The following is a 72089-nucleotide window of genomic DNA, read 5'->3' on the forward strand; positions in this document are numbered from 1 at the left end:
CAGACAGCACCCGAGGTCAGGATCGAACCCGGGGGGTCTCTGGAGCCATGAGGCAGCGGCACTACCGGCTGCGCCACCGTGCCGCTTTTGAGTTTAATTTAGTTCATTGAGTTGCCTCGAGGATATAGAGTGTTGGATGGCCCAGAACTTCCTCCAACTAAACGAGAGTAAGTCTGAGGTCATCCTTCTTGGCCCCTCGGACTCAATCAAAAAGATAGCAGGCAGTCTTGGAAACCTTACCCCATTACTCAAGCCTCACGTTAAAAACCTTGGCGTGATATTTGACTCAGCGTTGAAATTTGACAAACAAGTCAATGCCATGGTAAAAGCTAGCTTCTTCCAGCTTCGGACTATAGCTAAAATAAAACAATTCCTCCAGTTTGATGACCTGGAAAAGATCATCCACACATTCATCTCCTCCCGCCTAGATTCCTGCAACTCCCTTTACACTGGCATCAGCCAATCTTCACTGTCCCGCTTGCAACTGGTCCAAAACGCCGCAGCTAGACTCCTGACGGGCACCCGAAAAAGGGACCACATCACCCCGATCCTGGCCTCTCTCCACTGGCTCCCTGTGCGGTTCCGAATACATTTCAAGATCCCTTTATGTCGACAAAGCCCTTAACGGGCTTGCCCCCACCTACATCAAAAGTCTGCTTACCCACCACACCACCTCCAGGTCCCTCAGATCGGCCGACTTGGGGTTACTGAACATCCCGCGGCCTAGGCATAAGCTCAGGGGCGACCGCGCCTTTGCGGTTGCAGCTCCTAGACTGTGGAACAGCATCCCCCTTCCCATCAGAACTGCCCCCTCCATCGACTCCTTTAAGTCGAGAATTAAAACTCATCTTTACTCTCAAGCCTTTCTTGACGTCCTCTGAGGGAGGGCTGTATGTATGTATTTATGTATGTACTTAATCTATGAACCACTGTTGTATAACGTTAGTACCTCCACCCAATGTAAAGCACTTTGGCCAACGAGAGTTGTTTTTTTAAATGTGCTATAGAAATAAAAGTGACTTGACTTGACTTTAGTTGTTTAATTTAGTACAGCAAAAAGCTTTTTTGCACGTGTACTGAGGTACAGGAAAAAGCTCAAAATGCAATCCTCTCCCCATCCACTCTATCCAGGCCTATCACTATCCGGCAAGTTTCATTGTGGTCTCCCCTTCCCCCTCATCCTTCTAAACCCCATCGGACTGAAATAAACAAACGCCTTGTGGTTAATGCACAGATTAAAATATAATTTTAATGATTAATACTGTGGGCAATAAATGCATTTGCAGATACACTCCATATAACAACCAATACTTTAATAATTTACTATTTACACAAATAGGCCAAAAATAGTACGTTAGCGGAGCTTTGTTTAAAAGGTTCTCGAAGTAGATTATATTAGATAATAGGGCGAATCAGAGTACGCTTAGTTTAGGCAACAATATTTCCCCCCCCCCCCCCCATCTCACCCCCTCCCCTCCCCCAACCCCGTCCCACCTACACCGGTTTCACATTCCGTTCCTCACCTTAACCGACTCCCTTCCGTCTCCTTCCCACCTCCAGACTTTGTCACCTACTCCACCCATCTGCTAATCAATAGACAATAGGTGCAGGAGTGGGCCATTCGGCCCTTCGAGCCAGCACCGCCATTCAATGTGATCATGGCTGATCATCCCCAATCAGTACCCCGTTCCTGCCTTCTCCCCTTATTCCCTGACTCCGCTATTTTTAATAGACAATAGACAATAAAAGCATTTAGTAGCTCCGGCCCTCAAAGTCCATTTGTCCGCATCAATACTTCAACTGCTGGTTTTTGTCTGGCTGTGGTGAATGTGCAACCTCCTCACACTTCTGTCCCTCTCCTTGGACCCATTGGTGAAATGACCGTAAGGCTCAGGAGCAGAAATAGGCCATTCGGCCCATCGGGCCCTGCTATGCCATTCATTCATGGCTGATCTATCTCTCACCCTCTCAACACCATTCTCCTGCCTCCTCCCAGACACCCGCACTAGTCACGCACCTGTAACCCTCCGCTTTTAAAATATCCACTGACTTGTGGCCTCCACAGCCCTCTGTGGCAAAGAATTTCACAGATTCACCAGCCACTGACTAAAGAAACTGACTGTGTTGTCAACACTATTAAACCCAGTATCTGTGGTCATTTAATTATTTTTCATTGATCCACTAAGTAACTCCAGTTTTCTCCTCCCAGGAGCAGAATTAGGCCATTCGGCCCATCGTGTCTACTCCGCCATTCAATCATGGCTGATCTATCTTTCCCTCTCAAACCCCATTCTCCTGCCTTCTCCCCATAACCTTTGACGCCCGTACTAATAAAACATCCGTCCGTTTGTGTCTTTATTTGTTACTCCTGGCCACTGTTGATAATTTTTATTAAGTTAGAGTGATACAGCGTGGAAACAGGCCCTTAGGCCCAACTTGCCCACACCGGCCAACATATCCCATCGACACTAGTCCCATCTGCCTGCGTTTGGCCCATATCCCTCCAAACATGTCCTATCCTTGTACCTATCTAATTACTTGCTATATGTTGTGATAGTCCCTACCTCAACTTGTTCGACACCCACCACCCTCTGCGTGGAAACGTTGCCCCTCGGATTCCTTAAACCCTTCTCCCCTTCACCTTAAACTTATGTTCTCCTGGTTGTCGATTCCCCTGCTCTGGGCAAGAGTCTCTATGCAACGACCCAACCTATTCCCCTCACGATCTTATACACCTCATCCCACCCTACTCAACCTCTCCCTACAGCTTAGGCCCTCACGTCCCAGAAACATCTGGTGCTTTTTGGAAATTGGCTGAAAAGCAAACCAGTCTGCGAAGAATCAAACTGCAGATGCTGGTTTAAACCGAAGATGCACATCCCCTTGCATCCCCTCTCTCTCCGTCCCTCCCCCCACCCAAGAAAGTAGACATCAAATGCTGGAGTGACTCGGCGGGTGAGGCAGCATCCCTGTAGAGAGGGAATGGGAGACGTTTTGGGTCGAGACCCTTCTTCAGACTGATGCCAGGGGAGGGGATGGGACAGAGAGAGAATGTAGTCGGAGACAATAGACAATAGACAATAGGTGCAGGAGTAGGCCCTTTGGCCCTTCGAGCCAGCACCGCCATTCAATGTGATCATGGCTGATCATCCCCAATCAGTACCCCGTTCCTGCCTTCTCCCCATATCCCCCGACTCCGCTATTTTTAAGAGCCTTATCTAGCGCTCTCTTGAAAGCATCCAGAGAACCCGCCTCCACCGCCCTCTGAGGCAGAGAATTCCACAGACTCACCACTCTCTGTGAGAAAAAGTGTTTCCTCGTCTCCGTTCTAAATGGCTTACTCCTTATTCTTAAACTGTGGCCCCTGGTTCTGGACTCCCCCAACATCGGGAACGTGTTTCCTGCCTCTAGCGTGTCCAAACCCTTAACAATCTTATATGTTTCAATGAGAAGTTGTCTTGTTGAGTCTCATTTTGTGTGACTCGTTTTCAACTATCCCACTGCAAATAATGGCCTGTTTCCTTTATCATCGTTACGTGTTTGCATATCTTTCATTAAAGTTCTACATTTCTCTATATCACCGTCTATATCGCTTGTTTCCCTTTCCCCAACTCTCAGTCTGAAGAAGGGTCTCGACCTGAAACGTCACCTATCCACGTTCTCCACAGATGCTGCCTGACCCGCTGAGTTACTCCAGCACTCTGTGTCCTTTTGTTGATCACTTCTCGGCCACCCGCTGGAGGGGTTGGGGGAGTAGGGTGTGGGGGAGGGGGGAGGGAGGGAACAAAATGACAGAGGGAACAAGACAAGGGGAGAAGCCAGCCTCTCATTCAAACCAGCCTCGCAGGCTATCACTCCAAGATATCTGTCTCAAAAGGCACTAGTTGATAATAGGATAAGTTCGTAACGTAGGCACTGGGATCTTCATCTATATCTTCCGTAAGCTGCTCACCGTTCTGCAGTCTGCAACAGAGCAAGACTTAGTCAGAGGACATAAAGTTTCAGTTTAGATTATTTAGACAATAGGCAATAGGTGCAGGAGTAGACCATCCGGCCCTTCGAGCCAGCACCGCCATTCAATGTGATCATGGTTGATCATCCCCAATCAGTACCCCATTCCTGCCTTCTCCCCACATCCCCCGACTCCGCTATCTTTAAGAGCCCTATCTAACTCTCTCTTGAAAGCATCCAGAGAACCTGCCTCCACCGCCCTCTGAGGCAGAGAATTCCACAGACTAACAACTCTCTGTGCGAAAAAGTGTTTCCTCGTCTCCATTCTAAATGGCCGACCCCTTATTCGTAAACTGTGGCCTCTGGTTCTGGACTTCCCCAACACCGGGAACATGTTTCCTGCCTCTTTAGTTTAGAGATACAGCGCGGAAACAGGCCCTTCGGCCCACTGATCCTGCAGAGACCAACGCAACCTGCACATTAACACTACCCTACACACACTAGGGACAATTTACACTTAAACCAAGAACACAAACCCAAGACAAGAGTGTGGGAGGAAACTGAAGATCTTGGAGAAAACCCACGCGGTCATGGGGAGAACGTGCAAACTCCGTACAGACAGCACCCGCAGTCGGGACATAATTTAGACATCTGGCGTATATTCTCCCCATATCCCCTGATTCCCTTAGCGCTAAATCAAACTCTCTCTTGATAACAGCTGGGAAGAAACTGTCCCTGAATCTGGAGGTGTGCGTTCGTTTTCACACTTCTGTACCTCTTGCCTGATGGGAGAGGGGAGAAGAGGAAGTGGCCGGGGTGTGACTGGTCCTTGATGATGCTGCTGGCCTTGCCGAGGCAGCGTGAGGTGTAGATGGAGTTGATGGAAGGGAGGTTGGTTTGTGTGACGGTCTGGGCTGCGTCCACAATTCGCTGCGATTTCTTGCGGTGTTGGATGGAGCTGTTCCCAAACCGTGCTGTGATGCATCCCGATAAAATGCTATCTGTGGCGCATCTGTAGGAGTTGGTGAGAGTTGTAGGGGACATGCTGAACTTCATAAAGTGTGTAACGCCGAGAGAAAATGCATTCTCAGCGAAATACTTCAGATTGCAAGAGAGGTCACCTCTTGAACTCAATCAGACTGTGTCATATATATTAAAACAGCACAATGCATTGGGAGCTTTTTTTACAGTTGTCAACCCACTGTTTGACCTTTGAAGTAATTTAAAGCAAGCTCGGTCTCCAAATTTGGTCTCCTAATTTGGGGAAGGACATCCTTGTGATGGGGGCAGTGCAGCGTAGGTTCACGAGATTGATCCCTGGGATGGCGGGACTGTCATATGAGGAAAGATTGAAAAGACTAGGCTTGTATTCACTGGAGTTTAGAAGGATGAGGGGGATCTTATAGAAACATATAAAATTATAAAAGGACTGGACAAGCTAGAAGCAGGAAAAATGTTCACAATGTTGGGCGAGTCCAGAACCAGGGGCCACAGTCTTAGAATAAAGGGGAGGCCATTTATGACTGAGGTGAGAAAAAACATTTTCACCCAGAGAGTTGTGAATTTGTGGAATTCCCTGCCACAGAGGGCAGTGGAGGCCAAATCACTGGATGGGTTTAAGAGAGAGTTAGATAGAGCTCTAGGGGCTAGTGGAATCAATGGATATGGGGAGAAGGCAGGCACAGGTTATTGATAGGGGACGATCAGCCATGATCACAATGAATGGTGGTGCTGGCTCGAAGGGGGAAATGGCCTCGTCCTGCACCTATTGTCTATGTTTCTATGTTTCTAATGCTGAGGCTCTATAAGGCGCTGGTCAGGCCGCATTTGGACTATTGTGAGCAATTTTGGGCCCCATATCTGAGGAAGGATGTGCTGGCTCTTGAGAGGGTCCAGAGGAGGTTTACAAGAATGATCCCAGGAATGAGTGGGCTAACCTATGGTGAGCGTTTGACAGCACTGGGCCTGTACTCACTGGAGTTTAGAAGAATGAGGGGGGACCTTGTTGAAACATACAGAGTAGTGAAAGGCCTGGATAGATTGGATGTGGAGAGGATGTTTCTACTAGTGGGAGAGTCTAGGATCAGAGTGCACAGCCTCAGAATTAAAGGACGTTCATTTAGGAACGAGATGAGCAGACATTTCTAGTCAGAGAGTGGTGAACCTGTGGAATTCTTTGCCACAGAAGGCTGTGGAAGCCAAGTCAGTAGATATTTTTAAGGCAGAGATAGATAGATTCTTGATTAGTGCGGGTGTCAGAGGTTATGGGGAGAAGGCAGGAGAATGGGGTTGGGAGGGAGAGATAGATCAGCCATGATTGAATGGCAGAGTAGACTTGATGGGCCGAATGGCCTGATTCTATGACTTACGACCTTATTGAATGAACTAGAATTGCTGCAGCTTTATAAACGCAAAACCTGTCTCCATGTTTCATCAGCGGCACGGTGGCGCAGCGGTAGAGTAGCTGCCTCACAGCGCCAGAGACGTGGGTTCGATCCTGACCTCGGGTGCTGTCTGTGTGTGCGCGGAGTTTGCACGTTCTCCCTGTGATTGTGTGGGTTGCCTCCGGGCGCTCCGGTTTCTTCCCACATCTCAAAGACGTGCGGGTTTGTAGGTCAATTGGCCCCTCTGTAAATTGTCCCCTAGTGTGTGTAGGGAGTGGATGAGAAAGTGGGATAGCAGGGGACCCATTACATTAGCCGCTGGTGATACAGCATGAAAACAGGCCCTTCGGCCCACTGAATCCGTGCTGACCAACAATCTCCCTTACACTAGTTCCTTCCTTTCAGACTAGAGACAATATACAGAATCTAATTAACCGACAAACCTCTATTGCATCCGCTGCTCTAGGTGTCAGCTGCTCTACATCGGTGAGACCATGCGCAGGCTTGGCGATCGTTTCGCCCAACACCTCCGCTCGGTTCACAATAACCAACCTGATCTCCCGGTGGCTCAGCACTTCAACTCCCCCTCCCATTCCGAATCTGACCTTTCTGTCCTGGGCCTCCCCCATGGCCAGAGTGAGTCCCACCGTAAATTGGAGGAGCAGCACGTCATATTTCGCTTGGGTAGTTTACACCCCAGCGGCATGAACACTGACTTCTCCAATTTCAGGTAGTCCCTGCTTTCTCCCTCTTTCCCCTCCCCTTCCCAACTCTCCCACAGCCCACTGTCTCCGCCTCTTCCTTTCTTCTTCCTGCTCCCCCCAACCCCACATCAGTCTGAAGAAGGGTCTCGACCCGAAAAGGTGCCTAATCCTTCGCTCCATAGATGCTGCCTCACCCGCTGAGTTACTCCAGCATTTTTGTCTACCTTCGATTTTCCAGCATTTGTAGTTCCTTCTTAAACCTACAAACCTGTATACCTTTGGAGTGTGGGAGGAAACCGGAGCACCCGGAGAAAACCCACGCGGTCACAGGGGGAATGTACAAACTCTGTACAGTCAGCACCCATAGTTAGGATCGAACCCGGGACTCTGGCGCTGTGAGGCAACGAACTCTACCGCTGCGCCACCGTGCCACCCGACTGTGTCGGGGGTAGATGGGAAAGTGGGAGAAAGCTTTTTTGTTGCGTGTTATCCAGTCAGCAACCATACATGATTACAATCGAGCCGGCCACAGTGTACAGATACATGATAAAGGGAATAACGTTTAGTGCAAGGTAAAGCCAGCAAAGTCCGATTAAAGATAGCCTGAGGGTCTCCAATGAGGTAGATGGGAGGTCAGGACTGTTCTCTAGTTGTTCATAGGATGGTTTAGTTGCCTGATGACAGCCGGGAAGAAACTGCCCCTGAATCTGGAGGTGTGCGTTTGTTTTCACACTTCTGTACCTCTTGCCCGATGGGAGAGGGGAGAAGAGGGAGTGACCTTGGGGGGTGAGACTGGTCCTTGATGATGCTGCTGGCCTTGCCGAGGCAGCGTGAGGTGTAGATGGAGTCAATGGAAGGGAGGTTGGTTTGTGCGATGGTCTGGGCTGCGTCCACAATAGGCTGTGATTTCTTGCAGTCACCTTGGTAAGAGGGCGAGTTCTCAGGTTAGTCACGGCTCAGGAGCACGAGGACAGTTCCACGGAGGATGAAGTGATCTGTGGAACGGGAATAGTGCGAACCTGTCCCCCATCACAATGCGGCCAAACGATAGACTGAAGCAATTAGATTGGTTTAGAGATATGGCCCTTCGGCCCATCAAATCCATGCCGACCAGCAATCACTCCATACACTGGCACTATCCTACACACTATGCATTTTGTTGTCTCTGTACTGTACACTGACAATGACAATTAAAGTTGAATCTGAATCTGAAAAAGTTTAGTTTAGAGATACACGATGGCAAAAGGCCCTTCGGCCCACTGAGTCCATGCCGACCAACGATCACTCCACACACTATCCTACACACTAGTGTAGTTTAGTTTAGTTTAGAGATACAGTGCAGAAACAGGCCCTTCAGCCCACTCAGTCCGTGCCCGACCAGTGATCGCCTGTTCACGCTAACACTATCCTACACACACTGCGGACAATTTACAATTTTTACAGAAGCCAATTAACCCACACGCTGGTCACGGGGAGAACTTGCAAACTCCGTACAGACAGCACCCATAGTCAGGATGGAACCCGGGCCTGCGGCGCTGTGAGGCAGCAACTCTACCGCTGCGCCACCGTGCTAGTTACACACTTCCCAGTCGATGGTGAAAGTAAATGGAGCTGTTCAGAGATAAAGTGGGGTGGCACGGTGGCGCAGCGGTAAAGTCACTGCCTCACGGCAGATGCAGTTTAATGCGGATAAATGTGAGGTTATCCACTTTGGTAGCAAAAACAGGAGGCAGATTATTATCTGAATGGTGTCAAGTTGGGAAAAGGGGAAGTACAACGGGATCTGGGGGGTCCTTGTACATCAGTCAATGAAAGTAAGCATGCAGGTACAGCAGGCATTGAAGAAAGCGAATGGCATGTTGGCCTTCATAACGAGAGGAGTTGAGTATAGGAGCAAAGAGGTCCTTCTGCTGTTGTACAGGGCCCTAGTGAGACCACACCTGGAGTATTGTGTGCAGTTTTGGTCCCCTAATATGTTGAAGGACATTCTTGCTATTGAGGGAGTGCAGCGTAGGTTTAAAAGGTTAATTCCATTGATGGCGGGACTGTCATATGCTGAAAGAATGGAGCGACTGGGCTTGTATTCACTAGAAGGATGAGTGGGCATCTTATGGAAACAAATAAAATTACACCCTACATGCAGGAAACCAGAACCAGGGGCCACAGTTTAAGAATAAGGGGTAGGCCATTTAGATTTGAGATGAGGAAAAACATTTTCACCCAGAGAGTTGTGAATCGATGGAATTCTCTGCCTCAGAAGGCAGTGGAGGCTGATTTATTGGATGCTTTTAAGAGAGAGTTAGAAAGAGCTCTTAGGGCTAGCGGAGTCAGGGGATGTGGGGAGAAGGCAGGAACGGGGTACTGATTGTGGATGATCAGCCATGATCACATTGAATGGCGGTGCTGGCTTGAAGGGCCGAATGGCCTACTCCTGTACATATTGCCTATTGTCTATCCTAACACAACCAGAGAGCCGTATTGAACTGCTATCTGAACTGAACTACATCATTGGTGACCCTCAGAATATCCTTGATTGGCTTTACCTTGCACTAAACGTCATTCCCTTTATCCTGTATCTGTACACTGTGGACGGCTCGATTGTAAGCATGTACAGTCTTTCCGCTGACTGGTTAGCACGCAACAAAACCTTTTCACTGTACCTCGGAACACGTGACAATAATCTCAACTGAAACTGAAACTAAACTAGGGTGCTGTCCGATTCACCTCTACCCCATTGCGGACATTGGACTTTGTACTTTGTCACCAGACTGATTCCTGGGATGCCAGGACTTTCATATGAAGAAAGACTGGATAGACTCGGCTTGTACTCGCTAGAATTTAGAAGATTGAGGGGGGATCTTATAGAAACTTACAAAATTCTTAAGGGGTCGGGCAGGCTGGATGCAGGAAGATTGTTCCCGATGTTGGAGAAATCCAGAACAAGGGGTCACAGTTTAAGGATAAGGGGGAAATCTTTTAGGACCGAGATGAGGAAAACATTTTTTACACAGAGAGTGGTGAATCTCTGGAATTCTCTGCCACAGAATGTAGTTGAGGCCAGTTCATTGGCTATATTTAAGAGGGAGTTAGATGTGGCCCTTGTGGCTAAAGGGATCAGGGGGTATGGAGAGAAGGCAGGTACAGGATACGAAGTTGGATGATCAGCCATGATCATATTGAATGGCGGTGCAGGCTCGAAGGGCCGAATGGCCTACTCCTGCACCTATTTTCTGTTTCTGTGTGAGGTGACAAAGGAGATTGATGATGGTAGGGCGGGCGGTGGATATTGCCTACAAGGTTTTTTTATACGGCTGATCCAGAAGATTCAGATGTATGGGATCCATGATAACTTGGTTGTCTGGCTTCTCCAGAGGGTTGCAGTGGAAAAAAGATATTCTGATTACTATGCGGGACCTTATCAAAAGCTTTACTAAAACCCATATATACAGCATGTTGGGGAAGTCCAGAACAAGGGGTCACAGTTTAAGGATAAGGGGGAAATCTTTTAGGACCGAGATGAGGAAAACATTTTTCACACAGAGAGTGGTGAATCTCTGGAATTCTCTGCCACAGAAGGTAGTTGAGGCCAGCCATGATCATATTGAATGGCGGTGCAGGCTCGAAGGCCCGAATGGCCTACTCCTGCACCTATTTTCTATGTTTCTATGTCTCTGGAACTGGTGCGCTACAATGCTGAGAACTATATTCTGTGTAGTTCTACAACTGTAAAGAAGGGTCTCGGCCCGAAACGTCACCCATTCCATTTCTCCAGAGATGCTGCCTGTCCCGCTGAGTTACTCTAGCATTTTGGTCTACTATCCATGTACATGTCTAACTGTTTATTAAACGTTATGATAGTCCCAGCCTCAACTACCTCCTCCGGCAGCTCGTTCCATACACCCACCACCCTCTGTGTGAAAATGTTACTTCTCAGATTCCTATTAAATCGTTCCCACCTTCACCTTGAACCTATGTCCTCTGGTCCTCGATTCCACTACTCTGGGGCCAGAGACTCTGTGCGTCTACCCGATCTATTCCTCTCCTGATTTTATACACCACTTCTATAAGATCTCCCCTCATCCTCCTGCGCTCCAAGGAATAGAGTCCCAGACTAAAACTCTCCCAATAGCTCAGACCCTATAGAAATCTAGAAAATAGGTGCAGGAGAAGGCCATTCCATCTGGCCCTTCAAGCCAGCACCGCTATTCAATATGATCATGGTTGATCATGCACAATCAGTACCCCGTTCCCTTCTTCCCATATCCCTTGATTCTGCCAGCCCTAAGAGCTAACTCTAACTCTCTCTTGTAAACATCCAGCGATTTGGCCTCCACTGCCTTCTGAGGCAGAGAATTGCACAGATTCACAACTCTCTGGGTGAAAACGTTTCTCTTCATCTCAGTCCTAAATGGCCTACCCCTTATTCTTAAACTGTGACCCCTGGTTCTGGACTCCCCCAACAAGGGGAACTTTTTTCCTGCATCTACCCTGTCCAATCCTTTAAGAATTTTATATGTTTCTATGAAGAATTCCCTCTCATCCTTCTAAATTCCGGTGAATACAAGCCCAGTCGCCCATTCGTTAAGATTTTCCGGCACCCTTGGTTCCTGAGCCTGGCCGAATTTTCCATTTTGCCGGGACCAACAAATGCGGTGCAATAACGATCGCCGGGGGTGTACTCACAGTCTGTCGACAGCATCGGCAGCGGGCTGCGAGTCCGTGTCGCCAGCGATCTCCTGGTCGAACACCACCGTTTCCGTGTTGGCCAGGCAGAACCCATTGGATCGCATGATCTCTGCGGAGAGAATTGGTTTGGTTCAGATCAGTTTACTGTCACGTGTACCGAGGTACAGCGAAAAGCTTTTGTTGCGTGCTAACCAGTCAGCGGAAAGACAATACATGTTTACAATCGAGCCGTCCACCGTGAACGGATACATTGGCAGCGGTAGAGTTGCTGCCATAAAACGCTTGCAGAGCCAGAGTCCCGGGTTCAATCCCGTCTGTACGGAGTTTGTACGTTCTCCCCGTGGCCTGCGTGGGTTTTCTCCGAGATCTTCAGTTTCCTCCCACACTCCAAATACGTACAGGTTTGTAGGTTAATTGGCTGGTATGTGTAAATGTAAATTGTCCCTAGTGTGTGTGTAGGATAGTGTTAGTGTGCGGGGATCGATGGTCGGTGCGGACTCGATGGGCCGAAGGGCCTGTTTCCGCGCTGTATCTCCAAAACTAAACTAAATATATACACACACACTGAATTTTTCTTTGTGCTTATTATATTGTATACAGTGTACTATGTTTACATATTCTGTTGTGCTGCTGCAAGTAAGAATTTCACTGTTCTATCTGGGACACACGGCAATAAAACTCTCTCGACTCTTGAGGGTTCTATTTCCTCAATCCTGTCCACAGTGACACTGTGCTGGAACTTGCACGCCTGGTACAGCAGGTGGCAGTGCTGAGCCAGGCTCAGCGGGTCAGGCAGCATCTGTGGAGAACATGGATAGGTGACGTTTCATATTGGATTCCTGCACAATTAGTCATGAATAAGGGTCCCGACCTACTGTCCATGTATCGGGTGATCGCTGGTCGGCATTCAATGCCCCGTTCCTGCCTTCTCCCCATATCCCCAGACTCCGCTATCTTTAAGAGCTCTATCTACCTCTCTCTTGAAAGAGCTCTCTCCAGAGAATCGGCCCCCACCGCCCTCTGAGGCAGAGAATTCCACAGACTCACCACTCTCTGGGTGAAAAAGTGTTTCCTCGTCTCCGTTATAAATGGCTTACTCCTTATTCTTAAACTGTGGCCCCTGGTTCTAGACTCCCCCAACATCGGGAACATGTTTCCTGCCTCCAGCGTGTCCAAACCCTTAACAATCTTATATGTTTCAAGAAATGAAATGACATTTTCATGTTCTTGACATGAAATGATGAGAGGTATAGGATCAGCCATGATCACATTGAATGGCGGTGCTGGCTCGAAGGACATAATGGCGTACTCCTGCACCTATTGTCTATTGCATAGGTGGGGTAGAGAGTCGGGATCTTTCCCCAGGGTGGCAATGTCAAATACTAGAGGGCACAGCCCAATAGTCCTGTCCCATGGTACGAGTTCATTCCAAGAGCTCTCCTGAGTTTTAAAAGCTATTTTTAAGAGCCCTATCCAGCTCTCTCTTTAAAGCATCCAGAGAACCTGCTCCACCGCCCTCTGAGGCAGAGAATTCCACAGACTCACCACTCTCTGTGAGAAAAAGTGTTTCCTCGTCTCCGTTCTAAATGGCTTACCCCTTATTCTTAAACTGTGTGGCCCCTGGTTCTGGACTCCCCCAACATCGGGAACATGTTTCCTGCCTCTAGTGTGTCCAAGCCCTTAACAATCTTATATTTTTCCAATGAGATCTCCTCTCATACTTCTAAACTCCAGAGTATACAAGCCCAGCTGCTCCATTCTCTCAGCATATGACTGTCCCGCCATCCCGGGAATTAACCTTTGTAAACCTACGCTGCACTCCCTCAATAGCAAGAATGTCCTTCTTCAAATGAGGGGACCAAAACTGCACACAGTACTCCAGGTGTGGTCTCACTAGGGCCCTGTACAACTGCTGGAGGCCTGTTTCTGTGCTGTGTTGTTTTGTGTTCTAGGCCTCTAGGGTGAGAATAAGGTCAAGTCAGTTTGGCTAATGAGCAAACTCCAGTACTCCTCAGCGAACAATGTCAAAAATGTGGGTGGAATTTAAGATATTTGCTTGCTCTGGGCAATCTCCAGGCTCATGAAGTTTATTAAAGTCGGAGAGGCTGCAGAGAGGATTTACGAGGATGTTGCCAGAACACAAAGTGCCTGAGCTACAGGGAGAGGTTGGAGCCTGGGACTCTATTCCTTATAATGCAGGAGGATGAGGGATGGTCTTATAGAGGTTTACAAAATCATGAGGGGAATAGATGTCGTGGATGTACAGAGTCTCTTGCCCAGAGTAGGGGAATCGAGGACCAGAGGTGATAGGTTTAAGGTGAGGGGGGAAAGATTTAATAGGAACGTGAGGGGGTTTTATTTTCCACACAGACGATAGTGAGAGATGCTGCCTGACCCGCTGAGTTACTCCAGCACTCTGTGTCTTAGCCTGGGTCAGCACTGCCACCTGCTGTACCGGGCGTGCAAGTGCCACTATGGAGAGGAGAAGTATTCAACCCGAAATGTCACCTATTTCCTTTGTTCCATAGATGCTGCCTCACCCGCTGAGTTTCTCCAGCATTTTGTCTACCTTCAATAGAACACTCAATAGTTAAGATAGGAACAAAATGCTGGAGTAACTCAGCGGGACAGGAAGCGTCTCTGGAGAGAAGGAATGGGTGACGTTTCGGGTCGACATCCAAAGAAGGGTCTCATAGAAACATAGAAACATAGACAATAGGTGCAGGAGTAGTAGGCCATTCGGCCCTTCGAGCCTGCACCGCCATTCAATATGATCATGGCTGATCATCCAACTCAGTATCCTGTACCTGCCTTCTCTCCATACCCCCTGATCCCTTTAGCCACAAGGGCCACATCTAACTCCCTCTTAAATATAGCCAATGAACTGGCCTCAACTACCTTCTGTGGCAGAGAGTTCCACAGATTTACCACTCTCTGTGTAAAAAATGTTTTTCTCATCTCAGTCCTAAAAGATTTCCCCTTTCTATAAGATCACCCCTCAATCTTTTAAATTCTAGCGACCCAAAACGTCACCCATTCCTTCTCTCTCGAAACATGGAAACAAAGAAACCAGGTACAGGAGTAGGCCATTCGGCCTTTTGAGCCAGCACCGCCATTCAATATGATAATGGCTGATCATCCACAAGCAGTACCCCGTTCCTGCTTTCCCCCCCATATACCTTGATTCCTTTATTCCCAAGAGCAAAATCTAACTCTCTCTTGAAAACGTAGAGATGCTGCCTGTCCCGTTGAGTTACTCCAGTATTTTGTTTCTATCTTCGATTTAATCCAGCATCTGCAGTTTAGTTTAGTTATACAGCGCGGAAACAGGCCCTTCGGCCCACTGGGTCCGCGCCGACCAGCGATCCCCGCACATTAACACCATCCTACACCCACTAGGGGCAATTTTTACATTTACCAAGCCAATTAACGAACAAACCCGTATGTCTTTGGAGTGTGGGAGGAAGCCGAAGTTCACGGATAAAACCCACGCGGGTCACGGGGAGAACGTACAAACTGCGTACAGACGGCCCCCGGAGTCAGGATGGAACCCGGGTCCCCGGCGCTGCATTCGCTGTAAGGCAGCAACTCTAACGCTGCACCACCGTGACCGTCTGACCAATCCCTTCCTACTCAATAATCAAGGATGGTTTATTGTCACGTGTCCCAGACAGAACAATGTAATTCTTACTTACAAGAGCTTCAAATTCCTGGGTGTGCATATTTCTGAAGATCTCTCCTGGTCCCAGAACACTGATGCAATTATAAATAAAGCACATCAGCGCCTCAACTTCCTGAGAAGATTACGGAGAGTCGGTTTGTCAAGGAGGACTCTCTCGAACTTCTACAGGTGAACAGTGGAGAGCATGCTGACCGGTTGCATCGTGGCTTGGTTCGGCAACTTGAGCGCCCAGGAGTGGAAAGACTACAAAATGTTGTAAACACTGCCCAGTCCATCATCGGCTCTGACCTCCCTACCATCGAGAGGATCTATCGCAGTCGCTGCCTCAAGAAGGCCGGCAGCATCATCAAGGACTCACACCATCCTGGCCACACACTCATCTCTCCGCTGCCTTCAGGTAGAAGGTACAGGAGCCTGAAATCTGCAACAACCAGGTTCAGGAATAGCTGCTTCCCCACAGCCATCAGGCTATTAAACTCAACTCAAACAAAATCTGAACTTTAACTAGCCTACTACACTTTATATGTTTATTAATGTGTGTATATATATATATATTCAATGGTATATGGTCATACTGGTCTGTTCTGTATTCATGCCTATTATATTCTGTTGTGCTGAAGCAAAGCAAGAATTTCATTGTCCTATCTGGGACACACGACAATAAACTTTCTTGACTCTTGCAGCAGCACAACAGAATATGTAAACATAGTACACTGTAAACAATATAATAAATGAGAACAAAAACTCTGTGTGTGTGTGTGTGTGTGTGTGTGTGTGTGTGTGTGTGTGTGTGTGTGTGTGTGTGTGTGTGTGTGTGTTTAGTGAACCTTCGCTCACCTGAGATCCTGACGGGGCTTTGGTAAGCCATGGGAACGCTGTGATCATGATCATCCTTCAAGACTTGGTCTATGGACGATCGCTCAAAGAAGGTGAGGACAATCTCTGACCTGGAGTACTGGGCAACGGGAGGGAAACAAGAGAGAGACATAAACCACAACATTCCTTAGGCTGCGTGGGACGTGCCACAGTTCAATAGATAAAAATACTGGGGAAACTCAGCGGGTGAGGCAGCATGTATGGAGCGAAGGAAATAGGTGACGTTTCGGGTCTCGACCCGAAACGTCACCTATTCCTTCGCTCCGTGGATTCTGCCTCACCCGCTGAGTTTCCCCAGTTTTTTTGTCTTCCTTCGATGTTTCCACTATCTGCATTTCTTTCTTAAACAGTTCAATAGACAACAGGTGCAGGAGTAGGCAATTCGGCCCTTCGAGCCAGCACCGCCATTCAATATGATCATGGCTGATCATCCAACTCGGTATCCTGTACCTGCCTTCTCTCCATACCCCCTGATCCCTTTAGCCACAAGGGCCACATCTAACCCCCTCTTAAATATAGCCAATGAGCTGGCCTCAACTACATTCTGTGGCAGAGAATTCCAGAGATTCACCACTCTCTGTGTGAAAAATGTTTTCCTCATCTCGGTCCTAAAAGATTTCCCCTTTATCCTTAAACTGTGATCCCTTGTTCTGGATGTGATCATGGCTGATCATCCCCAATCAGTACCCCGTTCCTGCCTTCTCCCCATATCCCCTGACTCCGCTCTCTTTAAGAGCCCTATCTAGCTCTCTCCAGAGAATCGGCCTCCACTGCCCTCTGAGGCAGAGAATTCTACAGACTCACCACTCTCTGTGTGAAAAAGTGTTTCCTCGTCTCCATTCTAAATGGCTTACCCCTTATTCTTAAACCATGGCCCCTGGTTCTGGACTCCCCCAACATCGGGAACATGTTTCCTGCCTCTAGCGTGTCCAAACCTTTAACAATCTTATATGTTTCAATAAGATGCCCTCTCATCCTTCTAAACTCCAGAGTTCAGTTCAGTTCAGGGTGGCATGGTAGAGCTGCTGTCTTACAGCGCCAGAGACCCCAGTTCGATCCTGACTACGGGTGCTGTCTGTACGGAGTTTGTACATTCTCCCCGTGACCTACGTGCGTTTCCTCCCGCACTCCAAAGACGTACAGGTTTGTAGGTTAATTGGCTTGGTAATTGTAAAAATTGTCCCTAGTGTGTGTAGTGTAGTGTTAGTGTGCAGAGACCACTAGTCAGTGTGGACTCAGTGGGCCAAAGGGCCTGTTTCTACACTTTATCACTCTATGACTACGACACTATGACGATATAATATCTCGATCATAAGATCATAGGTGACAGGTGGTATGAGGCCATTCAGCCCATCATGTCGACTCTGCCTTACAATCATGGCTGATCTGTCTCTCCCTCCTAACCCCATTCTCCTGCCTTCTCCCCATAACTTCCTCACATGATAACATAGAAAATAGATGCAGGAGTAGGCCATTCGGCCCCTCGAGCCAGCACCGCCATTCAATATGATCGTGGTTGCTCATCCACAATCAGTACCCCGTTCCTGCCTTCTCCCCATATCCCCTTGATTCCGTTAGCCCCAAGAGCTAAATCTAACTCTCTCTTGAAAACATCCAGTGTATCGGACTCCACTGCCTGCTGTGGCGGAGAACTCCACAGATTCACAACTCTCTGGGTGAAAACGTTTCTCCTCATCTCAGTTCTAAATGGCCTCACCCATTATTCTTAAACTGTGTGTGGCCCCTGGTTCTGGACTCCCCCAACATGGGGAACATTTTCCCTGCGTAGGCTATGGCTCGATATGACTCTACGATGATACTCACTTTGCAGGGCAGGCTAATGATGTTCTTCAGCAGCTTCTCAATTTCATTCAGTCTTGTCTCTATGTCTGGAGCCTCCTTCACTGCGACTAAACCTAGGAGAGACAGAGTTAACACAACAATTACCAACCTCCGCAGGGCACATGGGTATGCGGGGAGACCACACCTGGAGTATTGTGTCCAGTGTTGGTCCCCTAATTTGAGGAAGGACATTCTTGCTATTGAGGGAGTGCAACGTAGGTTTACAAGGTTAATTCCCGGGATGGCGGGACTGTCATATGCTGAGAGAATGGAGCAGCTGGGCTTGTACACTCTGGAGTTTAGAAGGATGAGAGGGTATCTCATTGAAGCATATAAGATTGTTAAGGGTTTGGACACGCTAGAGGCAGGCAACATGTTCCCGATGTTGGGGGAGTCCAGAACCAGGGGCAACAGTTTAAGAATAAGGAGTAAACCATTTAGAATGGAGACGAGGAAACACTTTTTGTCTCAGAAAGTGGTGAGTCTGTGGAATTCTCTGCCTCAGAGGGCGGTGGAGGCCGGTTCTCTGGATACTTTCAAGAGAGAGCTAGATAGGGCTCTTAAAGATAGTGGAGTCAGGGGATATGGGGAGAAGGCAGGAACGGGTACTGATTGGGGATGATCAGCCATGATCACATTGAATGGCGGTGCTGGCTCAAAGGGGCAAATGGCCTACTCCTGCACCTATTGTCTATTGTCTATTGTCTATTGAGTGGAGCGGTGTGGATCATGTGCAGGCAGAGGTGTCAGTTGATCTTGGTATTATGTTGGAAACAGACATTGTGGGCTGAAGCACCCGTTCCCACGCTGCACTTTCCAACAGAGACACAAGGAGCTACAGGTTTACAAATAATGACGGGTCAGGCAGCATCTGTGGAGAACATGGATATAGGACGTCTAAATTCCTTAGAAGGTTCAGGAAGTTCGGCATGTCCCCGACAACTCTCACCAACTTCTACAGATGCGCCGCAGGAAGCATTTTATCGTGATGCATCACGGCACAGTTTGGGAACAGCTCCGTCCAAGATCGCAAGAAACTGCAGAGAATTGTGGACGCAGCCCAGACCATCACACAAACCAACCTCCCTTCCATCAACTCCATTTATACCTCTCGCTGCCTCGGCAAGGCCAGCAGCACAATCAAGGACCAGTCGCACCCCCGGCCACTCCCTCTTCTCCCCTCACCCATCGGTCAAGAACTACAGAAGTGTGAAAACAAACACACACCTCCAGATTCAGGGACAGTTTCTTCCCGGCTGTTATCAGGCACCTGAATCATCCTATCAACAACCGGAGGGCATTTAGAGGACCAACGTGAGCAGGTGGGACTTGCGTGGATGGAGAATCTTGGTCGGCGTAGGCAAGTTGGGCCTGAAAGCCCTGTCCCACGGTACGAGTTCATTCAAAGAGTTCTCCCGGGTTTGCCCTGATTCGAACTCGGAGATTTACGGGAACGGCCGATCGTCGATACTCGGGGCTCTCGTGGACATTTTTCAACATGTTGAAAAATCTTCTCGAGTCTTCCCGTGCTTACTTGCCGTTAGCGAGTCTTCCCGAGTACCTGCCGTTAGACCTACGAGCCGCTAAGAGACGTCCCCGAGCTCCGACGTACCCGCTACGTTCATTCTCCGATTTACCACGAGTTTGATTTCTTTTAAACTCGGGAGAGCTCTTGGAATGAACTCGTACCGTGGGACAGGGCTTTAAGAATCTGTTTCCATGCTGTATGTGTCTACCACTCTCACAATTAGTAAGTTTAGAATCGTGAAATCGCTTTTTACGTAGGATGTCAATAAGTTGGAAAGAATGTAGAAAGGATTTTACTTTACATTTTACGAGGGAGATACAGCGCGGAAACAGGCCCTTCGGCCCATCGAGTCCATGCCAACCAGTGATCACCCCGTACACTAGCACAATCCTACACACAACACTAGGGACAATTTATACATACACCAAGCCAATTAACCTACAAACCTGCACGTCTTTGGAGTGTGGGAGGAATCCGAAGATCTCTCTTATTCTACACAGAGAGTGGTGAGTCTGTGGAATTCTCTGCCTCAGAGGGCGGTGGAGGCCAGTTCTCTGGATGCTTTCATGAGAGAGTTAGATAGAGCTCTTCAAGATAGTGGAGTTAAGGGATATGGAGAGAAGGCAGGAACGGGGTACTGATTGGAGATGATCAGCCATGATCATATTGAATGGCGGTGCTGGCTCGAAGGGCCGAAGGGCCGAATGGCCTACTCCAGCACCTATTGTCTATTGTCTCTCGGAGAAAACCCACGCAGGTCACGGGGAGAACGTGCAAACTCCGTACAAACAGCACCCGTAGTCGGGGTGGAACCCAGGTCTCTGGCGCTGTGAGGCAGCAACTCTACCGCTGTGCCGCTGTGTCATAGTGAATGGAATAACTATGACACAGACTTTGTGTCATAGTTATTCACAGACACAGTTATTCACAGACATCATCGGACTTTGTGAGTCACTGCTGAAGAATGTTATACACAGAAAGAAACAGCTGGCCAGCTGTCTGCTGCAATGTAATGCAGGAACAATAGGCAGAGGCCTTCCTCAGTCCAGACATCTTGCAGCAGGACATTTACACTCTTTCAGGAAGAGGCAGCACTGTGGCAGTTGTTATAGTCTCAGCCTCAACTACCTCCTCTGGCAGCTCGTTCCATACACTCACTACCCTCTGTGTGAAAAAGATGTCACTCTGGAGTTTAGAAGGATGAGAGGGTATCTCATTGAAACGTATAAGATTGTTAAGGGCTTGGACACACTAGAGGCAGGAAACATGTTCCTGATGTTGGGGGAGTCCAGAACCAGGGGCCAAACAGTTTAAGAATAAGGAGTTAAGCCATTTAGAACGGAGACGAGGAAACACTTTTTCTCACAGAGAATGGTGAGTCTGTGGAATTCTCTGCCTCAGAGGGCGGTGGAGGCAGGTTCTCTGGATGCTATCAAGAGAGAGCTAGATAGGGCTCTTAAAAATAGTGGAGTCAGGGGATATGGGGAGAAGGCAGGAACGGGGTACTGATTGTGGATGATCAGCGGTGATCACATTGAATGGCGGTGCTGGCTCGAAGGGCCGAATGGCCTACTCCTGCACCTGTTGTCTATTGTCTGTTGTCACCCGCAGTTGACATTTCGCATCCCGGTTGGTGGAAAGCTGAGCTCTGCGTTTGTGTTGGGTTTTTTTGGGGGAAGGGGGGGGGGGGGGGGGTGCGGGGAGTTCTGTTGGTAGAATGTCCTCATATTCCGTAGAGCAGCCTCTGGTACGGTCTCAATCTGGCTGGTGTCCGAGGATTGCGTTGCGATGCGCAAGTGATCGGCGTACAAACACGACCTGGTTTCCGGGGCAGACAAAAGTGCTGGAGAAACTCAGTGGGTGCGGCAGCATCTATGGTGCGAAGGAAATAGGCAACGTTTCGTCCCGAAACGTTGCCTATTTCCTTCGCCCCATAGGTGCTGCCTCACCCGCTGAGTTTCTCCAGCACTTTTGTCTACCTTCGATTTTCCAGTATCTACAGTTCCTTCTTAAACATTTTCGTCCACTCCACTGCGAAATCTCCTCAAGGTACGCCTACTTTGAAGATGTTCTCCTCCTCCTCCATCCGAAGACAGCTTAACAACCTCCTCTCTCACTGCCCCCCCTCTGTGATTCCCCCTTCCCTCCAACTCTATGACCACATCCTCAAAATGAGCTGTCTGAAGAAGGGTTTCGTCCCGAAACCTGGCCTATTCCCTTCGCTCCATAGATGCTGCCTCAACCGCTGAGTTTCTCCAGCATTTTTGGCTACCTTCGATTTTCCAGCATCTGCAGTTCCTTTTTAAACACTGGTTTCCGGGGTGACGGGTTGGTCATTGCAGTATATACTGAGCAAGGTCCAAGTGCAGGCGTGGGTTCGCATCACACTTCTGACACCATGTTGAGTGTTGTCCGCATAATAACTGGAGCCTTACACCAGGATAAAGATCCAAAGACTTTATTAACTACATAGCAAGTATGACTTCACGCTTGCACGTCTCTCTAATTCTAAGGGATCCAGGCAAGCAGCGGTTACTGAGAAGAAAGTAGGCATAACTACAAAAGCATAAATGAAATACAAAAAAATGAATGATTCAATTTACATTGTCGAGTCCAACCCTTACAACAATGCAACGAAATGCATGACTCAATACGAGTCCAAACCCTAACAATCTTATAAACATAAGAAACTAGTATAGAAACATAGAAAATAGGTGCAGGAGTAGGCCATTCGGCCCTTCGAGCCTGCACCGCCATTCAATATGATCATGGCTGATCATCCAACTCAGTATCCTGTACCTGCCTTCTCTCCATACCCCCTGATCCCTTTAGCCACAAGGGCCACATCTAACTCCCTTTTAAATATAGCCAATGAACTGGCCTCAACTACCTTCTGTGGCAGAGAGCTCCAGAGATTCACCACTCACTGTTTGAAAAATGTTTTTCTCATCTCGGTCCTAAAAGACTTTCCCCTTATCCTTAAACTGTGACCCCTTGTTCTGGACTTCCGCAACATCGGGAACAATCTTCCTGCATCTAGCCTGTCCAACCGCTTAAGAATTTTGTAAGTTTCTATAAGATCCCCCCTCAATCTTCTAAATTCTAGCGAGTACAAGCCGAGTCTATCCAGTCTTTCTTCACATGAAAGTCCTGCCATCCCAGGAATCAGTCTGGTGAACCTTCTCTGTACTCCATCTATGGCAAAAGTGTCTCTCCTCAAATTAGGACTCGTATTATGAGTCATATTATGAGTCATATTATGTCATACTATGATCTTATTGAAACATATAAGATTGTTAAGGGTTTGGACACGCTAGAGGCAGGAAACATTTTCCCGATGTTGGGGGAGTCCAGAACCAGGGGCCACAGTTTAAGAATAAGGGGTAAGCCATTTAGAACGGAGACGAGGAAACACTTTTTCACACAGAGAGTGGCGAGTCTGTGGAATTCTCTGCCTCAGAGGGCGGTGGAAGCAGGTTCTCTGGATGCTTTCAAGAGAGAGCAAGAAAGGGCTCTTAAAAATAGCGGAATCAGGGGATATGGGGAGAAGGCAGGAACGGGGTACTGATTGGGGATGATCAGCCATGCTCACATTGAATGGCGGTGCTGGCTCGAAGGGCCGAATGGCCTACTCCTGCACCTATTGTCTATTGGCTATTGAAAGACACAAAAAGCTGGAGTAACTCAGCGCGACAGACAGGCAGCATCTCTGGAGAGAAGGAGTGGGTGACGTTTTGGGTCGAGAACCTTCTTCAGACTGGTTCGGGACAAGGGAAACAATATATAGATTCATTCCACTGATCTTAAGACTGCCTGGGGATTCATTTCCTGTGAGGATCAGTAATGACTGTTTCTTAATGACCCAGGGTAACACCCTCTCTGATGTATTCTCAAACATACGTGGGAGGTTGTAATGTTTAAGAAGGAACTGCAGTTGCTGGAACAATCGAAGGCAGACTGGAGAAACTGGAGAAATGCTGGAGAAACTCAGCGGGTGAGGCAGCATCTATGGATGGAAAAGTCACCCATTCCTTCGCTCCATCGATGCTGCCTCACCCGCTGAGTTTCTCCAGCATTGTTGTCTGCCTTGGAGGATGGAATGTTTGTTTACAACAAAACTGCTGCCGGGCAGGCCAGGGTTAATTCCTTAATTCAAGGAAGTGGGAAAGAAGGCGTACGTCACGCTTGCGTTCATCGGTCGGGGCGTTGAGTACAAGAGTCAGGAAGTCAGGATGCAGCTCTATAGCAGACTTTGGTCAGGCCACATCTGGGGTGTTGCGTGCAGTTCTGCTCACGTGGGCCGAAAATCGCTTTTAAAACATGGAGGGGGGACTGATAAGCGACGTTTCACATAGTGCTGGAGTAATGCCCCTGTCCCACTTAGGAAACCTGAACGGAAACCTCTGGAGACTTTGCACCCCGTCCAAGGTTTCCATGCGGTTCCCGGAGGTTTTTGTCAGTCTCCCTATATGCTTCCACTACCTGCAACCTCCGGCAACCACCTGCAACCTCCGGGAACAGCACGGAAACCTTGGGTGGGGCGCAAAGTCTCCAGAAGTTTCCGTTCAGGATTCCTAAGTGGGACAGGGGCATTATTAAACTCAGCGGGTCAGGCAGCATCTGTGGAGAACATGGATAGGTGACGTTTCACAGAGTGCTGGAGTAACTCAGCGGGTCAGGCAGCATCTGTGGAGAACATGGATAGGTGACGTTTCACAGAGTGCTGGAGTATAGGTGACTCACAGCGGAGTCTCAGCTTTCTGTGGAGAACATGGATGCACGTGCCACCTGCGCATTTTCAGATGCCATGGGCGGAAATCACTTATGAAACATGGGGGGGACACAATGCGGCCTGACGTCTAGGGCAGGGGTCAGCAACCTAAGGCCCACGAGCCGGATCCGGCCCATAACCCGAAATCATCCGGCCCGCAGGCGTATTTTTTTTCAAATTAGTTTTCGCCACCTGGGAACTGCAGCCAGTCCCGGGGCACGCAGGTGACCCAGGGCGCTACGGCCAGTCCTGGGACACCCGACCTGGGCACTACAGCAGGTCGTTTGGCCCACCGTGTCCGCGCCGACCAGCAATCACCCCGTACACTAGCAGCATCCGACACACTAGGGACAATTTACAATTTACTGAAACACTTAACCTACAAACCGGCACGTCTATGATGTGTGGGGCAGGCGATATAAACCTTAACTAGGAACCTCTCAGGACTTTGGTTTCACTTTGGGATGTTCTGCTATTGAGGTTATTAATTCAACCATGTCTTCGATTATTGTTCAAGAAGGAACTGCAGATGCTAGAAAAATCGAAGGTAAACAAAAATGCTGGAGAACCTCAGCAGGTGAGGCAGCATCTGTGGAGCGAAGGGATAGGTGACGTTTCGAGTCGAGACCCTTCTTCAGACTGTTTATTGTGTACAGGTCTGATTAAGCTGTTGCAAGTAAGAATGTTATTGTTCTGTTTGTGGGTACATATGACAGAAAAACCTCAGGCTATCTTGGGAACAGCTCCATCCAAGACCACAAGAAATTGCAGGGAATTGTGGACGCAGCCCAAACCATCACACAAACCAACCTCCCTTCCATTGACTCCATCTACACCTCACGCTGCCTCGGCAAGGCCAGCAGCATAATGCTGGCTTACTCCTTATTCATAAACTGGCCCCTGGTTCTGGACTTCCCCCAACATCGGGAACATGTTTCCTGCCTCTAGCGTGTCCAAGCCCTTAACAATCTTGTATGTTTCAATGAGATTCCTTCTCATCCTTCTCAACTCCAGAGTGTACAAACCCAGCTGCTCAATTCTCTCAGCATATGACAGTCCCGCCATCCCGGGAATTAACCTTGTAAACCTACGCTGCACTCCCTCAATAGCAAGAAAGTCCTTCCTTCAGTTTAGGAAAGATCTGAGGGGACCCACAGAGTCTTTTACCCAGAATAAGGGAACCACGAACCAAAGGACTTAGATGTAACGTGAGAGGGAAAGGATTTAATAGGAACCCGAGGGGGAAACTTTTTCACATGGTGAGGGGTGGGTGTATGGAATGAGCTGCCAGAGGAAGTGGTTGAGGCTGGGACTATCGCAACGTTAAAGAAACATTTAGACAGGTAGACAAAAGTGCTGGAGAAACTCAGCGGGGGAGGCAGCATCTATGATGCTGCCTCGCCCGCTCTCCAGCACTTTTGTCTACCTTCGATTTTCCAGCATCTGCAGTTCCTTCTTAAACATTGAGACAGGTACATGGGTTGGATTGTTTCGGAGGGATACGAGAAGGGTCTCGACCCAAAACGTCACCCATCTCTTCTCTCCAGAGATGCTGCCTGTCCCGTTGAGTTACTCCAACTTCTTGTGTCCGTCTTAGGCCAAACGCAAGCAGGTGGAACTAGTGTAGATGGGGCATGTTGGCTGATGTGGGCAAGTTGGGCCAAAGGGCCTGTTTCCACACTGTATCCACTTTGTACAGAGCCCTAGTGAGACCACACCTGGAGCATTGTGTGCAGTTTCGGTCCCCTAATTTGAGGAAGGACATTCTTGCTATTGAGGGAGTGCAGCGTAGGTTTACAAGGTTAATTCCCGGGATGGCGGGACTGCATTATGTTGAGAGAATGGAGCAGCTGGGCTTGTACACTGGAGTTTAGAAGGATGAGAGGGTATCTCATTGAAACATATAAGATTGTTGAGGGCTTGGACACTCTAGAGGCAGAAAACATGTTCTCGATGTTGGGGGAGAACAGAACCAGGGGCCACAGTTTAAGAATAGGGGGTAAGCCATTTAGAACGGAGACGAGGAAACACTTTTTCTCACAGAGAGTGGTGAGTCTGTGGAATTCTCTGCCTCAGAGGGCGGTGGAGGCAGGTTCTCTGGATGCTTTCAAGAGAGAGCTAGATGGGGAGATATGGGGAGAAGGCAGGAACGGCGTACTGATTGGGGATGATCAGCCATGATCACATCGAATGGCTCGAAGGGCCGAATGGCCTACTCCTGACCTATTGTCTATTGTCTATTCAGACTTCTCAGGTACCCAAGCACCATCTCCTCAGTAGTAGCACCTGCACTAACCTCTGACCCCTGACTCTCTCGAATTTCTATCATGTTCATGAATTATCCAGGAGTTTGCCCTCAATCATTTATTGATCAATGTCTAGTGCAGTATAATGTGGATAAATGTGAGATCCACTTTGGTAAGAACAAGGAGGCAGATTATTATCTCAATGGTGTCAGATGAGGAAAAAGGGAAGTGCAACGAGACCTGGGTGTCCATGTGCACCAGTCACTGAAAGTAAGCATGCAGGTACAGCAGGCAGTGAAGAAAGCTAATGGCATGTTGGCCTTCATAACGAGAGGTTTTGAGTATAGGAGTAAAGAGGTTCTTCTGTAGTTGTATAGGGCTCTGGTGATACCACATCTGGAGTATTGTGTGCAGGTTTGGTCTCCTAATTTGAGGAAGGACATCCTTGTGATTGAGGCAGTGCAGCGTAGGTTCAAGAGATTGATCCCTGGGATGGCGGGGCTGTCATATGAGGAAAGATTGAAAAAACTAGGCTGGTTTTGACTGGAGTTTAGAAGGATGAGGGGAGGGGTCTTATAGAAACATATAAAATTATAAAAGGACTGGACAAGCTAGATGCAGGAAAAATGTTCCCAATGTTGGGCGAGTCCAGAACCAGGGGCCACAGTCTTAGAGTAAAGGGAAGGCCATTTAAGACTGAGGTGAGAAAAAACATTTTCGCCCAGAGAGTTGTGAGTTTGTGGAATTCCCTGCCACAGAGGGCTGTGGAGGCCCAGTCACTGGATGGATTTAAGAGAGAGTTAGATAGAGCTCTAGGGGCTAGTGGAATCAAGGGATATGGGGAGAAGGCAGGCACGGGTTATTGATTGGGAACGATCAGTCATGATCACAATGAATGGCGGTACTGGCTCGAAGGGCCGAATGGCCTCCTCCTGCACCTATTTTCTATGTTTCTGTTTCTAAGGTTTAGCAAGTTCGGCATGTCCCTTATAACTCTCCTGGGGTCAAGGAAAGAGAGTTCACGTCGCGGCCCCTGTTTCCACCAATCATTCCACCGCCACGCACAAGAAGAGACAAGACGCCATTGTGTGCGCAGTTGTGCGCGTGTTCAGCCCTGACTTCTCCCCTCTCCCATCGGGCAAGAGTTACAGAAGTGTGAAAACAAACGCACACCTCCAGATTCAGGGACAGTTTCTTCCCGGCTGTTATCAGGCAACTGAACCGTCCTCTCACCAACTAGAGAGCGGTCCTCAGCTACCAGCTATCTCATTGTGGATCCTTGGGCTATCTTTGATCGGTCTTTACTCGACTTTATCTTGCACTAGACGTTATTCACGTTATTCCCTTAGTGTGTATCTGTACACTATGAATGGCTCGATTGTAGTCATGTATAGTCTTTCCGCTGACTGGTTAGCGCGCAACAAAAGCTTTTCACCGTACCTCGGTACACGTGACAATAAACTAAACTCAACTAAACTCTCTGAAGAGCTCCCGAACGAACTGGTCTTTAGACTTTACAATTTAGAGATACAGCGCGCAAACAGGCCCTTCGGCCAACCGAGTCCGCCCCGACCAGCGATCCCGCACACTAGCACTATCCTACACACACAAGGGGCAATTTACACTTTTACCAAAGCCAATGAACCTACAAACCTGTATGCCGTTGGGAGTGTGGGAGGAAACCAGAGCACCAGCAGAAAACCCACGCAGGTCACGGGGAGAACGTACAAATTCCGTGCAGACAGCACCCGTAGTCAGGATGGAACCCGGGTCTCTGGCGCTGTGAGGCAGCAACTCTACCGCTGCGCCACCGTGCCACCCTAAATCCAGATAATTCAGTATCAGGTAAGTTTCAATGAGGTCCCCCCTCATCATTCTTCTAAACTCCAGCTAGTACAGGCCCAGTGTCATCAAACGCTCATCATATGATCACAAGTTCACAAGTTCTGGGAGTAGAATTAGACCATTCGGCCCATCGAGTCTACTCTGCCCGTCAACCATGGCTGATCTCTGCATCCTTCTCCCATTTTCCTGCCTTCTCCCCATAACCCTTGACACCAGTTCTAATCAAGAACCTGTCTATCTCTGCCTTAAAAACATCCACTGACCTAGCCTCCACAGCCCTCTTAATTCCCAGGATGGCGGAACTGTCATATGTTGACAGAATGGAGTGGCTGGGCTTGTATTTTCTGGAATTTAGAAGGATGAGAGGGTATCTTATTGAAACATATAAGATTATTAAGGGTTTGGACACGCTAGAGGCAGGAAACATCTTTCCGATGGTACACAAAAATGCTGGAGAAACTCAGCGGGTGCAGCAGCATCGACGGAGTGAAGGAAATAGGCAACGTTTCGGGCCAAAACCCTTCTTCAGACTGATGGGGGGGGGGGGGTGGGGGCGGGGAGAAAAAAGGAGGAGGAGGAGGAGCCCGAGGGCTGGGGGAGAGGTGGGAAGGGGAGGAGACGGCAAGGGGCTAACAGAATTGTGAGAATTCAATGTTCATGCTACCAGGATGCAGACTGCCCAAGCGGAATATGACGTGCTGTTCCTCCAATTTACGGTGGAGCTGACTCCAGCCATGGAGGAGGCCCAGGACAGAAAGGTCAGATTCGGAATGGGAGGGGGAGTTGAAGTGCCCAACCACCGGGAGGTCAGGTTGGTTAATGCGGACCGAGCGGAGGTGTTCGTCGAAACGATCGCCAAGCCTACGCTTGGTCTCACAATGATTGGTCTCGGTGAGACCAAGCGTAGGCTTAAACATCTTAAACATCTTCCCAATGTTGGGGCAGTCCAGAACCAGGGGCCACAGTTTAAGAATAAGGGGTAAGCCATTTAGAATGGAGACGAGGAAACACTTTTTCACACAGAGAGTTGTGAGTCTGCGGAATTCTCTGCCTCAGGAGGCGGTGGAGGCCGGTTCTCTGGATGCTTTCAAGAGAAAGTCAAGTCAAGTCAAGTCACATTTATTTATATAGCACATTTAAAAAACAACTCTCGTTGGCCAAAGTGCTTTACATTTGTTATAAGAATAGCACAACAAAACAGACTACATACATATATACATGTAGCCCTCACTCAGAGGACGTCAGGAAAGGCTTGGGAGTATAGATAAGTCTTTAGTCTTGACTTAAAAGAGTCGATGGAGGGGGCAGTTCTGATGGGAAGAGGGATGCTGTTCCATAGTCTAGGAGCTGCAACCGCAAAGGCGCGGTCGCCCCTGAGCTTATGCCTAGACCGCGGGATATTCAGCAGCCCCAAGTCGGCTGATCTGAGGGGCCTGGAGGTGGAGTGGTGGGTGAGAAGACTTTTTATGTAGGAGGGGGCAAGCCCATTGAGGGCTTTGTAGACATGGAGGAGTATCTTGAAGTTTATACGGAACCGCACAGGGAGCCAGTGGAGAGAGGCCAGGATCGGGGTGATGTGGTCCCTTTTTCGGGTGCCCGTCAGGAGTCTCGCTGCGGCGTTTTGGACCAGTTGCAGGCGGGACAGGGAAGATTGGCTGATGCCAGCGTAAAGGGAGTTGCAGCAATCTAGGCGGGAGGAGATGAATGTGTGGATGATCTTTTGCAGGTCATCAAATTGGAGGAAGCGAGATTAAGCTCTTAAAGATAGCAGTGGTCACCTTTGTCGATGTCACTTGTCGGCCGGATAAATTCAATCAAAATGACCATCTTACCAAAATGTTTGTATCTTTTGCAGACTCTACCAGTTTTTATCCCCAGGTCCTTCTTCGACCATCTTGACTCAGTTCTCTGGAGAGCTAAGCGGCCTCGTCTTAATAAGACCCACCTTCAAAAAACCAAGGCTGCTGGTGGCCTGGCTCTCCCAAACTTTCATTTTTATTATTGGGCTGCCAACCTGCGCTGCCTTGCATTTTGGTCTTTCTTCCACAGCCAGCCCGATTGCCCTGACTGGGTAGCCATGGAATTTCACACAGATGATAATAAGTCCACACCTGCACTATTTGGTTCATCACTTCCACTCCCCTCAATTAAATCTGTAAAAAACCCAGTGGTTCAACACTCTTTGAGGATATGGGTTCAATTCAGGAAATGGTTTGGGTTTGCATAACCTTTCTCTACTGAGCCCTATTGCATCAAACCACCTTTTTAAACCATCAACTCAGGACCCGGGCTTTAAAGAATGGCATAGGAAGGGTATTGTGCGCTTCAAGGACGTGCGTATGGGTAACACTGTAGCATCATTTGAACAATTAAGCAACAAATTCAATCTTCCAGAGTCAGATTTTTTCCGATACTTGCAAACAAGACATTATGTGTTCCATAAATTGCCCAGCTCTTTTATACCAACAGACACGACCCTTGTTGATACAGTTCTTTCTTTAAACCCATCTCAGAATAGACTTGTCAGGATGTTGTATCTAAGGCGCGCCCCCATGGACAAGCTCAAGGCAGCATGGGAGGAAGACTTGGGCTCCTCTCTCTCAGAAGATACATGGAGTTCCATTCTTAAACTGGTTAATTCCACCTCTCTATGTGCTCGTCACTGCCTGGTCCAATTCAAAGTGGTACATAGGGCCCATATCTCAAAAGCCAAATTATCTACTATTTACCCTGAGGTTAGTCCATTCTGTGTTCAATGTAAAATTTCTGAAGCCTCTCTTACCCCAATGTATTGGTCATGCCCCAGTCTTAACGAGTTCTGGCTAGAGATTTTTCATACATTATCCCGGGTGTTAAACATCAAATTGGAACCAAAGCCTCTAATCGCTCTTTTTGGGGGTCACTGGTGAGGAGGTTAGATTAACTGTAGATAAACGCCGCACTATATCTTTTGCTTCTCTTCTGGCTCGGCGAACAATCCTGCTCAGGTGGACGGAACCTACCCCACCCACTCATACTCAATGGCTGACAGATATTATGTCCTGCCTAAAGCACGAGAAAATCAGGTACTCACTTCAACATTCAAATGGAAGGTTTCAGAAAGCGTGGGGACCTTTTTTAAATGCATTCCAGACTTTATAAATGCTTGATCATCAAGCACAGTTTAACAGTTTAACAGTTTAACAGTCTACCCATTCATTTATCGGGGATTATTGCTGTGACAGGCTGGTATTTGCATATACTCACCGGCAGTGACTGGGGAGGGATTATTTTTGGTATCTTATTTTTCTTTTATTGTCGTTTTTGTTGTTATATGTTAGCATAAGTTGTTTTTTATTTATTCTTTTCATACACTCTGTCTGTAACAAATGGACAACCATGCACCTTGTTATGTCTTGAAAACTAAATAAAAAGATTTTGATTTAAAAAAAAGATAGCAGAATCAGGGGAATATGGGGAGAAGGCAGGAACGGGGGGGTACTGATGTGGATGATCAGCCATGATCACATTGAATGGCGGTGCTGGCTCGGAGGGCCGAATGGCCTACTCCTGCACCTATTGTCTGTTGTCCACCCAGGGTCATTCTGGTAAACCTCCTCTGGACCCTCTCCAATGCCAGCACAACCTTCCTCAGTCCTTTCAGAAGGACAGTAATAGCCCTGTCCCACGGTACGAGTTCATTCCAAGAGTTCTCCCGAGTTTGCCCTGATTCAAACTCGGAGATTTGCGGTAATGGCCGCTCGTCGGTACTCGGGGCTCTCATGGACATTTTTCATCATGTTGAAAAATCTTCACGAGTCTTCCCGTGCTTATCTGCCGTTAGCGAGTCTTCCCGAGTACCTGCCGTTAGCGTTACGAGCCGCTAAGAGACGTCCCCGAGCTCCGACGTACCCGCTACGTTTATTCTCCGTGCTTACCACGAGTTTGATTTTTTTTAAACTCAGGAGAACTCTTAGGGACTGAGAATTAAAGGACGTTCTTCTAGGAAGGAGATGAGGAGAAATTTCTTTAGTCGGAGGGCGGGGAATCTGTGGTATTCTTTGCCACAGACGGCTGTGGAGGCCAAGTCAGTGGATATTTTTAAGGCAGAGATTGACAGATTCTTGATTAGTACGTGTGTCAAAGGGTTATGGGGAGAAGGCAGGAGAATGGAATTAGGAGGGAGAGATAGATCAGCCATGATTGAATGGTAGAGTGGACTTGATGGCCGAATGGCCTAATTTTTCTCCAGTCACTTATGATCTTATCAGCCTTCTGAACAAGCTGGGGTGTAGGCTCATCCACCTCATTGCAGGCATGATGTTCCCGATGTTGGGGGTCCAGAACCAGGGGCCACAGTTTAAGAATAAGGGGCAAGCCATTTAGAACGGAGACAAGGAAACACTTTTTCTCACAGACAGTGGTGAGTCTGTGGAATTCTCTGCCTCAGAGGGCGGTGGAGGCAGGTTCTCTAGATGCTTTCAAGAGAAAGCTAGATAGGGCTCTTAAAAATAGGGAGTCAGGGGATATGGGGAGAAGGCAGGAACGGGGTATTGATTGGGGATGATCAGCCATGATCACATTGAATGGCGGTGCTGGCTCGAAGGGCCGAATGGCCTACTCCTGCACCTATTGTCTATTGACACTTTTTCTTTGTATCTGATACTCTACAATGCTGTGACACTGAACACTGCACTCTCTTTATACTATCCGTTGTACTTGTGTAGGGCTTGATAGTTGACTGTACTCATAGATACATAGACAATAGGTGCATGTATCCGTGGATTGTCACCTTGTCGTGGTGGAGAAGCTTGTGTGGACCTGAGATCCTGAGAGCGATGCCGTCTGGAGCTGTGCTCCTGGTAGGGCCACCCATGGCGGTAAGGTCGAGGGGGAGGTCTCTGACAAAGAGCAATCCAACCAAGACCTCAACGGTGGAACAGGCGGAGGACGATGGCTGACCTTAGTGGAGCGTCACAACAGCTGGGAAGGCGGATGAAGGCTGCAGCAGAAAAGGGTCTCCGGTCGTCTTGGACTCCATGACACTGGATCCTGACCCAGATCTGTCAAGGACCGTGGGGTGGCTGTCTGTGCACCAGTCTCCCCACGTTAAACAAAGTCATGCACAGGCGCCCTCCAACCCATGGTCAGCCATAATAATAATAATAATAATAATAACTTTATTTATAAAGCACTTTAAACAACTGCAGTTGCCACAAAGTGCTGTACATGAGAATTCATGGACAAAAGGCTATTACAAACCATAAAACCGTAAAACGAAGGACTATAAAAAACACACTAAAAATTAAAAGACATTAAAAGCACTAAGAACAGGAGCAATGTCTCAGCCAGTGTCGAAAGCCAAAGAATAAAAATGAGTTTTTAGGGTGGATTTGAAGATGGACAGTGAGGGGGCCTGTCTGATGTGCAACGGCAAGGTGTTCCAGAGTGCCGGGGCAGCAACAGAAAAGGCTCTATCCCCTCTGAGCTTCCGCTTAGACCTTGGTACCTCAAGGAGCAGCTGATCAGCTGACCTGAGGCACCGGGCAGGAGCGTATGGGTGGAGCAGCTCAGAGAGGTAAGGCGGGGCGAGTCCATTCAACGATTTTAAAAACAAATAAAAGAATTTTGAAATGAACTCGAAAGTGCACTGGGAGCCAGTGAAGGGAGGCCAAAATTGGGGTAATGTGCTCCCTCTTTCGAGTTCCGGTCAAGAGGCGAGCGGCAGCATTTTGAACAAGCTGGAGACGAGCCAATGAAGCTCGTGCGACTCCAGAGTAGAGTGCGTTACAGTAATCCAGCCTAGATGTAATAAAGGCATGGATTACTGTTTCAAAATGCTGCCGCTCGAGAATGGGCTTCACCTTTGCCAGCTTTCTTAGGTGAAAGAAGCTGGACTTAACCACTGCGTCTATTTGTTTATCTAGTTTAAAATCACCGTCCATCCTAAAACCCAGGTTTAAAGCGGTTGGCTTTACGGACAATGCCAGTGGACCCAAGTCAACAAAGGGAGGTTCACGGCAGCCATTGGGGCCAAACAAAATCACCTCTGTCTTCTCTTCATTAAGTCCCAGAAAGTTTAAGGCCACCCAGGACTTAATGTCCTCAAGACAAGACAGAAGTGATTTTAGAGAATAGTCGTCTTCTTTCCTGAGTGGCATATATAACTGGCTATCATCTGCGTAAAAGTGAAAGGAGATGCCATGCCTTCTTAAAATTGAGCCCAGAGGAAGTAGGTATAGAGAGAAGAGCAGGGGCCCTAAAACTGAGCCCTGTGGAACCCCATATGCCAAGGGAGCGGAGGAGGATTCAAAGCCAGCAAGGCTTACACGCTTGGTTCTGTCTGCCAGATAGGACCTGAACCATCCCAGGGCACTGCCACAAATGCCCACTTGGTGCTGTAATCGGGAAATTAAAATTCCATGGTCCACTGTATCGAAGGCGGCAGATAGGTCCAGCAAGATCGAAGGTCCAGCAAGACAAGAACCACATAATTACCAGAGTCGTTTGCCAGGAGGATGTCGTTGAAGACCCTTAGCAGAGCCGACTCTGTGCTATGCATAGCCTTGAATCCAGACTGGAAAACCTCCCGAATATTGTGCTCGTCCAGGAAGAGTTTCAGCTGAGCATAAACTACTTTCTCCATGATCTTAGAAATAAATGGCAGCTTGGAGATCGGCCTAAAATTGGCCAGAACAGTTTGATCCAGGCCTGGTTTCTTAAGTAGTGGTTGCACTACTGCATGTTTAAAATTTATGGGGACAACCCCAGAACACAAGCTACTGTTTATGATGGCGAGGACCGACTGCCCTATACTCGGGAAAACCTCTTTAAAAAGAAGAGGAGGGACAGCATCACAAGGGGAACCCGACGGCTTGATATGGCTAACCACATCCTCTAGACCCGACAATGTCAGAGGCACAAACTTATCGAATGCCACCAGGCATGGGGCCGGAACAGAGGGGTCAGAGGCAGGAGCTGAGATGAGAGCCCTTATAGAAACAACCTTATTGATAAACAAGTGCAGGAAGTCATTGCACAATTCGGACGATGCTTCCAAGCAGACAGGCTGTGGGGCATTTAAAACAGAATCAATGGTTTTGAATAACACACGTGGGTCGTGACGCTTAGACACTATTATATTGACCGTGACCGAAGGGGGCCTAAGAGGAGTAGGAGTAGGCCATTCGGCCCTTCGATCCAGCACCATCATGTATGGTGTGATTTGATTTCACCGGGTAGCAAGCAAACAAAAGCAATTCTCTCTCGCAGTGCAAGTGATAAACCAATATCAATATTGATAACAACAACCATACCGATACCAACGCCGACACTAACTCCAACACTACTGCTGATTCCAATAGCGATTCCAATAGAGATACCCATACCGATAGCAATATTGATACGGATATTGATACTGATCTATACCAATACTAACACAGAAACCAATATTGATAACAGCATCCGTACCCATACCAACACTGGTACCAATACCTATACAATACAGATACGATACTGATAGCAATATTGATACCAATAGTCAAGTCAAGTCAATACGGATATTGATACTGATATCGATACCAATACTAATACAGACAAGGATATTGATACAATATCGATACCAATACCAATACAGCCACCAATGTTGATAACTGCACCCATACCAACACTGGTACCAATACATATACAATATTGATACGATTACTGATAGCAATATTGATACCAAGGCAGAACGGGGAGGAGGTAGCGCAGCGGGGTACTGACCTTGCCGGAGTGAGCGCTTGTCGGCGTGGTCCCGCTCCCCGGGCAGGGCATGACAGAGGCGGCGGGCCAAGTGGGTGAGTTGCGCGACGGTGCGGAGCAGGTAGAGCACGTTGCGGTTCGACCACTCGCTGCGGATCTGCACGAAGTCGCGCTCGGCCCCGCACACCGACATCCGCCGCAGCCCGTTCACCCACACGCCCCGCACGTACATGTTCACCAGCGAGCGCCCTTCAAACACCGCCGAGGCCATGGGCCAGCCCGCATCACACCCGCTCACACTCACACCCGCTCACGCTCACACCCGCTCACGCTCACACCCGCTCACGCTCACACACACCCGCTCACGCTCACACACACACACGCTCACACACTCACACACACACACGCTCACACTCACACACGCTCACACTCACGTCAGCTCACACCTGCACAGTCACACCCAGCACACACTCTCACCTGCTCACACTCACACACACCCGCTCACACTCACGCCTGCTCACACTCGTGCACAGCTCACACTCACACCAGCTCACCCGTGCCAGCTCACACCTGCTCACACTCGTGCCAGCTCACACTCACACCTGCTCACCTGCTCACACTCACACACACCCGCTCACACTCACGCCCGCTCACACTCACACCCGCTCACACTCACTCACACCCGTCAATCGCCCACACGCTCACGCTTACGCTCACACCCGCTCACACTCACACCTGCAGTCACACCCAGCACACACTCACCTGCTCACACCAGCTCACACTCACACCCGTGCCAGCTCACACCTGCTCACACTCGCGCCAGCTCACACACTCACCCGCTCACTCACACCCGCACACACTCACCCGCTCGCACACACTCACACCCGCACACACTCACACCCGCATCAGCTCACACACACACACAACGGTTCACACTCACACCGTTCAAACTCACACTGACCCGGCCAAACCCACTCTCCCTCCCTCCCTCACTCACTCCACCCGACCCTTCTCTCTCTCTACTCGCACTCGCTTCAAGATCCTCTCTCTCTCTCTATCTCTCCCTCTCCCCACTTCTCTGCCACGTTGATCCTCTCTCTCTCCCGTTCTTACACTTTCCCAAACTTTCCTCTCGCTCTCTGTCTCTCCCTGTCGCTCTCTGTCTCTCTCTGTCTCTCTCCACCCGGCTGCGGGGAGACCAGACTCAGCCACTCCCGTCGCGGCGCGTCCAACCCACTCCCGGGGACTGATCCCTCATCACAATCCCCTCCCCGCCCCCTCCCCCGACCCGACCCCCCTCCGACCCGCCCTCAGCGCCGTCCCCCTCCCCCCCTCCCTCCCCCATCATCTCCCCTCCTCTCCATCTCCCCTCTCCTCCACTCTCTCATCTCATCTCATCTCATCTCCCCTCCCCCCCCTCATCTCCTCTCCTCTCCCTCTCCACTCCCCTCTCCCTCCTTTCCCCCTCTCCTCTACTCTCCCCTCCTCTCCCCTCCCCTCATCTTATCTCCCTTCCCCTCCCCTCCCCTCCTTTCCTCTCCCCCTCCTCTCCCCTCATCTCATCTCTCACTCATCTCATCTCCCATCCACTCCCCCCCCTCTCTCATCTCATCTCATCTCCCTCTCCCTTCCCCTCATCTTTCCATCTCCACTCATCTCCTCTACTCTCCCCTCCCCTCCCCTCCCCTCCTCTCATCCCCCTTCCCCATCTCATCTCCTCTCCTCTCCCCTCATCTCATCTCCCTTCCCCTCCTTTCCTCTCCCCTCCTCTCCCCTCCTCTCCCTTCCCCTCCTCTCCCCTTCCCTCCTCTCCTCCTCACCTCTCTTTCCCTCTCTCCCTCCCCTCTCTCCTCATGTTGTCCAGGCCGGGAAGGAGGGGAAGAATCTCCTTGTGTGTGTGTGTGTGTGTTTCCCTGGAGTGGGACATGGAGCCAATGCCAGATAACAGCCCCACAGAGCGACAGACAGAGAGAGAGAGAATGTATTGGAAAGCCCAGGCACAGTTCACACATTGGGAAATGCAGCAAGTCCGTGCCCAGGAATGAATTCTTGCCTTGAATTCTTGCACGTCACACATGAGTTCCTGAGTTTAGTTTATTGTCACGTGGACCGAGGTACAGTGAAAAGCTTTTGTTTCGGTGTTAACCAGTCAGCGTAAAGACACTTGGGCAGCTTACACCCCATCGGTATGAACATTGAAGATCGACACAAAAAGCTGGGGTAACTCGGGACAGTCAGCATCTCTGCAGAGAATTAATGGGTGTCGTTTTGGATCGAGACCCTTCTTCAGACTCCCTTCCTATGAATATTGAATTCTCTAACCACGTAACCTCATCTCCTCTCATCTCATCCCCCTCCTCTCCACTCCCCTCCCTTCCTCTCATCTCCCTTCCCCCCATCTCATCTCCCCTCCTCTCCTCTACCCTCATTATTAATGTTTCACTATTAATGTTTATTGTTTTATGTGTCATTCCTAACTGTTACTGTATGTCATGTTGTCACTTGCGGGCGGAGTACCAAGGCAAATTCCTTGTATGTGAATAACTTGGCCAATAAACTTATTCATCATTCACCCCCCCCCCCCCCCCCCCCCCCCCCCCCTCCTCCCTCCCCCCATCCTAGTTTTCCGACTAATTTCGGCACGGACTCGGTGGGCCGATGGGCTTGTCTCCACCCCGTATCGTTAAACTAAACTAAAAATATCTAGCCTTTGCCCATCCATCTGCCAATGAAACCTGTAACCACCTATCACTTGTGTGAGAAAGAACTGCAGGTGCTGGATAAAATCGAAGGTAGACACAAAATGCTGGAGTAACTCAGCGGGTGAGGCAGCATCTCTGGAGAGAAGGAATGGGTGACGTTTCGGGTCGAGACCTGAAACATCACCCGTTCCTTCTCTCCAGAGATGCTGCCTCACCCGTTGAGTTACTCCAGCATTTTGTGTCTACCTCCACCTATCACTTGCCAGGCTTTGTCCATTTCCCCACCTCTCCCAAAGTCAAAAGTCGAAGTCAATTTTATTCGTCACATACACCCGAAGGTGCAGTGAAATGAATTTGCCAGCAGCGATACACTTAAAAAGAACACACAATACACAATAAGATTTAAGTAGTCAGAGGGTGGTATATCTGTGGAATTCATTGCCACAGAAGGCGGCCAAGTCAAGGCCAAGTCAGTGGATATTTTTAAGGCAGAGATAAATAGATTCTTGATTAGTGCGGGTGTCAGAGGTTATGGGGTGAAGGCAGGAGAATGGGGTTAGGAGGAGAGAGATAGACCGGCCATGATTGAATGGCAGAGTAGACTTGATGGGCCGAATGGCCTAATTCTGCTCCTATTGCTGATGAACCTTATGATGTGAGCTGGTGGGTGGGACAGAGCAAGGGTGTTGTAGGCACTGAATCACTGCTTGCCTCGTGGCTGTGTGTTGCTGTTCAATAGGGCAATGTCCATATTCAAGTACGGAGGTGTACTGCCCACAGAGTCTGATCATTGAACCTGTTCGACCCAGAGCTGTGCACGCAATCTAATCCGAGTTACAGACCTTTGGCAAGAACCATTGAACCTTTGATAAGGGATTCAGTGAGATCTATATGGACGTCAGCAAGGCCTTGGATAAGGTTCCACATAGCAGGCTGCTCAGGTAGGTTAGATCACATAGAGTCCAGGAAGATTTAGCAAACTGGATAGAGAGTTGCCTCTGCCCGGTCCATCGCAGGTACTGACCTCCCCACCATCGAAGGGATCTACAGGAGTCGCTGCCTCAAAAAGGCAGCCAGCATCATCATCAGAGACCCACACCACCCTGGCCAGGCACTCATCTTATCCCTGCCTTCGGGAAGAGGTCTCCTCAGATTCTGGTGAACTTCTACCGCTGCACCATCGAGAGCATCCTTACCAACTGTATCACAGTATGGTATGGCGACTGCTCTGTCTCCGACCGGAAAGCACTGCAGAGGGTGGTGAAAATTGCCCAACGCATCACTGGTTCCTCGCTCCCTTCCATTGAGTCTGTCCAAAGCAAGCGTTGTCTGCGAAGGGCGCTCAGCATCGCCAAGGACTGCTCTCACCCCAACCATGGACTGTTTACCCTCCTACCATCCGGGAGACGCTACAGGTCTTTCTGTTGCCGAACCAGCAGGTCCAGGAACAGCTTCTTCCCTGCGGCTGTTACACTCCTTCGACCAGGAAAAAAAATAATTGCACTACTATGACTGAATGCACGTAATATATATTTATTTATTGTTCATATTCTTTGTCGCTCTTCTAGGTGAGATGCTAACTGCATTTCGTTGTCTCTGTACTGTACACTGACAATGACAATAAAGTTTGAATCTGAATCTGAAGAAGGTACAGGAGCCGGAAAACTGTAACATCCAGGTTCAGGAGCAGCTTCTTCCCGACAGCCATCAGGCTATTAAACACTGCGCAACACTATCCTCAACTATGAACCGTCTTTGATTGCATTGAAGACCCAGTGTTTATTTTGGCACGAATATTGTAGTTTTCAATATATTGATTTTTAAAAATGTAATATATTTTATCTGTGCGCATTTGCATTTACGGGGATGTTATGCTCATAAGTGACGGCAGAATCAGGCCATTCAGCCCAAAGAAGTCTATTCCGCCATTTAATCTATCTCTCCCTCCTAACCCCATTCTCCTGCCTTCTCCCCATAACCCCCGACACCCGTACTAGAATTCCGCAGGTTCACCTCATCATCTCCTTTCTAAAGGTAGGTCCTTTAATTCTGAGTCCTAGACTCTCCCACTAGTGGAAATATCCTCTCCACATCCACTCTATCCAAGCCTTTCACTATTCTGTATGTGTCAATGAGGTCTTCCCCGTCATCCTTCTAAACCAGCAAGTACAGGCCCGTGTATGAAGAAACTTTATTGACACATGTCCTTGGTACAGTGACCTTCTTTGTTTTGCCCGCAATACACAAAGCTTGTGAAAAGTCACCACGTAGACAATAGACAATAGACAATAGGTGCAGGAGTAGGCCATTCGGCCCTTCAAGCCAGCACCGCCATTCAATGTCACTTTGTACAAAGTTACAAAAGTATTCAATATCGTTCAGATGGTTGCTCTTCGATCTTGGCAGTTCCCCCAGACTGGGTCTTAGTTTAGTTTAGAGACACAGCACGGAAACAGGCCCTTCGGCCCACTGAGTCCACACCGACTAGTAATCCCCGCGCATTAAGAATATCCTGCACACACTAGAGACAATTTTCATTCATGCCAAGCCAATTAACCTATAGACCTGTACGTCTTTGGAGCGTGGGAGGAAACCGGAGCACCCGGAGAAAACCCACGCAGGTCACGGGGATAATGTACAAACTGCGTACAGACAGCACCCGTAGTCAGGATGGAACCCGGGTCTCTGGCGCCGTGAGGCAGCAACTCTACCGCTGCGCCACCGTGATGCCCTTTGTTCTCCCTTGGACTCGATCATTTTTAAATAATTTATTGATGGATTAAACAATTTCAGCAAATATCAAACATTTGATGTGCAGAGTGGTCAGAGAAAAACATTCAGGGAAGCATCCGTCGGAAGAAGGGTCTCGACCGGAAACGTCACCTATCCATGTTCTCCACAGATGCTGCCTGACCCGCTGAGTTACTCCAGCACTCTGTGAAACGTCACCTATCCATGTTCCCCACAGATGTTGCCTGACCCGCTGAGTTACTCCAGCACTCTGTGAAACGTCACCTATCCATGTTCTCCACAGATGCTGCCTGACCCGCTGAGTTACTCCTGCACTCTGTGAAACGTCACCTATCCATGTTCCCCACAGATGCTGCCTGACCCGCTGAGTTACTCCAGCACTTTATGGTGTTACTTGTGCCAGGAGCGTTTTATTGTCGAATGCCGTGGCCTGTTAATGATTACACATTATGAGGCAGTGGTGATTTCTGATCTTTAACACTCAGAACGACAGTCCGATTGGAAGTTGCCAGATTGGAAGAACGTGTTCTTTGTTTAACTCAGGCCAGCCAACACTCACTTATGTCATTGGATTTGACAAACCCCTGCTTGTAGACTTGGTGATAACAGACACAGGGCCCATTGTCAGCCATGCTGCAGGAAGCAAGGGGCACTCTAGTGAAAGTACATTCACTTATTGAGTCTGAAGAAGGGTCTCGACCCAAAACGTCACCCGTTCCTTCTCTCCTTTATAACAAGAGGAAACAAATATAGGAGCAAAGAGATCCTTCTGCAGTTGTACAGAGCTCTAGTGAGCCCACACCTGGAGTATTGTGTGCAGTTTTGGTTCCCTAATTTGAGGAAGGACATTCTTGCTATTGAGGGAGTGCAGCGTAGGTTTACAAGGTTAATTCCCGGGATGGCGGGACAGTCATATGCTGAGAGAATGGAGAGGCTGGGCTTGTACACTCTGGAGTTTAGAAGGATGAGAGGGTATCTCATTGAAACATATATGATTGTTAAGGGCTTGGACACGCAAGAGGCAGGAAACATGATCCCGATGTTGGGGGAGTCCAGAACCAGGGGCCACAGTTTATATGAATAAGGAGTAAGCCATTTAGAACAGAGATGAGGAAACACTTTTTCTCACAGAGAGTGGTGAGTCTGTGGAATTCTCTGCCTCAGAGGGCGGTGGAGGTAGTTTCTCTGGATGCTTTCAAGAGAGAGCTAGATAGGGCTCTTAAAAATAGCGGAGTCAGGGGATATGGGGAGAAGGCAGAAACGGGGTACTGATTGGGGATGATCAGCCATGATCACATTGAATGGCGGTGCTGGCTCGAAGGGCCGAATGGCCTACTCCTGCATCTATTGTCTATTGTCCTTCTCTCCAGAGATGTTGCCTGTCCCGCTGAGTTACTCCAGCATTTGGTGTCTATACTCACATTGATTTACACAAACAAACACTAGCTGAAGTGATAATGACTGAATTTACGTTACACCTTCGAGATACAGTGCGGAAACAGGCCCTTCGGCCCACCGAGTCCGTGCCGACCAGCGATCACCCGCACACTAACAATATCCTACACACACTGGGGACAATTTACAATTTTTGCTGGAACCAATTAACCTACAAACCTGCACGTCTTTGGAGTGTGGTCGGAAACCGGAGCATCCGGAGAAAACCCACGCAGGTCACGGAGAGAAGGCGTACAAACTGTGTACAGACGGCACCCGTAGTCAGGATCGAACCTGGGTCTCTGGCGCTGTGAGGCGGCAACTCTACCGCTGCGCCACCGTGCCGCCCGTGGACTACTCTAAAATGAGTACGATTGTGTTCCTATTTAGTTTTACGTTGATTATTGGCACGTGTACCGAGGTACAGTGAACCGCTGTTGTTTGCGTGCTATCCAGGGAAGACTATACATGATTCTACCTCTCTCATAGCAAAAGCTTCATAGCAAAAGGATTTGAGTATAGGAGCAGGGAGGTTCTACTGCAGTTGTACAGGGTCTTGGTGAGACCACACCTGGAGTATTGCGTACAGTTTTGGTCTCCTAATCTGAGGAAAGACATTCTTGCCATAGAGGGAGTACAGAGAAGGTTCACCAGACTGATTCCTGGGATGTCAGGACGTTCATATGAAGAAAGACTGGATAGACTCGGTTTGTACTCGCTAGAATTTAGAAGGTTGAGGGGGGGATCTTATAGAAATGTACAAAATTCTTAAGGGGTTGGACAGGCTAGATGCAGGAAGATTGTTCCCGATGTTGGGGAAGTCCAGGACAAGGGTCACAGTTTAAGGATAAGGGGGAAATCTTTTAGGACCAAGATGAGGAAAACATTTTTCACACAGAGAGTGGTGAATCTCTGGAATTCTCTGCCGCAGAAGGTAGTTGGGGCCAGTTCATTGGCTATATTTAAGAGGGAGTTAGATGTGGCCCTTGTGGCTAAAGGGATCAGTGGGTATGAGAAGGCTGGTACAGGATACTGAGTTGGATGATCAGCCATGATCACATTGAATGGCGGTGCAGGCTCGAAGGGCCGAATGGCCTACTCCTGCACCTATTTTCTACAGGTTTGTAGGTTAATTGGCTTGGGTAAAGGTTGTAATTTCTCCCCTGTGTGTAGGGGATAGTGCTAGTGCACGGGGTGATCGCTGGTCTATACGGTCGGTGGTCGGCGCAGACGAGGTGGGCCGAAGGGCCTTTTTCCGTGCTGTACCTCTTAAGTCTAAATTTTGTAAGAGTCAAGAGTGTTTTATTTTCATATGTCCCAGATAGAACAGCGACATTTTTACTTGCTGCAGCAGCACGACAGAATATGTAAACATAGTGCACTGTGAACAATATAACAAACGAGAGAGTGTTCAGTGTGTGTGTACTGATCACTGAAGAACCCGAAACGTCACCCAATTCTTCTCTCCAGAGATGCTGCCTGGCCCACTGAGTTACTCCAGCATTTTGTGTCTATCTTCGATTTAAACCAGCATCTGCCGTTCCTTCCGACACAATGTGTGCATATATACACACACTCCCCAATACGCACATATATTGATCATGTATACACACACACACACACACACACACACAAATCTCTGGAGACGAGCTGGATTTCCTGGGTCTCTCAAGAATCGGGTCGCCAACGTTCTCACTCCCAAATAAGGGACAAAAGGTCAAAATACGGGACAAATTCCCCGACGGCAATTCGTTGACCAACTCGGCCGTGGCTGACTGGGTTAATGAAGAGTTGGCCCCGGGTGCTGGACTGTACACAAAGCCCAGCCGGCGGAGCCAGCTGAGGAGTTTGGCCCGGGGGCAATGTCCGGCGCCCCGTCTAACTCATGAACCGATGATCGTCCATTAGAAGGAGGGGTGGTGGTGGCGGTAGGCGAAGGTCCGAAGATCGGACAGCTGGCCGGGCTGCCGACTGACGGGGCCACGGGCGAGGCGCTGCTGCTGCTGCTGCACTCCATTGGCTGCACCAAAGATCCTATAGCGGAGCAAGATTGACCACTCCTGCTAAATGCAATGGGCTGACATGTGGTACGCAACGGAGCGGAACGTGGGCCTTATTTTCATCCATTTCCGTAACCAGACCCCACCCGACCCGACTCGCAGTGTAATCAACGTTGTGGGGGAACAGTTTGTGTTAATCTATGTTACTAAAAGTCTGATCTTGGCCGCTTTTGGCCCATTGTGCTGCGATTTCCGAGACAACGCCGCCGCCTATGCCCGTCATTTTTGGCCACCTCACTCAGAGCCCCTCTCCACTTTCCGGGACCAGAGGATTTTTCCCATCAATGAAAAATCAGAGAGATATTAATATTTTTTTTTAATTCATCATTCTCTCTGCTGCCCCCGCTGGCGGCAGGGGGAGGGACTAAAATACCCGGAAGTGTAGTCCCTCACCCAGACTCTGCCAGACCCAGGAAGCGAGAGGGTCGCGGCTCTCTAAGCTGCGAATAACACTGAACGCACGTCTACTCCACGGTGAGTCTCCTTGATGCGGCTGTAAAGTGGCTGCAGCCCAATTGTTTGCCTCGCCTTTTTAGAAAGTTTGTGTTCACAAAATGAATTTTGGTTGTCGGGTGGCTGCAGCCAATTTGTTTGCATTGGCTTAGCTTTTTAAATCATGGCAACAGTTGGCTGTCAGCCCAAGAATCCATTCGGCCCACAACACCCATACTAGCGTAACAGAAAGCCCTCCCCCCTCCCCCACCACTGGCGTGCAATATTGGAATTGGTGGAGAGGTGAAATATTGCATTGGTGACCAGCCCTCCCGTGTAATGCTGGGACCCACTTAGTCTAGTAAATTATAATTCTGAAAACGAGGAGAAGATTTTTACGAAGATGTTTCCGTAACCGGCTTCCGTCTCCGCGCTAGTTATCTTTGCTCCACTATGAGATCTTTGGCGTGGAGACGGAAGCCGGTTACGGAAATGGGACCGAAAATTACCCATGGATCTGCCCATGACCGCACTACGTCTTTTTCATTGAGTGGTCTATCTTGCTCACTGTATGACTTTTGGGCTGCACTACGTCGGGGACGGGTGATGCGGGGCCCTCGACCCAGGCAGTAGCTGTCAAATACGGGACAAGGGCGGTCCCGTACAGGACAAACCAATGTAGCCCCATATATGGGATGTCCCGGCTAATACGGGACGGTTGGCAACACTAGCTGAGGAAGGAGATGGATTGTGGAGCCTCTTGCTAAAGTGTGTCTTGCCAGTGCCTCCTGCCAGACTTTGCTGCACGTATAAAATTCCCTTTGCAGACACAATGTATTCCCCACCGAATACATAATTTGAAACGTTAAGTCATGAACACAAAAGGCTTCTTTCATGATGACGATGTGATTCTCTGGCATAAATCGAAGTGGCGATCAATGTATTGTGTTTGCCTGGGTCTCAAGGCCAGATGTGCAGCTGACGCACACTCCCAGAGGTGAAACAACCACTGACCAACCACTGCCTTTAGACACCAAATGCTGGAGTGACAATAGACAATAGACAATAGGTGCAGGAGTAGGCCATTCGGCCCTTCGAGCCAGCACCGCCATTCAATGTGATCATGGCTGATCATCCCCAATCAGTACCCCGTTCCTGCCTTCTCCCCATATCCCCTGACTCCGCTATTTTTAAGAGACCTATCTAGCTCTCTCTTGAAAGCATCCAGAGAACCGGCCTCCACCGCCCTCTGAGGCAGAGAATTCTACAGACTCACAACTCTCTGTGAGAAAAAGTGTTTCCTCGACACCATTCTAAATGGCTTACCCCTTATTCTTAAACTGTGGCCCCTGGTCCTGGACTCCCCCAACATTGGGAACGTGTTTCCTGCCTCTAGCGTGTCCAAGCCCTTAACAATCTTATATGTTTTCTGAACACCCTCCGCACCCCCCCCCTTTGGACGGCCATGGTTTGTCGGCACTGGGCCTGTACTCACTGGGGTTTAGAAGGATGAGGGGGGGAACCTCATTGTAACATACAGACTAGTGAAAGGCCTGGATAGAGTGGATGTGGAGATTATGTTTCCATTAGTGGGAGAGTCTAGGACCAGAGGTCACGGCCTCAGATTTAAAGGACGTTCTTTTAGGATGGAGATGAGGAGACATTTCTTCAGCCAGAGGGTGGTGAATCTTTGGAATTCTTTGCCACAGAAGGCGGTGGAGAATGCCAGTGGATATTTTTATGGCAGAGATAGATAGATTGATAGAACGGAGATGAGGAAACACTTTCTCTCACAGAGAGTTGTGAGTCTGTAGAATTCTCTGCCTCAGAGGGCGGTGGAGGCAGGTTCTCTGGATGCTTTCAAGAGAGAGCTAGACAGGGCTCTTAAAGATAGCGGAGTCAGAGGATATGGGGAGAAGGCAGAAACGTGGTACTTATTGGGGAAGATCAGCCATGATCACATTGAATGGCGGTGCTGGCTCGAAGGGCCGAATGGCCTATTCCTGCACCTAAAAAATATTAGTACGTGTGTCAGAGGCTATGGGGAGAAGACAGGAGAATGGGGTTAGGAGATGGAGAGATTGATCAGACATGATGGGCTGAATGGCCTAATTCTACTCCTATTCATTATGACCTTATGACCTTATGACCTTAAACTAAACTAATTAGTGAGACAAAGTTAGATTCCTGATAAGGGAAAGGATGGGAGGTTCACTGGGCTGTGCAAGACTGTGGAGTCAGGCAGCATTTAAACTGGTCAACATCGCACTGAGCGGTGGAACAGAGACGAGGGAATCCGCCCTCAGTCTGCATGATGATAAAGAACCAAAAGGAAGTGGTTTGCAAGTAATGGCTGAGTCGCTGCATGCGATAAGAGTGAAACGAAATAAACACATTGCCTTGCGGGATGTCCTTGATGGCGCAGTGGTAAAGGCCTGTCCCACTTGGGCGCCATTCACGCGTCACGCAGACGGCGCGCGAAGAGCCAGCGCCGCCATTCAATGTGATCATGGCTGATCATCCTCAATCAGTACCCCGTTCCTGCCTTCTCCCCATATCCCCTAACTCCGCTATCTTTATGAGCCCTATCTAGTTCTCTCTTGAAAGCATCCAGAGAACCGGCCTCCACCGCCCACTGAGGCAGAGAATTTCCGCAGACTCACCACTCTCTGTGTGAAAAAGTGTTTCCTCGTCTCCGTTCTAAATGGCTTATCCCTTATTCTTAAACTGTGGCCCTTGGCTCTGGACTCCCCCAACATCGGGAACATGTTTCCTGCCTCAAGCATGTCCAAGTCCTTAACAATCTCATATGTTTCAATAAGATACCATCTCATCCTTGTAAACTCCAGAGTGTACAAGCCCAGCTGTTCCGTTCTCTCAGCATATGATAGTCCCGCCATCCCGGGAATTAACCTTGTAAACCTACGCTGCTCTCATTATTGTGGGAAGGACTGTTCTAAAATATCAATCTTTACATTTAATTTGAAACTTCCTCAGCCACTGCTTCCTTCCACTCCTTCTCCCGACACGAGAACAACTGGCCTGCCCCGAGCCAGACCTTCACTGAACAGGAGACCTCAACCCTCTCTCCGTAAACAACAACTAATATTTCTTCAGCAAAGCACAAAATGTTGGCGGAACTCAATACCTGCAGGAATGATGAGCGTTTGACTCCACTGGGCCTGTACTCAAAGGTTCAAAGGGTCAAAGGTGAGTTTATTGTCACGTGTACCAAAGATTATAGAGCAGGGCAAGATGCCCCACTCTGCGAAAAAAGTGTAGTATGACATGGGTATGACATGACGCCATTTTATTGAGCTGCAATTTACAATAATATTAATAAAATGTACAATACTATTAACTAAATATGTGAATAGATGGCGGTGGAGGCAGGTTCTCTGGATGCTTTCAAGAGAGAGCTAGATAGGGCTCTTAAAAATAGCGGAGTCAGGAGATATGGGGAGAAGGCAGGAACGGGGAACTGATTGGGGATGATCAGCCAGCTGAGGAGTGTGGCTGGATTTCCTGGGCTCTCAAGAATCGGGTCGCCAACGTTCTCACTCCCAAATAAGGAACAAAAGGTCAAAATACGGGACAAATTCCCGACGGCAATTCGCTGACCGACTCGGCCGTGTCTGGGTGAATGATGAGTTGGCCCCGGGTGCTGGACTGTACACAAAGCCCAGCCGGCGGGGCCAGCTGAGGAGTTTTGGCCCGCGCGACATCACGCGCCCCGTCCAACTCATGAACCAATGATCGGCCGTGAGAAGGAGGGGCGGTGGTGGTGGCGGAGGTAAGCGAAGGTCCAAAGGTCGGACAGCTGGCCGGGCTGCCGACCGACCGACAGGGCCACGGGCGAGGCTCTGCTGCTGCTGCTGCTGCTGCACTCCATGGGCTGCACCAAAGATCCTATAGTGGAGCAAGATAGACCACTCCTGCTAAATGCAATGGGCTGACGTGTAGTACGCAACGGAGCTGAACGTGGGCCTTTTTTTTCATCCATTTCCGTAAGCAGACCCGACCCGACCTGACTCGCAGTGTAATCAACGTTGCGGGGGAACAGTTTGTGTTAGTAAATTAAAATTCTGAAAACGAGGAGAAGATTTTCACGAGGATGTTTCCGTAATCGACTACGGGATCTTTGGCGCGGAGACGGAAGCCGGTTACGGAAATGGGAGCGAAAATTACCCATGAATCTGCCCATGACCGCACTACGTCTTTTTCATCGAGTGATCTATCTTGCTCGCTGTAGGATCTTTGGGCTGCACTACGTCGGGGACGGGTGAGGCGGGGCGCTCGACCCGGGTACTAGCAGTTAAATACGGGACAAGGGCGGTCCCGTACGGGACAAACCAATGTAGCCCCATATACGGGATGTCCCAGCTAATACGGGACGGTTGGCAACCCTAACTGAGGAAGGAGATGGATTGTGGAGCCTCTTGCTAAAGTGTGTCTCGCCAGTACCTCCTGCCAGACTTTGCTGCACGTATGAAATTCCCTTTGCAGACACAATGTATTCCCCACCGAATACATAATTTGAAACGTTAAGTCATGAACACAAAAGGCTTCTTTCATGATGACGATGTGATTCTCTGGCATAAATCGAAGTGGCGATCAATGTATTGTGTTTGCCTGGGTCTCAAGGCCAGATGTGCTGCTGACGCACACTCCCAGAGGTGAAACAACCACTGACCAACCACTGCCTTTAGACACCAAATGCTGGAGTGACAATAGACAATAGACAATAGGTGCAGGTGCAGGAGTAGGCCATTCGGCCCTTCGAGCCAGCACCGCCATTCAATGTGATCATGGCTGATCATCCCCAATCAGTACCCCGTTCCAGCCTTCTCCCCATATCCCCCAACTCCGCTATCTTTAAGAGCCCTATCTAACTCTCTCTTGAAAGCATCCAGAGAACCAGCCTCCACCGCCCTCTGAGGCAGAGAATTCCACAGACTCACAACTCTCTGTGAGAAAAAGTGTTTCCTCGTCTCCATTCTAAATGGCTTACCCTTTATTCTTAAACTGTGGCCTCTGGTTCTGGACTCCCCCATACTTTCAAGAGAGAGCTAGATAGGGCTCTTAAAAATAGCGGAGTCAGGGGATATGGGGAGAAGGCAGGAACGGGGTACTGTTGGGGATGATCAGCCATGATCACATTGAATGGCGGTGTTGGCTCGAAGGGCCGAATGGCCTATTCCTGCACCTAAAAAATGTTAGTACATGTGTCAGAGGCTATGGGAAGATAGGAGAATGGGGTTAGGAGATGAAGAGATTGATCAGACATGATGGGCTGAATGGCCTAATTCTATTCCTTATGACCTTAAACTAAACTAACTTAAACTGGACAAAGTTAGATTCCTGATAAGGGAAGGGATGGGAGGTTCACTGGGCTGTGCAAGACTGTGGAGTCTGGCAACATTTAAACTGGTCAACATCACACTGAGCGGTGGAACAGAGACGAGGGAATCCGCCCTCAGTCTGCATGATGATAAAGAACCAAAAGGAAGTGGTTTGCAAGTAATGGCTGAGTCGCTGCACGCGATAAGAGTGAAACGAAATAAACACAAAGCCTTGCGGGATGTCCCTGATGGCGCAGTTGTAAGGGTCAGTCCCACTTGGGCGCCATTCACGCGTCACGCAGACGGCGCGTGAAAATTTTGTACGTCCCAAAATCCTGGAGCGCCGCACGTAACCGCGCGTCACTGCGTATGTCATCACGTGCGTGGCACAACGCGCGCATCGTGCGACTTAACACATAAATGATGGCGCATAAATGACGCGCAAATAACGCCCGTAGGACAGGCCCTGTAGAGTTGCTGCCTCTCAGCGCCAGACACACATTTATCTCGACGAGGAAACACTTTTTCTCACAGAGAGTGGTGAGTCTGTGGAATTCTCTGCCTCAGAGGGCGGTGGAGGCCGGTTATCTGGATACTTTCAAGAGAGAGCTAGATAGGGCTCTTAAAAATAGTGGAAAATGTGGGGAATCCACTGTGGTGGATGTTTCTGTTAACCTTTATGTAGTTGTGTGTCTTGTTGCATTTTTTAGTATGGCTGTATGGTAATTTGCATATCACTGTACCTTAATTAGTGCACGTGACAATAAACTAACCTTTGGTTCTCTGGATACTTTCAAGAGAAAAAGGGGTAGGCCATTTGGCCCTTCGAGCCAGCTCCGCCATTCAATGTGATCATGGCTGATCATCCCCAATCAGTACCCCGTTCCTGCCTTCTCCCCATATCCCCTGACTCCGCTATCTTTATGAGCCCTATCTAGCTCTCTGTTGAAAGCATCCAGAGAACCGGCCTCCACCGCCCTCTGAGGCAGAGAATTCCACAGACTCACCACTCTCTGTGAGAAAAAGTGTTTCCTCGTCTCCGTTTCAAATGGCTTACCCCTTATTCTTAAACTGTGTGGCCCTTGGTTCTGGACTCCCCCAACATCGTGAACATGTTTCCTGCGTGTCCAAACCCTTAATAATCTTATATGTTTCAATAAGATCCTTCTAAACTCCACAGTATACAAGCCCAGCTGCTCCATTGTCTCAGCATATGACAGTCCCGCCATCCCAGGGAATTAACCTTGTAAACCTACGCTGCACTGATCATTGTGGGAAGGACTGTTCTATAATATAAATCTTTACATTTAATTTGAAACTTCCTCAGCCACTGCTTCCTTCCACTCCTTCTCCCGACACGAGAACAACTGGCCTGCCCCGAGCCAGACCTTCACTGAACTGGAGACCTCAACCCTCTCTCCGTAAACAACAACTAATATTTCTTCAGCGAAGCATAAAATGTTGGCGGAACTCAATACCTGCAGGAATGATGAGCGTTTGACTCCACTGGGCCTGTACTCAAAGGTTCAAAGGGTCAAAGGTGAGCTTATTGTCACGTGCACTAATTAAGGTACAGTGATAGGCAAATTACCATACAGCCATACTAAAAAAAGCAACAAGACACACAACTACGTAAAGGTTAACATAAACATTCCACCACAGTGGATTCCCCACATTCCTCACTATGGTGGAAGGCAATAATGTCCAAACTTCTTCCTCTTTGTTAGAACGGAGACGAGGAAACGCTTTTTCTCACAGAGAGTGGCGAGTCTGTGGAATTCTCTGCCTCAGAAGGCGGTGGAGGCAGGTTCTCTGGATGCTTTCAAGAGAGAGCTAGATAGGGCTCTTAAAGATAGCGGAGTCAGGGTATATGGGGAGAAGGCAGGAACGGGGTACTGATTGGGGATGATCAGCCATGATCACATTGAATGGTGGTGCTGTCTTGAAGGGCTGAACGGCCTACTGCACCTATTGTCTTTTGTCTATTGTCTATTTTTTCTCCCACGGTCAGGGGAGTCGAACCATCCGCAGTCAGTGATCGAAGCCCCCGCCTCGGGGCGGTCGAAGCCCCCGTGGCTTGGAGCTCCCGAAGTCGGCCTCCAACCAAGGACCGCGAGCTCCGCAATGTCAAAGTCCTACAGTCTCCCGCGGTTGGAGTTCCCGAAGTCGGCCTCCAGCAAAGGCCGCCAATGTTAGGCCGCAGTGCGGACGGAGACACGATATGGGGGAAAAAAAGCACATCACCGTCGAGGTAAGAGATTTAAAAAAGTTCCCCCACATAAACCAAGCTAAAGAACACTGAAAACACACATTTAACACATATTAAAAAAACACAAGGAAGGGACAGACAGACTGTTGGCGAGGCAGCCATTGGTGGCGCCACCTGGTGGTTCATCGTGGAGTTTAGTAGGATGAGGGGACACCCCATTGAAACTTACCGATTAGTGAAAGGCTTGGATAGAGTGGATGTGGACAGGATGTTTCCACTAGTGGGAGAGTCTAGGACTAGAGGTCACAGCCACGGAATAAAAGGACGTACCTCTAGAAAAGAGATGAGGAGGAATTTCTTTAGTCAGAGGGTGGTGTCATTGCTGTGTCATTGAATTCATTGCTGTGGAGGCCAAGTCAGTGGGTATTTTTAAGGTGGATATTGATAGATTTTTGATTAGTACGGGTGTCAGAGGTTATGGGGAGAAGGCAGGAGAATGGGGTTGGGAGGGAGAGATAGATCAGCCATGAATGCACACTTGATGGGCCGAATGGCCTAATTCTGCTCCTATGTCATGTTTGCTTGCTTCTTGCCCAGATTCCTCTCAACCCTTCATATCCGTCCTTGTCGAAGTGTCTTTAAAATGCTGTTATAGTTACACACAGTCTTTTACCCAGAGTAGGGGAATCAAGAAATAGAGGACATCGTTTTAAGGTGAGGGGGCAAAAGATAGGAACCTGAGGGGCTATTTTTTCACACAGAGGGTGGTGGGGATATGTAACGAGCTGCCAGAGGAGGTAGTTGAGGCTGGGACTATAACAGCATTTAAAAGACATTTGGACAGGTACATGTTCAAGAAGGAACTGCAGATGCTGGAAAATCGAAGGTAGACAAAAGTGCTGGAGAAACTCAGCGGGTGCAGCAGCATCTATGGAGCGAAGGAAATAGGCAACGTTTCGGGCCGAAATCCTTCTTGGCCAGAGTGAGCAGCACCGGAAATTGGAGGAGCAGCACCTCATATTCCGCTTGGGCAGTCTGCACCCCAGCGGCTTGAACATTGACTTCTCCAATTTCCGGTAGCCCTTGCTGTCTCCTCCCCTTCCCAGCTCTCCCTTAGCTCTCTGGCTCCTCCTCTTCCTTTCTTCTTCCCGCCCCCCACACACCCTGAATCAGTCTGAAGAAGGGTTTTGACAGGTACATGGATAGGACAGGTTTTGGAAGGATATGGGTTAATCGCGGGCATGTGGGACTAGTGTAGATGGGGCATGTTGGCCGGTGTGGACAAGTTGGGTTGAAGGTCCTGTTTCCGTGCTGTTTCAATCTATGACTCTACCACAGATGTATGAGTACAGTTTTGGTCTCCTAATCTGAGGAAAGACATTCTTGCCATAGAGGGAGTACAGAGAAGGTTCACCAGACTGATTCCTGGGATGGCAGGACTTTCATATGAAGAAAGACTGGATAGACTCGGTTTGTACTCGCTAGAATTTAGAAGATTGAGGGAGGATCTTATAGAAACTTACAAAATTCTTAAGGGGTTGGACAGGCTAGATGCAGGAAGATTGTTCCCGATGTTGGGGAAGTCCAGAACAAGGGGTCACAGTTTAAGGATAAGGGGGAAATCTTTTAGGACCGAGATGAGGAAAACATTTTTCACACAAAGAGTGGTGAATCTCTGGAATTCTCTGCCACAGAAGGTAGTTGAAGCCAGTTCATTGGCTATATTTAAGAGGGAGTTAGATGTGGCCCTTGTGGCTAAAGGGATCAGGGGGTATGGAGAGAAGGCAGGTACGGGATACTGAGTTGGATGATCAGCCGTGATCATATTGAATGGCGGTGCAGGCTCTTAAGGGCTGAATGGCCTACACCTGCACCTATTTTCTATGTTTCTATGATTGGCTGATGCTAGTGTAAAGGGAGTTGCAGTAATCAAGGCGGGAGGAGATAAATGAGTGGATAAATGAGGTTGTCAAACTGGAGGAATGGTTTTATTTTAGCTATCGTGCAAAGCTATCAGGCTGCTGATTTAGCTCAGAAATTCAGCGCGGAAACGTCACCCATTCCTTCTTCCCAGAGATGCTGCCTGTCCCCCCCGCTGAGTTACTCCAGCATTTTGTGTCTATCTAATCTAAACATCTCCTGTTCATAAGCAGAGAGAGAACTTGTTGGATCACCTCCACTGTTGCCGAGGGGCAGGAACTTTCCAGGTTAATTACTATCACAAGCTCATCAATTACTAACACACCTTGATAAATTAATTACTGCTCACTGCCTCAGGGCTAGCAATTTCAAAGCGCAATTAAAATAGCACGTGTTCATCCTCTCAGCACATTGTTTTGAAACAGGTAATTTTTTTTCTTTAACTAACTGGGGAGTGTTGCAGAGCAGAAGGATCGAGGCGTGCAGGTCAAAGTCAAAGTCAATTTTATACATGTCACATACGCCCGAAGGTGCAGTGAAATGAATTTGCCAGCCGCGCGCGATACACTTAAAAAGAGAACACACAATGCACAATCAGATTTAACACAAACATCCACCACAGCATTCTTCACTGTGGTGGAAGGCAACAAAGTTCAGCCAGTAGGTGCACAAAAATGCTGGAGAAACTCAGCGGGTGCAGCAGCATCTATGGAGCGAAGGAAATAGGCGACATTTCGGGCCGGAACCCTTCTTCAGACGGAGAACAAAGTTCAGCCAGTCCTCCTCCCTTGTGCACCCGTGGTCGGGGCCACGATCGGTCGAACGCACTCCGCGGCTTGGAGTGCCCGAATCAGCACTTTCCTACCGGAGTCCGTGGCTTCAGGATGTTGTAGGCCGCAGGCTAGCGGTCGGAGCTTTCTCCGGCAGGGGATCCCAGGCTCCGGATGGTAAGTCCACGCCGTGCCCGCGGCTAGAAGCTCCGCAGACCGTAGCTTCAGGAAGTCATAGTCCGCGGGCCATCGATCGGAGCACTCCTCTCTGGCGATCCCCGGTACTGTGTGTTCTTTTTTGATTGTACCGCTGGTGCAAAATTCATTTCACTGAACTTTATTGTGTATGTCATGAATAAATTGATTGATTCGTGATTCATGATTGATTCACCAGACTGATTCCTGGGATGTCAGGACTTTCATATGAAGAAAGACTGGATAGACTCGGCTTGTACTCGCTAGAATTTAGGAGATTGAGGGGGGATCTTATAGAAACTTACAAAATTCTTAAGGGGTTGGACAGGCTAGATGCAGGAAGATTGTTCCCGATGTTGGGGAAGTCCAGGACAATGGGTCACAGTTGAAGGATAAGGGGGAAATCTTTTAGGACTGAAATGAGGAAAACATTTTTCACACAGAGAGTGATGAATCTGTGGAATTCTCTGCCACGGAAGGTAGTTGAGGCCAGTTCATTGGCTATATTTAAGAGGGAGTTAGATGTGGCCCTTGTGGCTAAAGTGATCAGGGGGTTTGGAGAGAAGGCAGGTACAGGATACTGAGTTGGATGATCAGCCATGATCATATTGAATGGCGGTGCAGGCTCGAAGGGCCAAATGGCCTACTCCTGCACCTATTGTCTATGTTTCTATGATTGATTGAATAACGGATATGCTGCTGACAGGGCAGCCGACTCGCAGCGCCCCCACCGAAGCCCTTCAAGTGCATGGCACCTTGAAGGTGGAGTCGCAGGTAGATAAGGTGGTCAAAAAGGCTTTTGACATTGGCCTTCATCAGTCAGAGTATTGAGTATAAAAGTTGGGAGGTCATGTTGCAGTTGTATAAGATGTTGGTGAGGCCGCATTTTGAATATTGTGTTCAGTTCTGGGAACCCGCCTCCACCGCCGTCTGAAGCAGAGAATTCCACAGACCCACAACTCTCTGTGTGAAAAAGTGTTTCCTCGTCCCCGTTCTAAATGGCTTACCCCTATTCTTAAACTGTGGCCCCTAGTTCTGGAGTCCCTCAACATCGGGAACATGCTTCCTGCCTCTAGCGTGTCCAAACCCTTAATAATTTTATATGTTTCAATAAGATCCCCTCTCATCCTTCTATACTCCAGAGTATACAAGCCCAGCCGCTCCATTCTCTCAGCATATGACAGTCCCGCCATCCCGGGAATTAACCTTGTAAACCTACGCTGCACTCCCTCAATAGCAAGAATGTCCTTCCTCAAATTTGGAGACCAAAACTGCACACAATATTCCAGGTGTGGTCTCACTAGGGCCCTGTACAACTGCAGAAGGACCTCTTTGCTCCTATACTCAACTCCTCTTGTAATGAAGGCCAACGTGCCACAGTAGGCAGTGGAGGCCAATTCACTGGATGTTTTCAAGAGAGAGTTAGATTTGGCTCTTAGGGCTAAAGGAATCAAGGGATATGGGGAGAAGGCAGGAACGGGGTACTGATTGTAGATGATCAGCCATGATCACATTGAATGGCGGTGCTGGATCGAAGCGCCGAATGGCCTACTCCTGCACCATGTTTCTATAGACAGGAGATGTTTCGGGTTGGGACACTTCTTCGGGCTGATTGTAGTAGTGGGGAGAATCCTGAGCAACAACATAATGTGCTGAAGGAACAGATTCTTGATTACTATGGGGGTCAGGGGTTAACATAGAAACGTAGAAATTAGGTGCAGGAGTAGGCCATTCGGCCCTTCGAGCCTGTACCGCCATTCAATATGATCATGGCTGATCATCCAACTCAGTATCCTGTACATGCCTTCTCTCCATACCCCCTGGTCCCTTTAGCCACAAGGGCCACATCTAACTCCCTCTTAAATATAGCCAATAAACTGGCCTCAACTACCTTCTGTGGCAGAGAAAGCAGGAGAATGGGGTTAGGAGAGCTAGATCAGCCATGATTGAATGATGGAGTAGACGATGGGCCGAGTGGCCTAATTCTGCTCCTATCACTTATGAATATGGTCTTATTGACTGGCAGCATCTCTGGAGGACTGTAGTAGGGTCTCAACCCGAAATGTCACCTATCCATGTTCTCCAGAGATGCTGCCTGACCCGCTGAGTTACTCCAGCACTCTGTGAAACGTCACCTATCCATGTTCTCCACAGATGCTGCCTGACCCGCTGAGGTACTCCAGCACTCTGTGAAATGTCACCTATCCATGTTCTCCACAGATGCTGCCTGACCCGCTGAGTTACTCCAGCACTCTGTGAAACGTCACCTATCCATGTTCTCCACAGATGCTGCCTGACCCGCTGAGTTACTCCAGCACTCTGTGAAATGTCACCTATCCATGTTCTCCACAGATGCTGCCTGACCCGCTGAGTTACTCCAGCACTATGTGAAACTACTGTGGTGAAGTGTGGCGCATTTGCAATTTCACATTCCGCAAACGTACAGTAAATACAGACAAATATTTGCCAAGTGTTCCAGATATAAAGCTGCTCCTCGGCACAGAGACGGGGCTGTATTGCTGTGGGATGATGACTTGGCTTTGTGGTTTTGCGTATAATTCCATGTTATGAGCCTGACGTTCCTTGTTGACTCAGGCTAGGCCGCATTTGGATCAAAGTGCAGGAAAGAACTGCAGATGCTGGATAGACACAAAAAGCTGGAGTGACCCAGCGGGACGGGCGGCATCGAGCTGTAGCATTTTGGGACATCGAACAAGGGCAGGATCTACCCAGTGAATGGTCGGCCTCTGGGTAGTGTTGTAGAGCAGAGGGATCTAGGAGTACAGGTGCATGGTTCCTTGAAGGTGGAGTCGCGGGGTAAATAAGGTGGTCAAAAGGCTTTTGAAACATTGGCCTTCATCCAGGGGTAATAAGGAGTAAGCCATTTAGAACGGAGAGGAAGAAACACTTTTTCACACAGAGAGTTGTGTCTATGGAATTCTCTGCTTCAGAGGGCGGTGGAGGCCGGTTCTCTGGATGCTTTCAAGAGAGAGCTAGATCGGGCTCTTAAAGATGGCAGAGTCAGGGGATATGGGGAGAAGGCAGGTACTGGGTACTGATTGGGGATGATCAGCCATGATCACATTGAATGGCGGTGCTGGCTCGAAGGGCCGAATGGCCTACTCCTGCATCTAATATCCATTATCTATTATCTCTGGAGAGAAGGAATGAATGACGTTTCGGGTCGAGTCCCAAAAGAAGGGTCTTGACCCGAAGCGTCACCCGTTCCTTCTCTCCAGAGTTGCCGCCTGTCCCAGCCGCTGAGTCGCTCCGACTTTTTGTGTCCATCTTTGGAGCACAGGGCGCAGTTTTGGGCCCTTGTATCTGAGGAGGGATGTGCTGGCGTTGGGAGAGGGGTTTTAGATTTAGTGATACAGCTCGGAAACAGGCCCTTCGGCCCACCTAGTCCGTGCCGACCAGCGATCCCCGCACACTAGCACCATCCTACACACACACACACACACACACACACACTTGGGGCCAATTTATATTTATACCAAGCCAATTAACCTACAAACATGTGCGTCTTTGGAGTGTGGAAGGAAAATCGAAGATCTCAGAGAAAACCAACCCACGCCTGTCACGGGGAGAACGTACAAGCTCCTTACAGATGGCACCTGTGGTCAGGATCGAACCTGGGTCTCTGGTGCTGTGAGGCAGCAACTCTACCGCTGCACCACCGTGCCAGGAGAGGAGGGTCCAGAGGAGGTTTACAAGAATTATCCCAGGATTGAGCGTTCTAACGTTACCCGCTGGAGTTTAGAAGGATGACGAAGTCCTCATTGAAACTTTACCGAAGAGTGAAAGGCCTGGATAGAGTGGATGTGGAGAGAATGTTTCCACTAATGGGAGAGTCTAGGACCAGAGTCCACAGCCTCAGAATCAAAGGACATACCTTCAGAATGGAGATGAGAAGGAATTTCTTTAGCCAGAGGATGGTGAATCTGGGGAATTCTTTGCCACAGACGGCTATCGAGGCCGTCAATGGATATTTTTAAGGGGGAGATAGATAGAGTCTTGATTAGTACGGGGTGAAGGCAGGAGAATGGGGTTGGGAGGGAGAGATAGATCAGCCAACCTATCCAAGTCACCCTGCAGCCTCATCGCATCCTCCTCGCAGCTCACACTGCCACCCAGCTTTGCGTCATCCGCAAACTTGGAGATTTTACGTTTAATTCCTTCTTCTAAATCGTTTAATATATCTAAGTCGGTGCTGACCAGCGATCCCTGTACACTAACACTATCCTACACACACTAGGGGCAAGTTGGACAGACGAGGAGAGGGACGTAGGCTCACCGGTTGATCTGCATGCCCCAAGGAAGGCGTCGACTGGAGGCCCAGCGGAAGCCTGGGGCTCGCCTAGATCGGGCCCCGCTCACAACAACCAGAGCACGGATTGGACTTTGGAAATGGTGCCTCTTGCAAGTGTGCTCAGTGGACTACATCTGTTCACTTGCTAATCGGTTATGTGCTTGGATATGGCAATACTCTACTTTAATTTAGATATACAGGCCCTTCGGCCCAACTTGCCCATACCGGCCATTCTGTCCCATCTACACTAGTCCCACCTGCCTGTGTTTGGTGCATATCCCTCTAAACCAGTCCTATCCATGTACCTGTCCAACTGTTTCTTAAACATTGGGATGGTCCCAGCCTCAACTACCTCCTCTGGCAGCTCGTTCTGTATAAAGACTACAAAAAGTTGTGACCACTGCCCAGTCCATCACCGGCTTTGACCTCCCCACCGTCGAAGGGATCTATCGCAGTTGCTGCCTCAAAAAGACAGCCAGTATCATCAAAGACCCTCTTCAAAGTGTTTGTAGTGTATCATCAAAGACCCACACCATCCTGGCCACACGCTAACCTCACCACTGCCATCAGGAAGAAGGTACAGGAGTCTGAAGACTGCAACGTCCAGGTTCAGGTATAGCTACATCCCCACAGCCATCAGGCTATTAAACACAACAACGAATAAGCTCTGAGGTCTGAACTGCAAAAGACTACATTATTATTGCGCAATATTTGTTATTTATTGAACATTTTCTTTTTTTTCTTTCTCTCCCCCCGTTATATACAACGTTTACATATTCACATATTGTGTTGTGCTGCAGCAAGTAAGAATTTAATTGTCCCATCCGGGACATATGACAATAAAACACTCAACACCCACCACCCGTTGTGTGAAAGAGTTACCCACTCAGATTCCTATTAAATCTTTTCCCCTTCACCTTAAACTTATGTCATCTGGTCCTCGATTCCCTTAAGGGCCTGTCCCACTTGGACGTCATTTGCGCGTCACGCCCATGGCGCTAGACAATAGACAATAGGTGCAGGAGTAGGCCATTCGGCCCTTCGAGCCAGCACCGCCATTCAATGTGATCCTGGCGTGCGAAGATTTTATACACCTCAAAATCCTGGGGCGCTGTGCGCGACCGTGCGTCACTGCCAAACGTTGCCACGAACTATGCGCGCATCACGTGTGTGGCGCGAGGTGCACGTCGTGCATCGTGACACGTAAATGACGTGACGTAAATTACGTGCAAATGGCACAAAACTGGGACAGGCCCTTTACTCTGTGCATCTACCCAATCTATTCCTCTCATCATGTCAAAAATGTTTTTTAAAAAATCAATGTAAAAAAAAACATGACACGGCGATTCAAAAGATATAATTATATGTGCACACACCCTACAAAATTACTGTGTGTGTTATATTTAAGGCTATGCGTGGTAGGCATTACTTAGAGAGGGAGAACTTCCGGAGTCATTGCTACCAACCCACACCACACTGGCCGCGCTCCCATCTCACCCCAGCCATCGGGGAAGAAGGTACAGGCAAAGATCCTACAGTGAGCAAGATAGATCACTCGACGAAAAAGACGCAGTACGGTCATGGGCAGATTCATGGGTAATTTTCGGCTCCATTTCCGTAACCGGCTTCCGTCTCCGCACCAAAGATCCCATTGGATACTGTGCGGAGACGGAAGCCGGTTACGGAAACATCCTCGTACAAATAAAAGTTATTTAGGAAAAATCTTCACATTTTCAGAATTATAATTTATTAACTCAAACTGTTCCCCCGCAACGTTGATTACACTGCGAGTCGGGTCGGGTTGGATCGGGTTGGGTCGGGTTACTGAAATGGATGAAAAAAAGGCCCACGTTCCGCTCTGTTGCGTACTACATGTCAGCCCATTGCATTTAGAAGGAGTGGTCTATCTTGCTCCGCTATAAGATCTTTGGGTACAGGAGCCTGAAAACCATGACCTCCAGGTTGAAGAACAGGTTCTTCCCGACAATCAACACTGGGTCTGTGCCACCCTGCTTTCCTCCCACACTCCAACCACATATGGGTTAGTAGGTTGACTTGCACCTGCTCCAACCTCATCTACTGCATCCGCTGCATACTGCAAGATGTGGACCCTTATACATCGGCGAGACCAAACGCAGACTGGGCGATCGTCTCACGGAACACCTTCGCTCAGCCCGCCTGAACCAACCTGGTCTCCCGGTTGCCGGACACTTTAATTCCCCTTCCCATTCCCACACTGACCTTTCTGTCCTGGGCCTCCTCCATTGTCAGAGTGAAGTTAAACACAAATTGGAGGAACAGCATCTCATATTAGGCTTGGGCAGCTTACAGCCCAGTGGTATGAATATTGATTTCTCCAATTTTAGGCAGCCCCGGCATTCCCTCTCTCTCTATCCCACCCCCACCCAAGTCGCACTAGTTTCTCATTTTCACCCAACAGCCCGTTTCCTTTATCATCATTAGTTTTTTGCATATCTTTCATTCATTGTTCTTTATCTCTCCACATCACCGTCCGTATCTCTCGTTTCCCTTATCCCTAACCAGTCTCGACTCGAAACATCACCCATTCCTTCTCCACAGAGATGCTGCCTGTCCCGCTGAGTTACTCCAGCTTTTCGTGTCTGTCTTCGGTTTGTAGGTTAATTGGCTTCTGTAAATTGTCCCTAGTGGGGTAGAGTTGCTGCCTCACAGCGCCGGAGACCCAGGTTCAATCCTGACCACGGGTGCTGTCTGCACGGAGTTTGTACGTTCTCCCCGTGACCTGCGTGGGTTTTCTCTGGGTGCTCAGGTTTCCTCCCACACTCCAAAGACGTGCGGGTTTGTAGGTCATTTGGCCTCGGTAAAATTAGTAAATTGTCCCCGGTGTGTCTAGGCTAGTGTCAGTGTACGGGGTGATTGCTGGCCGGCGTGGAATCAGTGAGTGGAAGAGCCTGCTTCAGTGCTGTATTCCGTGCTGCAGCAGAGTTTTACGGGTTAGTAGGTTCAGAGTCCTACGGGTGCGATCCCTACTACAGGTGCTGTCCCTACGGAGTTTCTACCTTCTCCCCGTGACCTGCATGGGTTTTCTCCGGGTGCTCCGCTTTCCTTCCACACTCAAAAGACAATAGGTGCAGGAGTAGGCCATTCGGCCCTTCGAGCCAGCACCGCCATTCAATGTGATCATGGCTGATCATCCACAATCAGTACCCCGTTCCTGCCTTCTCCCCATATCCCCCGCTATCTTTAAGAGCCCTATCTAGCTCTTTCGTGAAGGTATCCAGAGAAACGGCCTCCACCACACTCTGAGGCAGAGAATTACACAGACTCACAACTCTCTGTGAGAAAAAGTGTTTCCTCATATCCGTTCTAAATGGCTTATCCCTTATTCTTAAACTGTGGCCCCTGGTTCTGGACTCCCCCAACATCGGGAACATGTTTCCTGCCTCTAGCGTGTCCAAACCCTTAACAATCTTATATGTTTCAATAAGATGCCCTCTCATCCTTCTAAACTCCAGTGTGTACAAGCCTAGCCGCTCCATTCTCTCAGCATATGACAGTCCCGCCATCCCGGGAATTAACCTTGTAAACCTACGCTGCACTCCCTCAATAGCAAGAATGTCCTTCCTCCAAGGGCTTGTGTTAGTGTGTGGGGGTATCGCTGGTCGGTGCAGCCTGCCGTGGAGCCTGTTTCCACGCTGTATCTCTAAAACTAAAAAAAACAACAAAAAAATATACGCTTAAAAGAATTTCACGTTAAACAATACAATAAAGACCAATGAGATCCAGCAGGCCTTGGCAGACAGTAAGTGCTCAGGCACAGTCCCTTTCTGTTCTTAAGTTCATGTGATTAGAGAAAAATTAGGCCATTCGACCCATCAAGTCTACTCTGCCATTCAATCATGGCTGATCTATCTCTCCCTCGCAACTCCATTCTCCTGCCTTTTCCCCATAACCCCTGACACTCGTACTAATCAAGAAAGTCAATCCACTGATTTGGCCTCCACCGCCGTCTGTGGCAAAGAATCCCACAGATTCACCACCCTCTGGCTGAAGAAATTCCTCCTCATCTCCTTTCTAAAGGAACGTCCTTTTATTCTTAGCCTAGCAGTTTAGGAGCGGAGAGAAGGAAAGGACTGCAGGGGGTCAGTCTGAAGAAGGGTCTCGAACCGAAACTACAGTTTTCAAGAGTCAGTTCGATATAGGTCTTAGTGCTAATGGAATCTAGGGATATGGGGAGAAAGCAGGGACAGGGTACTGATTCTGTATGATCACATTGAATGGCGGTGCTGGCTCGAAGGGCCGAATGGCCTCCTGCTGCACCTATTTTTTTTAATGTTTCTATGAAACATCACCCATTCCTTCTGTTCCAGAACCAGGGGCACAGTTTAAGAATCTTATTGAAACATATAAAATTCTTAAGGGCTTGGACACGCTAGAGGCAGGAAACTCGCTCCCGATGTTGAGGGAGTCCAGAACCAGGGGCCACAGTTTAAGAATAAGGAGTAAGCCATTTAGAACGGAGACGAGGAAACACTTTTTCACACAGAGAGTTGTGAGTCTGTGGAATTCTCTGCCTCAGAGGTGGGTGGAGGCCGGTTCTCTGGATACTTTCAAGAGAGAGCTAGATAGGGCTCTTAAAGATAGCGGAGTCAGGGGATATGGGGAGAAGGCAGGAACGGGGTACTGATTGGGGATGATCAACCATGATCGCGGTGCGGGCTCGAAGGGCCGAATGGCCTAATCCTGCACCTATTGTCTATTGTCTATTCTCTCCAGAGATACTGCCTGTCCCGCTGAGTTACTCCAGCATCTCGTGTCCATCTAAGGAGATTTGGCGATGCTTTCAGCAAGGCTAAACAAAGAAACTACGCCGCAGCCAATTCTAAAACCCGTGGACACTTGGGAGAATGAGGACTTTCTCAGAGAAAACTTCCAAGATCAGCAAATTAACATGCAAATGCAGCCTCAGAGAGAAGCAGAAATCCCAGACAGCAACAAAGAACAGCAGCAGTATTGCCAGAAGCTTTTTTTTAAATGAAAACAAAGAGAAACACTGCCGTTTTGAGCAGAGAATGGTCTTATAGTCACGTCATGAGAGTGAATAAATCAATCTAGGCCCCGGCGGTATGAACATTGACATCTCTAACTTCTAGTAACCCTTGCTTTCCCTCTCTCTCCATCTCTTCTCCCTTCCCAGTTCTCCCACCAGTCTGGCTGTCTCTGGCTATCTCTGTTTGCTTTAAACAAACAAGAGATTAGAAAAAGTAACTAACTCCCTGCTAACAATGTCCGGGAATGAACTGCAGATGCTGGTTTAAACCGAAGATTGACGCAAAATGCTGGAGTAACTCAGCTGGATGGGCAGCATCTCTGGTGAAGGAATGGGTGATGTTTCGGGTCGAGATTATTCTTCAGAGTAAGGGGTCACGATGTTGGGGAAGTCCAGAACAAGGGGTCACAGTTTAAGGATAAGGGGGAAATCTTTTAGGACCGAGATGAGAAAAACATTTTTCACACAGTGGTGAATTTGTGGAATTCTCTGCCACAGAAGGTAGTTGAAGCCAGTTCATTGGCTATATTTAAGAGGGAGTTAGATGTGGCCCCTGTGGCTAAAGGGATCAGGGGGTATGGAGAGAAGGCAGGTACAGGATACTGAGTTGTATGATCAGCCATGATCATATTGAATGGCGGTGCAGGCTTGAAGGGCCGAATGGCCTGCTCCTGCACCTATTGTCTATGTTTCTATGTTACTCCAGCTTTTTGTGACTATCCCGACTAACAATGATCTATTGGATGTTTATGTTCACTTTTATGTAGTTGTGTCTCAGGTTGCTTTTTTTTTGTCTGGCTGTATGGAAATTCGCATATCAGTGTACCTTAATTGGTACATGTGACAATAAAAGACCTTTGAAACCTAATCTATATATCTCCCTCTCCCCTCACATCAGTCCGAGGAAGGGTCTCGACCTGAAACGTCACCCATTCCTTCTCTCCAGAGATGCTGCCTGTCTCCGCTGAGTTACTCCAGCATATTGTGTCTATCTTCGACTTTGACGGAGCGCTTTCACTTTGTTTGGAAGTGATGCTTCCCATCAACCTTGGTTTAGTTTAGTTTGGAGATACAGCGCAGAAACAGGTCCTTCGGCCCACCGAGTCCGCGCCGAACAGCGATCCCCGCACACTAGCACCGTCCTACACACACTGGGGACAAATTTAAATTCATGCCAAGCCAAGTAACCTACAAACCTGCACGTCTTTGGAGTGTGGGAGGAAACCGAAGATCTCGGAGAAAACCCACACAGGTCACGGGGAGAAGGTACAAACTCCATACAGACAGCACCCGTAGTCAGGATTGAACCTAGGACTCTGGCGCCGTGAGGCAGCAACTCTAACACTGTTTATTATCACATGTACCGAGGTACGATGATAGGCATTTTTAAACTAAATTAAACTAAGGGGAGCACAGTGGCGCAGCGGTAGAGTTGCTGCCTCACAGCGCCAGAGAGCCGGGTTCATTCCTGGCTACGGGTTCTGTCACCGCGAACTGCGTCTGTTTTCTCCGGGTGCTCCGGTTTCTTCCCACACTCTAAAGGCATGTGGGTTTGTAGGTTAATTTGGCTTGGATAAACATTGTAAATTGTCCTTTGTGTGTAAGTGCTGCTAGTGTAAAGTGATCACTGGCAGGTGTGGGTTACACAAAAAAGCTGGAGAAACTCAGCGGGTGCAGCAGCATCTATGGAGCGAATGAAATAGGCAACGTTTCGGGCCGAAACCCTTCTTCAGACTGATCGGGGGCGGGGGTGGGCGGGGACAAGAAAGGGAAAAGGAGGAGGAGCCCGAAGGCTGGGGGATGGGAGGAGACAGCAGGGGGACTGAGGAAGGGGAGGAGACAGCAAGGAATAACAAAATTGGGAGAATTCGATGTTCATGCCCCCGGGATGCAGACTCCCCAAGCCGAATATGAGGTGCTGTTCCTCCAATTTCCGGTGCTGCTCGCTGTGGCCATGGAGGAGACCCAGGACAGAGAGGTCGGAGACGGAGTGGGAGGGGGAGTTGAAGTGCTGAGCCACCGGGAGGTCAGCTTGGTTATTGCGGACCGAGCGGAGGTGTTCGGCGAAACGATCGCCCAACCTCCCCTTCCTCCCTCCCTCAGCCCCCCTGCTGTCTCCTCCCATCCCCCAGCCTTCGGGCTCCTCCTCCTTTTCCCTTTCTTGTCCCCGCCCACCCCCGCCCCCGATCAGTCTGAAGAAGGGTTTCGGCCCGAAACGTTGCCTATTTCCTTCGCTCCATAGATGCTGCTGCACCCGCTGAGTGTCTCCAGCTTTTTTGTGTAACCTTCGATTCTCCAGCATCTGCAGTTCCCTCTTAAACACTGGCAGGTGTGGACCTGGTGGGCCGAAGGGCCTGTTTCCACAAGGTATCTCTAAACTAAACGATGCATACTTACAATGACTTATGAACTTATGAAGGGAGTGCAACAATTGTAGTATAACAGCATAGATTTCACGGAGCATAGAGTCACAGAGTACTACAGCGGCCCAACTTGCCCACACCAGCAAACGTGCCCCATCTACACCAGTCCCACCAGCCCGCGCTTGGCCCAAATCCCTCCAAACCTGTCCCATCCATGTACCTGTCTAAATGTTTCTTAAACTTTGCGATAGTTCCAACTATCTCCTCTGCCAGCTCATTCCATACACCCACCACCCTTTATGTGAAAAACGTTACCCCTCAGATTTCAATGAAATCTTTTCCCCTTCACCTTGAACCTATGTCCTCTGGTCCTCAATTCCCCTACTCTGGGCAAGAGACTCTGTGCGTCTACCCGATCTATTCCTCTCATGATTTTGAACGCCTCTATAAGATCACCCCTCATCCTCCTGCGCTCCATGTAATAGGGTGCCAGCCTACTCAATCACTCCCTGTAGCTGAGGGCCTTTGAGTCCAGGCAACATCTTAGACAATAGGTGCAAGAGTAGTCCATTCGGCCCTTCGAGCCAGCACCGCCATTCAATGTGATCATGGCTGATCACCCCCAATCAGTACCCCGTTCCTGCCTTCTCCCCATATACCCTGACTCCGCTATCTTTAAGAGCCCTATCTAGCTCTCTCTTGAAAGCATCCAGAGAACCGGCCTCCACCACCTTCTGAGGCCGAGAATGCCACAGACTCACCACTCTCTGTGAGAAAAAGTGTTTCCTCGTCTCCGTTCTAAATGGCTTACTCCTTATTCTTATGCCCCTGTCCCACTTAGGAAACCTGAACGGAAACCTCTGGAGACTTTGCGCCTCACCCAAGGTTTCCGTGCGGTTCCCGGAGGTTTTTGTCAGTCTCCATACCTGCTTCCACTACCTGCAACCTCCGGCAACCACCTGCAACCTCCGGGAACCGCACGGAAACCTTGGGTGGGGCACAAAGTCTCCAGAGGTTTCCGTTCAGGTTTCCTAAATGGGACAGGGGCATAAAACTGTGGCCCCTGGTTCTGGACATCAGGAACATGTTTCCTGCCTCTAGCGTGTCCAAACCCTTAACAATCTTATATGTTTCAATGAGATATCCTCTCATCCTTCTAAACTCCAGAGTGTACAAGCCCAGCTGCTCCATTCTCTCCGCATACGACAGTCCCGCCATCCCGGGAATTAACCTTGGAAATCTTTGTAAATCTTCTCCGTCCCCTCTCCAGATTGCCCCCTACTGTGGGGGAGAGACTCTGTGCGTCTACCCGATCTATTCCTCTGGTGAACTTGTATACAGCATCTCCTGATCGACTGCATTGCTGCCAGTTCCCAACTGGCAACATCTCCTTGGGCCACGTACATAGTTTCACATCATTTCCACCATAAATGTCGAATCTGTTTGCAATTTGTCATTGCAACCCGGCATTCCAAGGAATGTAAAAGTTGTTGCTTTCGTGAGAATAAGGAGAACAAGGAGTAAGCCATTTAGAACGGAGACGAGGAAACACTTTTTCACACAGAGAGTGGTGAGTCTGTGGAATTCTCTGCCTCAGAAGGTGGTGGAGGCTGGTTCTCTGGATACTTTCAGGAGAGAGCTAGATAGGGCTCTTGAAGATAGCGGAGTCAGGGGATATGGGGAGAAGGCAGGAACGGGGTACTGATTGGGGATGATCAGCCATGATCAATAGACAATAGATAATAGGTGCGGGATTAGGCCATTCGGCCCTTCGAACCAGCATTGCCATTCAATGTGATCATGGCTGATCACATTGAATGGCAGTGCTGGCTCGAAGGGCCGAATGGCCTACTACACCTATTGTCCGGTAACGCATTTAACCCAATTATTAACAGTGTGATCGAACCTTTCTACATTTTAACATAGAACATAGAACAGTACAAGACAGGAACAGGCCCTTCGGCCCACGATGTTTGTGCTGAACAAGTTGTCAAGTTAAACTGTAGGATCCATATCCCTCTATTCTCTGCACCTCTATGCTCACAGTCATAAGTTCTCTGAGCAAAATTAGGCCATTCAGCCCTTCGAGTCTACTCCGCCATTCAATCATGGCTGATCTAACTCTCCCTCCCAACCCCATTCTCCTGCCTTCTCCCCATAACCCCTGACACCTGACACTAATCAAAAATCTGTCTCTGCCTTAAAAATATCCACTGACTTGGCCTCCACGGCCTTCTGTGGCGATGAGTTCCACAGATTCACCACCCCCTGACTAAAGAAATTCCTCCTCATCTCCTTCCGAAAGGAACGTCCCTTAATTCTGAGGTTGTGCTCTCTGGTCCTAGACTCTCCCACTAGTGGAAACATCCTCTCCACATCCACTCTATCCAGGCCTTTCAATATTCGGTATGTTTCAACGAGGTCCCACTTCTAAACTCCAGCGCGTACAGGCCCAGTGCCGACAAACGCTTATCATATGTTGACCCACTCATTCCTGGGATCATTCTAGTAAGCCTCCTCTGGCCCCTCTCCAGAGTCAGCACATCCTTCCTCAGATATGGGGCCAATACTCCAAATATGGGCTGACACTGCGCCTCAGCATTACATCCCAGTTTTTCTATTAAGTCCTCTCAAAACGAATGCTAACATTGCGTTTGCCTTCCTTACTACCAATTCAGTGCCGTTTAAAGTATCAGTATTATCCGGGCCTTTCACTATTCAGTAAGATTTAAAGATTCCCCCTCATCCTTCTAAACCTGAATGTAACTGTTTAACTTTAATCGGAAAGATTCACTGAATTTCAGATAGCAGCGAAATGATCAAAATCTAAATCGGCATGGTGGCGCAGCGGTAGAGTTGCTGCCTTACGGCACGAGGGACCCGGGTTCAATCCTGGCTACGGGCGCTGTCTGTACGTTCTCCCCGTGACCTGCGTCAGTTTTCTCAGAGATCTTCGTTTTCCTCCCACACGCCAAAGACGTGCAGGTTTGTTGGTGAATTGGCTTGGTGTAAATGTAAAATTGCCCCTAGTGTGTGTAGGATAGTGATAATGTGCGGGGATCGCTAGTCGATGTGGACTCAGTGGGCCAAAGGGCCTGTTTCCACACTGTATCTCTAAACTAAACTCCAAAGACGTACAGATTTGTAGGTTAATTGGCTTGGTGTAAATGCAAAATTGTCCCGATTGTGTGTGGGATAGTGTTAGTGTGCGGGGATAGCTGGTCGGCACGGTCTCGGTGGGCCGAAGGGCCTGTTTCCGTGCTGTATTCCTAAAGTAAACTAAAATAAAGCCTCAGCATTATCCTGGCTTTTCACACGATCCAGGCCTTGTACTATTGTTTTCATGCGATTTTCCCTTCATCCTTCTAAACCTGAGGGAGTGCAGTGTAGATTCACCAGGTTAATTCCCCAGGTTAATTCCCGGGATGGAGGGACTGACAAATGATGAAAGAATGGATCAACTCAGCTTATATTCACTGAAATTTAGAAGGATGAGAGGGTATCTTATAGAAATTCTTAAGGGCTAGATGCAGGAAAAATGATCCCGATGTCGGGGGAGTCCAGAACCAGTGGTCACAGTTCAAGAATAAGGTGTAGGCCATTTAGGACTGAGATTAGGAAAGACTTCTTCACCCAGAGAGTTGTGAATCTGTGCAATTTTCTGCCACAAAAGGCAGTGGAGGATAATTGATTGAAAGTTTTCAGGAGAGAGTTGGATGTGGGAATCAAGGGATATGGGGAGAAAGCAGGAACAGGGTACTGATTTTGGATGATCAGCCATGATCATATTGAATGGCAGTGCTGGCTCGAAGGGCCGAATGGCCTATTCCTGCACCTGTTTTCTAAGTTTCTACCTGACGCTAAACCATTTAACATTGGACAACAGACTCAGATTTTTTATTTATTTTTTTTTTTTTTAGTTTATTGTTTGGATTTTCGTATGTAATTTATGCGCCTCGTGTTAGTTGTATGTTCTGTTGTTCTGCCTGTTTTATGATGTCTTGCTTGTTTTCTTTTTTCTGTACAGCACTTTGGTCAGCTTTGGTTGTTTTTAAGGTGCTTAACAAATAAAGTTATTATTATTGTTATTATTCTTAAACTGTGGCCCCTGGTTTGGACTCCCCCAACATCGGGAACATGTTTCCTGCCTCTAGCCTGTCCAAGCCCTTAACAATCTTATATGTTACAATAAAATACCCTCTCATCCTTCTAAACTCCAGAGTGTACAAGCCCAGCCGCTCCATTCTCTCAGCAGATGACAGTCCCCCCATCCCGGGAATTAACCTTGTAAACCTCCGCTGCACTCCCTCACTAGCAAGAATGTCCTTCCTCA

The 72089-nt window shown here is 48.7% G+C and overlaps 1 protein-coding gene across 1 annotated transcript; it reads right to left on the reverse strand.

Annotated features, from left to right (window-relative positions):
* Positions 1-1458: 1458 nt before the first annotated feature.
* Positions 1459-36608, reverse strand: pxdc1b (PX domain containing 1b). Its single transcript, XM_055653659.1, has 5 exons — positions 36259-36608; positions 18108-18199; positions 16245-16362; positions 11723-11834; positions 1459-3963 (listed from the first exon to the last, which is right to left on the reverse strand). The coding sequence occupies exons 1-5, from the start codon at positions 36506-36508 to the stop codon at positions 3852-3854; spliced, it is 684 nt and encodes a 227-aa protein (XP_055509634.1). The 5' UTR covers positions 36509-36608; the 3' UTR covers positions 1459-3851.
* Positions 36609-72089: the final 35481 nt, after the last annotated feature.

Source organism: Leucoraja erinacea, chromosome 2 (genome assembly GCF_028641065.1).
Source record: "Leucoraja erinacea ecotype New England chromosome 2, Leri_hhj_1, whole genome shotgun sequence".
Classification (NCBI taxonomy): Eukaryota; Metazoa; Chordata; class Chondrichthyes; order Rajiformes; family Rajidae; genus Leucoraja; species Leucoraja erinaceus.

Coding starts and splice junctions, on each gene's coding strand:
- pxdc1b (XM_055653659.1), bottom strand. CDS start 36,508: ATGGCCTCGGCGGTGTTTGAAGGGCGCTCGCTGGTGAACATGTACGTG. Junction 18,200..36,258: donor CAAGCGCTCACTCCGGCAAG/GTCAGTACCCCG, acceptor TGTCTCTCCTAG/GTTTAGTCGCAGTGAAGGAG. Junction 11,835..16,244: donor AAGCCCCGTCAGGATCTCAG/GTGAGCGAAGGT, acceptor TTCTCTCCGCAG/AGATCATGCGATCCAATGGG.